This window comes from Homo sapiens, chromosome Y (genome assembly GCF_000001405.40).
Source record: "Homo sapiens chromosome Y, GRCh38.p14 Primary Assembly".
Taxonomy (NCBI): Eukaryota; Metazoa; Chordata; class Mammalia; order Primates; family Hominidae; genus Homo; species Homo sapiens.
This window is the reverse complement of record NC_000024.10, coordinates 16,779,898-16,851,986: the sequence shown is the minus strand read 5'-3', so window position 1 is coordinate 16,851,986 and position 72,089 is coordinate 16,779,898.

Here is a 72,089-nt window from a genome sequence, read left to right as displayed (position 1 = left end):
ACCCCTGCCCCTGCCTGCCAGAGAAAAACCCCCTTTAACTGTAATTTTCCACTACCCACCCAAATCTTATAAAACGGCCCCACCCCTATCTCCCTTGGACTCAGCCCACCTGCACCTAGGTGATTAAAAAGCTTTACTGCTCACACAGAGTCTATTTGGTGGTCTCTTCACACAGATGTGAATGAAAGTTGTTACAACAAAATTAAAATATATCTTCTCTTATTTTATTTTATTTTATTTTATTTTATGAAATGGAGTGTCACTCTGTTGCCCAGGCTGGATGGAGTACAGTGGCAAGATCTCAGATCACTGCAACTTCCACCTCCCTGGTTCAAGTGATTCTCATGCCTCAGCCTCCAGAGTAGCTGTAATTACAGGTGCATACCACCATATTTGACCATTTTTTTCTTATTTATAGTAGAGACAGGATTTTGCCATATTGGCCATGCTGGTATCAAACTCCTGATCTCCAGTGATCTGCCTGCCTCCGCCTCCCAAAGTTCTGGGATTACAGGCATGAGCTACCATGCCTGGGGTAAAATATATCTTTAGAAATAAAGGTATTGACACACTTATTGGGATAAGCATAATTTCAAAAAACAGAAAATAACAAGTGTTGGACAGGATGTGGGGAAACTGAAAGACTTGTGCACTGTTGGTGGGATTGTAAAATGGTAAGGCTGCTGTGAAAAACAGTATGGTCCTTCCTAAAAAACTTTATAACAGAACTACCATATGATTCTGCAATTGCATTTCTGTGTAAATATCCAAAAGAATAGAAAGCAATGTCTCTAAGAAATATTTGTTCCCATGTTCATAGTATCATTATTCAGAGTAGTGAAAGGGTGGAAGCAAACTAAGTGTCCATTGTGGATGCATGGATAAACAAAGTATAGCATATTCATACAAAGTGTTATTAGCCATAGAAGGGAGGAAATCCTAACACAGGCTACAACATGGAAGAACCTTGAAGACTTTATGCTCAGTGAAAAAAGCCAGGAACAAAATGATAAATACTGTATAATTCCAGTTTTGTGAGGTCACAAGTGTAGTCAAATTCATGGAGACAGAAAGTAGAATTGTTCCCGAACCAAACTGAGGGTGGGGCTGCTTCTTCCTGTGGACGAAAAACAAGATGCAGATTCACTGAGGAGGAAGAGAATTTTTATTTCTGTATCTGGTCACAGTGAGAAGTCCTGGAAATTATCACCAGGCCAGTTCAAAATTACAAAGTCTTCCAGAGCTTCTGTACCTTCTAAGCTATATCTCTACATGTAAGTGTGTGTGCACTTAAAGACATAAGCGATTAACTTCTAATCTACAAATAAGGTCTGAGTCCTGAAGACCTTCCTCTGCAGCATCAGTAAATTTCCTTAATCTAAATGGGCCCAGGTGCTAGGGTAATTACCTTTATCTAGTCTCCTGCTAAATTGTGGAAGTTTGGGGAATTCCTTTAGTTTCAAATAAAGCTTGTTTGTGGAGGTCTGGGGATTTTCTTCTGACCCCCAATAAAACTTGTTCCATCCTAAATGGGTCCTGTTAAGAATTCCTTAACAGGACCTGTTAAGAATTCCTTGTTATGCTTCAAGGCCCTGGAGAAGCCTGGGCAAAGCTCTTGGTGGGCTTTTGTTACATTCCAGCCTTTGCATAAGAGCATTTGTTGTTTCAGCTTTTAATATGTAACTTCACCATTCAATCAGTGCTGAAAATGTTGTTAGGGAGACCTGCTTTAGTGACACCCAACCTGTCACAGGATGTTGAACACCTCGGGATTGGGAAGGGAGAAATAGTGAAATAATGTTTAATGGGGACAGAATTTTAGTTTGGGTAGAAGAAAACACTCTGAATATGAATGGTCATTATGCTTCTACAACATTAAGAAAGTATTTAATATCACTGAACTGTACACTAAAAAATGAATAAGATGATATGTATATTTTCTTATATAAATTTGGAAAAAATTATAGTAGAGAAAAGGTCTTCACAATAACATGTCATGGAAAGTTGGTCCTAAAATACATTACTTTTTGAAGTAAATTTTCAAATTAAAATTAAACTTTAATTTCAAGTTTTTAATTAAAAAATGAAAGGGCTAAATAAATGATAATGAAAACGTGTTTTCATCAAAGTCTAACTTTATTCAGCATAAGAATGAAAAGTATAAAAATAAGTATCATAGTAAGTATAAAAGTATACTTATTGTAGTATACTTTGCAATAAGTATATCATGCTTAAAACAAGAGGGTAATTAACTTATCATAAAAACAAAGCAAATCCAGAAGCAACAGCAACAACAAGAGTAGTGTGCAAAATAGAAGAGGCAGAACAAAAATTATAAAGGAATTTGTCTTTGTTGAGAAGCAGCTTTGGAATAAAAAAAGCCAATTTTATGGTGGGGTAAATTGGGTTGAAGAATATAAGTGACCACTCTATTTGTGAATGTTTTAGGGACATACATAGGCTCTCAGTTTTTATGAGTGTGTTTATTTACAATTGCTGCCCACTTCATTTCATCATATCTTTGTTAATGTTTGCATTTAAATCTCAGCCTCTTATAACTCTGTTATGTCTTGATACCTAACACAGAAGAGGCAATGAGATCAGTGCTGTTATGATTCTGTGCCAAGCAGTGGCATCTGAACAGTCTTCCCATGTAGGAATATGATACAAGCCAGGCTAATTCCACTCCTTTTTCATTGAGAAGGGTTACATTCAGTTAGTTGTTGTTTCTCTACTGCTCCTAGTTTTTGCTTTTGTTTTCTCTCGGTGACAATCCTTCAAACTCAACCTACTGAGAAGCAAGACTTTAAAATTCTGAAAAACGATGTCAATGTAGTGTAGCTAGGAGGAGTACAGGTACTTGTCTCCAAATTCTGACTCCTCTCTAACAATCCAATACTTACGTGAACTCTATATGGCTTGGGCTACATACAGTTAATAGCACACACTTCCAAGACTAATCATGGCAGTTAAAGGGAAACATGCATGCAAAGTGTGTCACAAAGCACCTAGCATGAAGGAAAAACACATCTACACAGTAGCTGCTTCATTTTTCTGAACAGGTCATGTGATATTTCATGTAGATGTGCAAACACTTGAATTTTTTTTGCACTTTCAAAGTATTTTCAATTGACAATGAGCTGATTCTAGCATAAATATATGTGTGTATGTCTATATCAGCACTGTAAACACATGAACAACTATTAATGATAAATGCTGCAGGTAAATCTTTTTCAGTCTTACAAAATAAAAATAAACAGAATATCAATTATAAATTTCTTGTCTTTTCTACTTTCCAAGCCTTCTCCATCTCATTACAATCTAACACCCTCACAAAGAGCAACCAACAACATAGCTTTGTTGTGGATTCTGCCCATTCAGGTATTACAGTTTTATATTAAAATTGTATATCCCCAAGGGATGCAGACGTTATAAACTTTATATAAATTATATACTAGGGATATGGGTTTGTTTTTCCTACTTTTTATGCAAAGTGTTTTACATCTATCAGTGTTATTATAATAGCTAATGTCCATTATTTCAACCGCTTGATTTTATTGCATTGTATTGCACATTCCGCTCTGGGTAAAAATCTTGACTGATTTACTCTTCATAATATATCAACACAGTTGTCATGAATGAACCTTATCTTATTTATCCACTTGGCACACCATAAGAAAAATTGTCTTTAGGTTACATGCCTAGAACCAAAATTACAGACTGTTATGGTATGTGTTAACCATTTTCAATTTCAGTAGAGGTATGCAAGTTTTAAATAATTTTCACTTCCATTGGCAGGTTGTAAGTGATCCCCTTGATATTACAAATTTTTGGTGCTATTACCACAGGAGTCATACTTTGTCCTTCTCAGGGTATCTCACTGCTAAAATTTTAAACTTGATGACTTGATTAAGTTGCTTATTGGGTTTCTTCTCTTTGTAAAGTACATGTAATTAGACAATGTTAATCTCATCTTTCCACTAAGAATTATAACACTCTTTAAATTGAGATATATAGAATCAATATATATAATTATATAGATAAAAGATATATAGAATCATATATAGAATATAAAGAGAGCAAATGTCTCTTTCCATTATTTCAGTTTATAGCAATCATGATTCTTCAAAGTAAAAATTGTTGTGATGTATCGCTATGCAGAAATGAGAGAAATTTATTGAGTCTCAAGGTGGTTCAAAGACAGAAATGGTTAGTTCCTACATATAATGTTTTCACAGTTTAGCAAAGTTGCTACAAGATGAGAAAATGAAAAATATGAAGAAATTCCACTGAACACTCTGTGATGTTGGTAAACTCATGTTCCTTTTAATTTTGTGCTTTAATTCACTATCCAAACATTTCTATTTGTGATGTTTCTTTCCAATATAGCTGTTTAGAACAAACCAAATTCAAAGGTTTTTTATTTTAATTATATGCTCATTTTTCTGTGCCTTTAGTATATATTATTCCTTTGTCTGATATTTAAGGTAATACAATTATTATTTTAGTTTTTTTAAAGAGAAAATAAAATAATTACATACCCAGTTTTTTTTTTTTTTTTTTTTTTTAATCCATCCTACTGTCCTACTTACAGGGCCTAGTCAAAGATTCCTGCTTGAGCAATATTTTTTTTTTTTTTTTTTTTTTTTTTTGAGACGGAGTCTCGCTCTGTCGCCCAGGCTGGAGTGCAGTGGCGGGATCTCGGCTCACTGCAAGCTCCGCCTCCCGGGTTCACGCCATTCTCCTGCCTCAGCCTCCCAAGTAGCTAGGATTACAGGCGCCCGCCACTACGCCCGGCTATTTTTTGTAGTTTTAGTAGAGACGGGGTTTCACCGTTTTAGCCGGGATGGTCTCGATCTCCTGACCTCGTGATCCGCCCGCCTCGGCCTCCCTAGCAATATTTTTTTTAAATATAGTAATGTTATCTTTATCAAAAACACATGGAAACATGTCCACTAAAGCTTCTGTTCTTGGTGGATATTGGAGATGTGTTAACAGTCCGGTGTTTATGAACTTAACTCTGACCAGGATGAAAAGAATGTAAGAGGGTGAAAACAAATGAGAGTTAGACAGAAGATTTAAAAAAACAACCTAAAAAAAGGAAGTATTGTTACTAGAATGTATACAATGTTAAAATATCTACAAGCATAATTTAAGGGTATCCCTTCATTATTATGTGACATATTGTGAACTGGGAATTTGAAGGCTCTGAATTACAGTAAGGTCACAAGGAAGCCACTTGTCATTTACAAATGCAAATATGAGCATATGATCCCATAACTAAAGAATGAACGGGGCTGCTAGAGTGAAAAGTGAAGACAGATGAGAGAATTCAACTTCTTACATGCCCAATTTTTGCCTGCTGGTTTGGCATGCCTATAAAATAGCTCATCTATTAAGATTTACCTTTTTTTGTTTTCTGCTCCAATTTAATAGAAGAGGTTGGGGAATCTTCTAACTGTCTATCATGTGGGATTAACTCAGATGTCTGACATCTTTAGACCATTAACATATAATTATATCAGTGCATTTTTACACTGCTGATGGAAATGTAAACTAATGCAATCACTATGGAAAACGGTATGCAAATTCCTTGAGGAACTATAAGGAGAACTACCATTTGATTCAGCAATCCCACTACTGAGTATCTACCCAGAGGAAAAGAAATAATTATATGAAAAAGACACTTGCGCATGCATGTTTAAAGCAGCACAGTTCGCAATTGCAAAAATATAAAACCAGCCCAAATACCCATCATAGGAAGAAAATTTGCCTATCTATCTAATCTATCTATCTATCTATCTATCTATCTATCTATCTATCTATCTCACATTTTCATTACCATGGTGTGTGGCCAAATACCATATGTTTTCACAAGTGGGTGCTAAGCTATGAAGATGCAAAGGTGTAAAAATGACACAGTGAACTCTGGTGATTCAGGGGGAAGGGAGGGAGAGGGGTGATGGATAAGAAACTACTACACATTGGGTTCAGGGTACATTGTTTGGTTTATGGGTGCACCAACATCTCAGAAATCATTACTCAAGAACTTATCCATGTAACCAAACACCATCTGTTTTCCCCAAACTATTGAAATAATGAAAAAAAAATCAGTGTCATTGCACAGGAACAATGACACAAGGGTGTGAATCATACAATGACCATGTTTCAGAAGTCCATGTGTCTCTATTACTTATGCCATGACTAAATTGGGAGAGAAGAGTGAGAATCGTAGACTCCAGAAATAATTGCTTCATTGTCTTTTTAAGCAACTGTACATGGCTGATGCTCAAACAGCTTATTCAATATCTCAAACATCTACCTATGTCTGCAACATATCAAACATGACTAGCCAGAGTCTGCTCAGAAAACAAATCCCTGCATTCTCTATCTAAAACAAACTGTAAATGATGGCCCTTAATTCCTGTACTTCCATGAAGCCCATCTCAGTATTAAGTAAACTTAATTGCTCCTTTTACTCTCTTTATCTGCCCTACATTGAGGTTTCTATTGCAGAAGTTAGAGACTTTTAGTTGCATGGATCTATGATCACAGGCTGTGAAAATCTTCAAAGCAAGAAGCTTGGTTTACTTATTTGTCTTAATTCAGTTTAAGTCAAGGATTTTTTCCAGTCCTATGAATTCCAGTGTTTGAATTAGCATTATTAGCAATTATTTTCAACTAGCATATCACATTTAGAAAAGCTTTTAACTGTAAGAAGAAAATGAACCAGTTAGCAGTAATATTAGAAAAGCAATATTTCAACATAATTTGCCTTCTGAGAGTTGGTAACTCTAATTCTTCGGAGATAATCCCTCCATAGAAATCTTCTGTGCTTTTATTTTTGTGGTCAACATGACAACAACATTCATATTATCCCATGCTATATTTAGCACCACAAAAATTTAATTCAGAGTTCCCTTTATATCATATTTTTATAGGCAACTTAGGGGAAAAAGACATGCACACATGCCTGTCGACCTATATAAATGTATGCTCATGTATAGATCCATGTGCATGTATATATGCATGTATATATCTATATATATAAATCACAGAATCACCTTTTAAAAAATATAAAAATAAATTGATTCTCTGGAGAAACTTCTGCTTCCAAATCTTTCTTTTCTATTCTGCCAGTGTAAATAACCAAATACAATCCAAACTCTTCTATTCTTTTATTTTCATTTCAACATGTTTTTGGGGAACAAGTTGGTGTTTGGTTACGTAAATAAGTTTGTTAACGGTGATTTCTGAGATTTTGGTGTACCCAAATGAACACTGTATACTGTGCCAGATGTGTATGCTTTTATCCCTCACTATCTCCCACACTTTCCCCACAATCCCCAGAGTCCATTATTTCATTCTTATACCCTTGTGTCTTCATAGCTTTGCTGCCAATTATGAGTGAGAACACACAATGTTTGATTTTCCATTTCTGAGTTACTTCACTTAGAGTAATATTATCCAGTGCCATCCAGGTTGTTGCCAATGCCATTATTTCATTCCTTTTTACAGCTGTGTAGTATTCCATCATATATACCTATCATGTTTTTTTAATCCATTTGTTGATTGATGAGCATTTGGGCTGGTTCCACATTTTTGCAATTATAAATTTTGCTACCATAAACATGCATGTGCAAGTATCTTTTTTACGTAACGACTTCTTTTCCTCTGGGTAGATACTCTGGAGTGGGACTGCTGGATTAAGTAGATCCACTTTTAGGGATTTAAGGAAACTCCATGCTGTTTTCCATAGTAGGTTGTACTAGTTTACATTCCTACCAACAGTGGAAAAGTGTTCCCTTTTCACCACATCCATGCCAACATCCATTATTTTTGGATTTTTTGATTATGGTCATTCTTGCTGGCATTAGGTTGTATCACATTGTGGTTTTAATTTGCATTTCCCTGATAATTAATTATGTTGCAAGCTCCCCTTTGTGCAGGGCACATATTCAAACGTCATCTTTCATTTTTTTAAAAAAACACATTTTTATTTTTTTTTTAGCAAGTTGCATCAAATATAGCTCTCTACTTTTTTTTTCTTCTTTTTGATACAAGTCTTGCTGTGTTGTCAGCTTGGAGTGCAGTGGCACAATGTTGGCTTATTGCAACCTGAGCCTCCCAGGTTGAAGGGATTCCCCTGCCTCAGCCTCCCGAGCTGCTGGGATTACAGGTGCACCCCACCGTGCCCAGCTAATTTTTGTATTTTTAGTAGAGATGGAGCTTCACAATGTTGGCCTGGATGGTCTCAATCTCCTGAACTCATGATTCACCTGCCATGGCTTCCCAAACTGCTGGGGCTACAGGTGTGAGCTACCATGTCTGGTCAGCCCTCTACTTTTAAGGGAAAAAAATGACTAGCCACTGTGAAAAATCTTCATCTACACAAAAAATAAATTTTAAGCAGATATTTTAAAGATTTTTCTTAAAAAAGTCTTAAGACATATGAATAAGACAAACAACATTAATTCATCTAATCAAATTCCTCCCTAATCCCAAAAAGCATTCTTACTTCCTTATATTCTCTATATTATACCACTTTTTTGCAGGAGTGAGGTGCAGGAATTCAAAGAGAATCAAAAGCAAAGATAGTGATAAAGAGACATTATAAATAAGATGCAGTAATAGCAAACGTAGATTTCTGAAACTGGAAACAACAATCATTTTATTTCTTCTTTTTCTAATGTATAGTTTATTTACAAACAGAAGCATTTTATTTTGATGGTAAACAGTGTTGTCAGGACTGAGAGGGTGAATTGGAAAATGAAAAGAAACAATTGCAGGTGACTCAGAACCTTCATAGTTTTGTAAAAGTCACTGTGTATAAACTAAATTTAATTTCACCACATCAATAAAGGATTCATTTTGCATTTTCAGGGACACAGTCACAAGAAACAGATCTGTCTTTTCAGCTAGAGGTTCTAACTAACGTTTACTATCTCCATTACTACTATCAATCAAGAAAAATGATGAGACAAATCTCAATCATTTTAGGGGTTTATTTTCCAAAATTAAGAATGTATGCCCAGGAGATAGGTCTATATTCTTTTCTCTGAAGATGATTTTGAGGGCTCCAAATTTAAAGAGGAAATGGCATGATATTGAGAAGTATACAATTTACATATAAGGGGGGATAGGGAAAAATAGTTATTTATGTCTTTGGCTCAGTGAATCTGCATTTTTTAAAAGATAAGATAATGTAGACAAATGGCACAGAGCAAAAAGTGCAGGGAATCTGCACTCTGCATAACATAGACAAAATGGGGCATGGAAGCAATCAGATATGCATTTTTTGTCTGGTGGGCAGCAGGGTGACTGGGCCTGTAAAGATCAACTATCAATTTATATCACCATGGTGAAATTTTAACAGAAACATCTTAGGGTAAAGATCTTGGAGCTCACTACAAATTTCCTTGTGGGAAAAATATGGGAGAGGTATATAGCTTTTCATGTTGTAGCCATCTTAGGAACCAAAAGGGGAGGCAGGTTTGCATGACCTCATTCCTTGCTTGACTTTTCCCTTTAGCTTAGTGAAGTTAGGACCACAAGATTTATTTCTTTCTCACAACCTTTCTCAGAAGCCAGATTTCAAATAAAAACATATTTAATCATCCCTAATTAAAAATCAGAGTAGGAAAAGCATCTATCAAATTTCAATTTTAGTGGGACAACATGCTTATCCAAACTAGCAATCATTCTGTACAGGTATCTGTATCTATATCTAATCTATATCTATATCCTCTATCTATATCTATATCATCTATCTATATCTATATCTATGCCTCGGCCACAGTATTATGAAAACATATGAAATGCAAAACACTGTAGCAGAAGACAGAATTATAACACTAAACTAAGCTGAGTCACCCCCCATCTTGCCTTTTTCTTAATTATTCCTGGACTGTTGGGCCAAGCTAACTTGGAAAGATATTTAAGGTGTAGCTTAAATGATAACAGTCTTGCCCTGAAACTCAACTGCTTTTGTAAAGCTAATGGCAGGCCATCAGGCTGGGGTTAGGAGAGAAGCCCTGGAGTTTTACTAAGGTACAGACATAAATGATTGTCAGACATAAATGATTGTCAGACAATATTCCAGAGTTTATAAGATATGCAACATTATGCCTGTGAATAACATCACTATTGTACAACTTAAGAATGGCCTTTTGAAATATCTTTCCAGGATTTTTGCATGTCTGACACACATGACTGCACCTCCACTGCCAACCCTGCTCCTATGGCCCCACCCAGAAGTGACTCAGAGGACAGCTTAAATTTCCTATGATGTTATCTCCTCCCCAACCAGGACAGGCCTGTCTCCAGCTCCTGACTTCATAATCCACATGCCTCTGCCTCTCAAAGTGTTGGGATTACAGGTATAAGCCACTATGCCCTGCCCATACAGTATTTTATTAATCCTAGAGCTTTATCAGAAATCTACATTTTCCAAATATTTATTGAACTTTTTTCCAAATCTGTGAAGATTCTATATCTATATACAGAATATTATGTATAGAATACCTATATATATTTGATATCTATGTATAGAATATTTTCCTTGCCAAATTGACTGGAATTTACTGGCAATCAATTGAATAATAGAGAGTTTAATAAGGTAATGAAAAGGTATAATATATTCTATATGTCTGTTGTTTATATAAAAATATGTTAACCTGCTTAACATATTGTATTAAAATAATGCTATGTTCATATATAAATACAAAGCCTATCACTATCACTATATATATAAAATTAGCAAATCATTTGCATAATTCTAGTCCAATAAGAAAATTTCTCCCCCCCCTTCCCTCCCTCCCTCCCCCCCTTCCTTCCTTCCTTTCTCTCTTTCTTTCTTTCTTTTTCTTTCTTCCCTTCCCTCACTTTCCCCTCCCTCACTCCCTCTCTTCCTTCCTTCCTTCCTCCCTTCCTTCCTTCTTTCCTTCCTTCCTTTCTCTCCTTCTTTACTCTACCTCCGTCCCTCATTCCTTCCTTCCTTCCTTGCTTCCTTCCCTTCTTCCTTCTATTTTTCCTTTCTTTCCTCCTTTCTTTCTTTTTAGAGTTACAGTAATGCAGCCTTGGGTGCAGTGGGACAAACAGAGTTCTCTGCAGCCTGGAAATGCTGAGCTCAACCAATCTTCACACCTCAGCCTCTGGAGCAGCAAGGACTACAGACATGCACCACCACATCAGCTAATTTGCTAATATTTTGGTAGATATGGGGGCGTCTCTTATTTGCTCAGGCTGGTCTGGAAATCCCAGGCTCAAGTGATCCTCCTATATCAGTCTCCCAAAATACTAGGATTACAGTCATCAGCCACTGTGCCCAGCCCTGATTTTTCTCTTAGAATAGAATAGAGGTAATTATTTTTATTGTTGAGCTATTGTAATCCTTTCAAACATACTGTAGCAGGATGAGCTGCAGACAAAACTTCTCAGACACCTAGTTGTAGAAGGAAGGGCTTTATTCAGCTGGGAGCATCAGCAAGCTACTGCCTTAAAATCCAAGCTCCCTGAGTGCACAATTTCTGTCCTTTTTAAGGACTCACAACACTAAAGATTTCACATGAAAGGGTCGTGATTGATTTGAGCAAGCAAGGGGTACATGACAGGGGCTGCTTGCACTGGTGGTCAGGGAGGATCAGAACAGGGCAGGGAGTCTCACAATGTTCTTTTACACAATGTAAGGAATTTATGAATAACATCAGCTTCTAAATCATAAGTTGATTTTTAACTACTGGGTTTAGGCCAGGTGGGCCCAGGCCTGGTTTCGGGCGGTCACTGGGCTGCGGGTCTTTGGTTTTACTTCCTTGTTGTTTTTACTGAATATGAAACAATATAAAACAATGCAAGAGGGTCTTTCTCTCTTCTCATTTCCCCTCTTTGAGACTTTCACTAATTTTTATTAGTGCGAGCTTTCACTTTTATTATTTATGTTTTCCTGTGTAATCAACTGATAGTGATTTATATAGTATGCTTGTGCTGAAGCCTTTTGGTGAACTAAGGTAGTGATGAAGTTTTTTATTATTTGGAGAAATACGGGTATCAGACAAGGGAGCAGTAAGCAGGTTCTTATTATTATTATTACTCCTATTAAAGGAGTTTTAAATCTTTGTTTTCTGGGAACTAATTTCTTTTATTTTTATTTATTTATTTATTATTTTTTATTTATTTATTTTTTTGAGACAGAGTCCTGCTCTATCGCCCAGGCTGGAGTGCAGTGGTGCAATCTCGGCTCACTGCAAGCTCCGCCTCCCAGGTTCACAACATTCTCCTGCCTCAGCCTCCTGAGTAACTGGGACTGCAGGTGCCCACCACCACTCCTGGCTAATTTTTTGTATTTTTAGTAGAGATGGGGTTTCACCGTGTTAGCCAGGATGCTCTTGATCTCCTGATCTTGTGATCTGCCCACCTTGGCCTCCCAAAATGCTGGGATTACAGGCTTGAGCCACTGTTGTGGCCAGGAACTAATTTCTAAACATGGCTCCTGGATTGAGTCTGTGCCACACTTGCATGGGTACATGGGCCAGTTTTGTTGTATCTTTAATCATATCTTTAACTACTTGTCCTTGATCATCTATGTGTAGACAACAATTAGTAAGGTTGAATTTTCTACAAACTCTTCCTTTAGCTGCTAGCAAATAGTCAAGAGCTAGTCTATTTTGATAGATAGCATTTATCATTTGAGTTTCTTGCTGGGCAAGAACAGTCAAGGCTTGACCAGTTTTATTAGTAATAATTTCTAAAACAGCTCGTAACCATATGATTCGGTTGAGCATGTAGATGTAGGTTTGATATCCTCATGAGCCATCTTGTGCCTAAGTGGTGGGTCCATAGTATTGTATGATTCTTTCAGGGGGACATTCATCATCTTTCTAATCACCTATAGCTATGCTTTGTTTTTCCTGGGAAGCATAGACTAGGAAGCCTAGAATTTCACCTGTTTTTATGGGCAGTAAGAAGAAAGATGGCTTAATGGTGCCAATTACACAGCTACCTGCCTACTGGTCAGGCAGCTTAGCATAAGCTTTGTATCTACATATTCAGTATAACCTGGTGGGGACTGTCCAGTCTTGGTGGAATTCTGGATGGGCCTAAACAGTCTGCAACTTTGGAAATGTATTGAATGGACTTCTTTCTATGTAATTGGAACTCTACTATGTAACTGTTTTTGTGGTACTAGTATACAGTTTTTGCCTAAGACAACTAAGCCGCCTTACAGGATGAATAAATTTTTTTCCTTCTCTAGCTATGCAACACTGTCTAATAATTGAGACTTTTAGAACTTAAAATTGTCAGGGTGGTTCTTTTGGGCTAGGAATTCAGGAACTGGGTCTGTAGGAACCAATTCTAGAGCTTCCTATGGCCATTGATCTCCTGTTATGGTCCTTCTAGAAACATAACATGAAGTGACTTGTAGAGACTGGGCTACATGTTCAGCTAATTGCAAAAACAAATTGTTAGTTTTTTCTGGAATCTCAGGTACTGGCAAATTTAGTTCATCATAGAAAGTCTGAAATATTGGTTCTGGAGAACATTTTTGAACCTCTCCTTTCATTAGGATACTTCCAATAGGATCTAATCTTTTTCTATCAATGCCTAATGTTACATATTCTCTTTTATTTCACTTCAGGTCTGAGGGGTTTATGATTATCAATTCCAAAGGGTTGCAGCTCCTACTCATGCTGGAGGGGCTGAACTTTTCTTTTTTGGAGCTAAACAGGATCTTTTTAATCTTTTTTCTAAGTAGCCTAAATGACACAAGACCAGTATTGACATATCTTACATAAATATTATTCTTGACAGATAAACTTATTTTCTTCTGTGTAATTTTTTCCTAATCTAGAGAACTGCATCTTATCCTATGCTGTTTACTATTAATAGTGGCACAGGTGCCAAATTTTAAGGTTACATTTTTGGGGACTTTTCTTTCTTCTATTCTAGCTATTACTTTACTTGTGTCAATTAGAGAATGACCAGTTCTTAGTCTTACTTCAAAGACTGTGATTATGGAGGGTTCAGAGGGGTCATAGCACACATCAGGCTGGTAACTTCCTGGATTACATACTTTGTACTGGGTGTTATTATACAAACAGGTTCCTTTTGGAGTTCCTAGGCATTCATAATGGCTGTAAAATAAAAAGATTGTCTTAACTTGTCTTACCTCAGTGACCTGTTGTATGCACTGAAGGTAGTTCTCTGTGTGGGAAGAAGCAGTGGAAGCTTTTTCCACACAGGTCCATGTTATAAGGAAAATAAGTCCCATGATGATTTTCCTCATGCTTCGGCCATGCATAGACCAGTCAGCTTCCAGGTGTGACTGAAGCAGGGCTTCTTGTTGTCTTCAAGGTCACTTTGCAGATATTGTCCAGGCTTGGTCTGGCCTCCTAGGTCTTAGCGGTTGCAGGCTTCACGCAGCTGTGTGAATCTAGTTTGGGATTCCTTCTACCTTTATAGCTGTGGGAGTGGTCAGGATAATGATCTGGGGTCCCTTCTACCAAGGCCACAGTGGAGCCACGTTCTAGTCCTTGATCTACACATGGTCACGTGGAGAAAAAAGGTGAATGGGGGAGAATAAGCTGACTAGGCACCTCTCATTTATTTAAGTTGAGATAGTCTGAGAAATTTTCCTTAAGTCCTGTAGCTGCTACTGTCATTCAATCTCACCTAACTCTTGGGGGGTACCTGGAAGTCCTCACGGTATGGGAGGAGGCCTATGATACCGAATTTCACAGGGGGAGTATCCTGTTCTCTTAGAGGAGGTACACCTAATTTTAAACAATACTATAGGAAGGACTTGTATCTATTTGAATCCCATCTCCTGACATACTTTCCTTAAACTAAGTTTGATAGTTCAATTCTTTCACTCTACCTTTCCGGATCTCTGTGGTTGGTAAGCGGCATGTAACTTCTTTGAGATTCTTAATACCTTTGCTGTTTTCTGTACCAAGTCAGCTACAAATGTTGACCTATTATGTGAGCCAATTCATAGAGGCAGTCTAAACCTAGGGATGAGATCTTGAAGAAGCACATGGGTTACTTCGTGAGCTTTTTCAGTTTGTGTAGGATAAGCCTCCACTTACCTAGAATAAGTACACATTAGAACCAGTACATACTTGTTACCTCCACATTTAGGCATCTCTGTGAAGTCTACTTGAAGATTTTCAAAAGAAGCCACTCTATAGGCTTGTATGCCAGGAGGAACAGAGGGGCCTTGCTTTGCATGGCGTTGTTGACAGGTAACACATTGCTGTGCTACTGTTTTAGCAAGAGCTGGCAAGTGTGAGATGTAGAAATACTGGCCTAACAGTTTTTCAAGTGATTCTTGGCCTAAATGGATAGTTTTATGTACAGCAAGCACAACTGCAGCTCCTAGCAGCTGTGGCACAGCTATTCTTCCATCTGATAACTTTATCCATCTTTCTCTTATTGTTTGTTCTCCCTCTGTCTGAAAAAAAATTTTGTTCCTGTTTAGAATAAGTTGGCACCAGATCAAGCATTTGAAGGAGGAGCAGGGCTGTGACTGATGCCCGGTAAGTAGTAGATGCTGCTTTTCATGCCTCTGTGTCTGCTTGGGAGTTTTCTTGGCTCACCGAGGTGTAAAGTCTCTGATGTCCCTTACAATGCATCACTGCCACACTTTGGGGTTTCTACACTGCTTCTAATAATTGTAGAATTTCTTGTTGATATTTTATGTCTTTTCTTCCAGAATTTAACAGGCCTTTTTCTCTATACAATGCTCCACGTACTTGAAGGGTTAGAAAGGCATATCGAGAATCAGTATAGATGTTTACAGTCTTACCTTCACTGAGTTCTGGAGCCTGAGTTAGAGCAAAGAGTTCTGTCTTTTAGGCCAAAGTGCCCTGAGGCAATGGCTTAGCTTCAACAACATCACCTAAGGTTACTACCACATATCCTGTGCACCTTTCTCCTTGTGGGTTGATGAAGCTGCTCCTGTCCACATATAACTCCTAATATACCAATGCCTATGGCTGGTCTCAAAGATCTGGTCTGCTAGAATAGACAGAATCTAACACCTCTACACAGTTATGTTTAACAGAGCTGTCAAATACTGGGAGCAAAGTGGCAGGATTTAAAGTGTTACAGACTTCTATGGTTATGCGGGGTTCTCACATAACAAGCTTTGCTATTTAGTTAATCTAGCATTTGTTAGCCAATGGTGTCGTTTGGTGTTCATTAGAGTTACCACCACATGGGGGGCTTTTATATTTAGGTTCTGTCTAAGGGTTAGCTTATCCGCTTCTTGTGCTAACAGGACCATTGCCACCAAGGCTCTCAGACATGGATGCCAGCCTTTAGAAACCCCATCTAGCTGTTTTGAGAGGCAGGCCACTGGTCTTGGCCAGGAACCTACAGTTTGAGTTAAAACTCCTACTGCCATGTTTTCTCTTTCTGACACACAGAGTGTGAAGAGCTTTGTCAAATCTGGTAATCTTAAAGCTGGGGCTGACATAAGGTTTTCCTTTAACTTATTAAAGACTTGCTGTTGTAGAGGCCTCCATTCAAAAGGCTCTCTGTCACCTTCCTTTGTAACCCTATACAATGGTTTGGCTAGCACCGCCAAGTTTGGAATCTACCATCTGTAAAACCTCACAGCTCTTAGAAATTCTCTTACTTGCCCCCTGGATTTAGGTTCCGGTAGGCTGCAGATGACCAGCCTTCTTTCTGACCTTAGGCTGCACTTCCCTTTTCAAATAGTGAATCTCAGGTAGTGTACCTGCTGTCTGCAGATCTGAGCTTTCTTCTTGGACACCTTATACCCACAGTCCTCCAGGTGTCGAAGCAAGGCATCCATCCTTCTTGCACACCCGACTGCTGTGGAGTATCCTAGCAGAAGGTTGTCTATGTACTGGAGTAAGATGCAGCCTAGGTCTTTAGCAGGAAACTTTTGGAGGTTTCGAGGCAATGCCTCCCTGAAGATGGTGGGGGAATTTTTGAACCGTTGGGGAAGCCGAGTCCAAGTGTATTGAGTGGTGACACCTGACTCCACATCTTCCTACTGAAAGATAAACAGCTTTTGGCTCTCAGGAGCTAGCCTGATGCTAAAGAAAGCATCTTTCAAGTCCAGGCAAGTAAACCACCATCCTCAGCTGGCAGCAATCCTAGCAATGTGTAAGGGTTAGGAATTGTTGGGTGCAGAGTCACTGTGACTTAGTTTACTAAGCGTAAGTCCTGTACGGATCGATAGTCTTTCATCCCTGGTTTAGAGACAGGTAGCACAGGGGTGTTCCATGGAGAATGACAAGGAACTATAATTCCAAAGGCTTTTAAGCATTTAAGATTAGTTTGTATTCCTTTAAGAGCTTCCCAGGGAACAGGATACTGCTTTTGTCTGATTGGCTGGGTCTTAGGCTAAACTTCTATGAGTACAGGGGCTTGATTGATAGCCAGTCCTGGATTGTCCTCTGCCTATACTCGAGGCCATCTCTTAGCTACAGCCAGTTTTATTTCCTGACCTGACTCAGTTAGAAAAAGTCTCTACTTTTCTTCCTGGGGGATTGTAAGGGCCATAATGTCTCCTGTTTCTGGCAACTCCAGCTGTAAAGAGCCTTGTTTAGTAAAGGAAATGGTGGCTTTCAGCTTGCTAAGCAAGTCTTTTCCGAACAAAGGCAAGGGGCAGTCAGGCATTTACAGAAATTGATGAATCACATTGTGTCCTCCCACCGAGCAGGTCTGCAGTAGGCAGAAAGCCTGCTTGGCAAAGACTCCTGTTGCTCCAATTATATCAATGGTCTTTTTAGATAAGGGGGCCAACTGGAGTGGTTACTACTGAGTGTTCAGCTCTGGTATCAACCAAAAACTTAATGTCCTTGCGCCCTATTGTTGTCCTGACTATGCGCTTCTTGCGGGTATTTGAGCCCAGTCCCCTTCATTCTAGCAGCCCCTCAGCTAGATTGAACAAAGTTCTTTCATCTTGGTTTGAGGTTTTTTGTTCTGCATCACTCTGTGTTTTAGTTGGGGACATTTATCTTTCCAATGTCCTATTTCTTTACAGTAGGCATATTGGTCATGCTGCAGACGTGAGTGATTGGACTGGGCATTCCTCCTGGAACCCCTCTTTCTCTGCCTTTTCGGGGGAATTCCTCTAAATGCCACCGGCAGCAAACCAGCGTTTTGCCTGGCCTGGCGTTCGCCTTCCTTAAGGCTTTCTCGGTGGCTTGTTGTATCTCTGTTTACAAATACTTGATTAGCTATTTCCAGTAACTGCGAGGTATTCATTCTTGAAAACTTAACTGTTTTTGCAATTTTCTCTGGATATATTCCATGCTGTGACTAACTAAGGCCATATTCATCATACTCTGATTCTCAGGACTCTCCAGATCGAAAGGAGTGTACATAAGATAGGCCTCATACTGTCTTTCATAGGACTGGGCTGGGCTTTCCTCCTTTCCTTGGATGACTTCAGAAACTTTATTTACATAGGCAACCTTTTCAGCCCCTTTTTTCAACCTTTCAATTAATGTCTCTCAGTACCATCGTAGCCTCTCCATATCTAGTCCTTCATTTGGATCCTATTGAGGGTCCGTTCCTGGCAGCTGAATTCTTATATATTCCTGGGGATTTTGGTAATTGGCTGGGATGTGCTCCTCTAGCCATTACCTTTCGCCTTTCATCTGTGTTAAAGAGGTACATGAGTAGCTGGTGGCAATCAGCCCAAATAGGATTATGAGTCTGGATAATTATTTGAAGCAAGTTAATTAGGGCTTGAGGCTTTTCAGTGTAAGATAGAGTATTATTTTTCCAATTGAGAAGATCAGCAGAGGTAAAAGGGTGATACACAAAGGCATGCCTTTCCACCATGTGTCCATTCTCCTCTATCCTAGTATATCACTGCTCTTTCAGAGGCATTTGAATTCCAGTCTTGGGCCATAAGCGGGCCACCAGGGGAGGAGTTTTTCCTGCAGCTTCACTTTCTTTCTTGTCTACTCTTGGTGATCTAGGGGCTGTGAGCCTAGGAGAAGGGGGGCTCCTGGCTTGATAAGTGGGGTGGGACACTGTTGGTGCCATCTCCTGCCCTGAGTCCTCGGACTCTGGGTCAAACAGAATTTTATGTGCTGGTTTCTTTTGGCCAGTGGAGTAAGAACCTTCCTTAACTAACTGTCCTTTTGCTGCTAGTACTGCTGCTGCCTGTCTGTCCCCTTAACCACTGTGGAAGATCTAATACTAGCTGTAACCAGGAATCTATATATGGAAATTGATCTGGGTGTCCCGGCTTGCCAGTTACTTTGTGCCATACCTTAGAAACTAAAGACCTATCTGGGCTTCCTTCTGATAGCCAACCTACATCTAATGCTGGCCAGTCTATTTCACACAAAGTTTTAAGTTTTCTTGGAGTCATAGAGACTCCATAGTCTTTATTAAATCCTCCTTGAAATTTTTTTAACGTAGTTCCCAGTGGGGTGGGCTTACTTTGCGCCTGACCTATGTTTTTTTTTTGTTTTGTTTTGTTTTGTTTTGTTTTGTTTTGTTTTTGTTTTGAGACAAAACATCACACTCACACCACACACACACACCATAAAACAAGAACAGGTAAAAGGGGCACACACACACTTTTGCAGTTTACATCAAACCAAAATCAAAACTAAAATCAGAGTATCTAGAAATCTAAGCCAGGTCAAAAACTGAAACCAAAGTATCCAGCAATTCAAGTCAAGTCAAAACCAGAACAAAGGTGCCAGTACAGGCACACCATGGGTGATCAGGCCATGCTTCCACTCAGGTGGAGTGGGGCAAGTTCAAAAGACTAGTCTCACCAAGTCAAGCCAAGTCAAAACCGAAACAAAGGTGCCAATACAGGCATTCTGTTGGTGGTCAGGCCACGCTTCCACTCAGGTGGAGTGGGGCAAGTTCAAAAAACTAGTCTTACCAAGTTTTAGATATCCAGACTCCAACTGCCACTTCCTTCCTGGTGTTCAGCCACTGTGTTAATCCTCTGTGGGTGCCTGCTATGTGCTGCTCTGGTGAGGCATTCCACTGGGGCAATTTCCTACCTGGGAGAGCTTTTTGGATCGAGTCACTCAGGCTGGCCGGAGTCCCCCGCAGGGAGGCTCCACAGGGCAGGCCTAAGCTGCCTAAGGGGCTGCCTTGGCTGTCCATCAATTACCTTATTTCCCTCTTGGTCAGGAAAGCCAGAAATGTAGCCGGACCAGCCGCAGACAAAACCTCTCAGACACTGAGCTGTAGAAGGGAGGACTTTATTCAGCTGTGAGCATCAGCAAGCTACTGCCTTAAAATCCAAGCTCCCTGAGTGCACAATTTCTGTCCATTTTAAGGGCTCACAACACTAAAGATTTCACATGAAAGGGTCGTGATTGATTTGAGCAAGCAAGGGGTACGTGACAGGGGCTGCATGCACTGGTGGTCAGGGAGGAAGAGAACAGGGCAGGGAGTCTCACAATGTTCTTTTACACAGTGTAAGGAATTTATGAATAACACCAGCTTCTAAATCATAAGTTGATTTTTAACTACTGGGTTTAGGCCAGGTGGGCCCAGGCCTGGTTTCGGGCCTGGCACTGGGCTGCCTGTCTTTGGTTTTACTTCCCTGTTGTTTTTACTGAATATGAAACAATATAAAACAATGCGAGAGGGTCTTTCTCTCCTCTCAAAACCATTTGTATTTAAAGACTTTAATCTAGTTTTCAAAGTTACGCTGACAGAAGTAACAGAAATTCCCCCCAGGATTTAACTAATATTTCTATTATAATAGTTAATTATAATAAAGTTAATTATTAGTTATAGTAATTATAATTAGTTAATTATAATAAAGTTAAATTAGAAAACAAAATTCTTGGTAGAAATTATTCTACATAGATATCAATAAATGTGAATTAGTTAAATCACTGAGCATTCACATTTTTCAATGAATAAATGTACATCTCATATACCTCATTAATTGAAGAAACAATGTACACTCATCTCAGATGTAAAAGAGAAAGCATTTGACAAAAATCTTCCTATCTTCATGATAAAAGCTCTCAGCACATTAGAAAAATAAGTAACCCTCCTATATATGATAAAGAGACTGTATAATAAAAAAGAACTCAAAATCATACCTTCTGGTGGATTACCTTTATGCATGCATATACACAAGTAGAAAATCAAAATGAAAAATGGAATTGTTTACAGGACTATACAATCCATAAAATTCTTGGGACTAAATCTAAAGAAAACATGCAAGTCTCTATATCAAAAAAATATATATCCTTGATGGAAGGATATCAAAAAACCTGAATAAACAGATAAGTCACATGTTTGTAGTCTGGAAGACTCAGTAGTGTAATAATTTCCAATTTTGTAAAATTGATCTGTACCTTCAGCTTAATCCAAATGAAAGTCAGGATTTTTTTTAAAGCAGGACTTTTCTTGGGGTCGGAGCATCTAGAACAGCTAAGACAAGTTTTGAAAGAGTGAAGTTAGAGGACTTTACCTAATTTTATTACTTACTTTAATATTAGAGTAAATGAGCTGCACTTGGTGGCATGTACCTGTAGTCCCAGGTTCTCTGGAGGCTGAGGCAGGAGGATCACTTGACTCCAGGAACTGGAGTCTAACCTGGGCAACATAGCAAGACCTCATCTCTAAAACAACCATAATAAACTAGTGTAAGCAATAAAAATATGACATTTGCATAGAAAGTATAGATATCGACCCACCTAAGTATAGTCTATTTATTTTCTGCAAAGGCACCAAGCAACGGCTATGAGAAAACAAATGATTTTAAAAAAGCAATAATAAAAAGAAAGCTATAATTATGGGGAAATAGCAATAGTTTGATGACAGAAAATAGATAAAGGCAGTAGTTAAAGGTATTTGATAGATAAGTCTAACAATTGCTATTTGGTGTGGGGAAATTAGAGAACTTCACAGCTAGTGCACAACTTTGTAATGATTAGGACAAGAAATTACATACAAGTACCTCATGATATGTGAAGAAATTGTCCTTATTAAACAATTAGCAGTGTTGAGTATATATCTACAGAGAAAAATGTTTCTTAAGAAATCCTCATCAGCATAAATCAATGCATTTTATTTTCCCCATTGAATTACTTAGGTGTATTTTAAAATTACACATTTTCTGAGTTTATGTGTGTGCATAAAATTTGGAATGTAATGCTTATATCAAAAATTGTAGGGAATTTTCTAGCCTAAACACAGTTTAAACACTTATCAAATTTCAATCTCATTTTGGGCAGGTGGACTTCATTCTTGGAGAGCCTAGCACTATAATAACACTTATTAAATGTATCATGTAGGTTGTTTTTACTGCACAAACAAATATATACATACTTTGTTAACATTTTCCTTGTTTATTAGACATGTCCTAAGAGATGATTTTGTGACCTTCCAGGTTCTGTATCTTAAAAATGAAGATTCAGAAACTTGAGCTTATGAATGCATGGTGAGTTGATTTGTTGCTCAGAGGCAGGAGATGCAAAACAACCCAAATTCAAGACTGACAATACTAGCACATCACATTATTAATTTACAACGTACATATCTCACTGAAGCTAGGTTATTAAGAGATATATAAAACTAGTGTATTCTCTATCCATGTGTGTAGACCTACATGGCAAGCAAAATGATAATTTAGGTTTTCTGTTTGTTTTTGTGAGCAAAGAGTGGAGAAGGTGAACTAAATTATGTTACCAAACCAAAATAATTTAATCTCTCCTCCTCCAAAAGAACAATGGTTTACTGAGTGGGATTATGATATCAACTGTCTATATCCTGGTTGTTGCAGAAATAGTGGCTGGTACTGGCTATTTGTTTTCTATTCTAATTTACCAATCAGCACAGTTTTCCTTCCTTCCTCTGTCCCTCAATCCCTCCCTCCGTTCTTCCCTCCCTCCCTCAGTCTCTCCTCTCTCTTTTCTTTTCTTGTTTTGTCTTCTCTTTTTTCTTTTTCTTTTATTTTTCTTCCTTCCTTCCTCCCTTTCCTTCTCTGTCTCCCCTCCCTCCTTCTCTCTCTTTCTCTCTTTCTTTTTCTCTTTCTCTCTCTCCCTTCCTCCCTTCCTCCCTTCCTCTCTTCCTCTCTTTCTCTCTTTCTCTCTTCCCTTTCTTTCCTTTCTTTCTTTTCTTTCTTTCTTCCTTTTGAGACACAGTTTCTCTCTGTTGCCCAGGCTGGAGTGCCGTGGCACAATCTCAGCTCTGTTTCACCTCCCAGATTCAAGAGATTTTCCTGTCTTAGCCTCCTGACTATGTGGGATTACAGGCATATGCCACCATGTCTGTATACCTTTTTTTGTATTTTTGGTACAGAAGGGGTTTTGCCATGTTGGCCAGTCTGGTCTTGACCTCCTGGCCGCAAGTGATCTGCCCACCTTGGACTCCTGAAATGCTGGAATAACAGGCATGAGCCATTGTGCCCAGCCTGGTTTTCCTTCTGATAGACATATAATGTCTTTAAATAGGTGGAGAAACTAAATATAGTTACAGATTGAAATGGGGACCATCCAATACATTTAAGATGACTTTATTTTTTTTCATGTTCTCAGTTTATTTTCAAGCCTCAGTTCTGAAGGAATAAATGTGTGTATGTGTGAGTGTGTGCAGGCACGTGTGTGTTTATGTTATTAAATTCTGTTTCCTTAGCACGTGGGGGAAACTTCACTCTCCCTCCTAGATGCATGGATTACTCACAGACTGTATAATTACCTCATGCCTATCTCAGTCATTTTTGCTTTAACTTTTTTTTTTTCCAATTCCGGCCCTAAACTGTTGATTAATTTTGCCGTACTCCATGAGACAGCTGACATATTTTAATTGTATACAAAATGATTCTCATATTGATTTGTAGTTGTGGAGTTGTTAAGCAATTTATGATCCTTTTGGATGTAAGATATAACAAAACTAGTGGTCATTATCATTATAAGAATCATTCTCCCTTTTCTGAGTGGTTCATCATATTCTGAATTTGTAAGCAATGCCTATAACATTTTCAGTGATCACAAAGTCAATTGTCCATGCTCATGTCTCAGTTCTTCTCACTGTGTGGAACAAATGCCTCTGATATTTACCTTGATAAATGGAATGAAGATCTAGAAAGCATTATTGTGTTTGCACTATTACATACATTTAATCAGGTGCAAATATGAAATAGGTACATGTTGAAGTAAGGTTAATTTTTTTTTGTCAGCTGCTTCCCTGTCTATAGGAGAGAAGACAAAATCATTTAACATGGAAAGTTGTCCTTATTTATAGTTGAATGACTCCACTTAGTTATACTAATGAAAAGGGGATGAATATCTATTGCATAGGAGAGAGAAAAACGAGACTATCTGGGCTTCTTATGATGTAGTCTAGGTTGCCTTAACCTGAGAGGACCATAAGGTTGGAAGAAATACCTTTGCAAGAAAGCTTATGTAGTTTTAGAAGACCAAGGACAAAAATACTTGAAGGTTGTTGTCTTCAATCAAGTCCTGCAGTTAGCGGAGGGGAACAGTGAATCCCAAACACAATAACTTATGGAAAGAAAATAAGCTTAGTTTGGTGAGCCAGGTGCAACATGAGAGTTCATAGAACTGGGGGGAGTTAATTTGAGAAGAGTCTTCCGTTGATGCAGAATTTATATTCAGATCTTAGTATTTAGACATACTAAATTGGTGTTTGTGCTTCCTGGAATAGTAACTAACTCACACCCTATTAATCAGTCCAGATCAAGTGTTCAGAGGACTTCATGTGGCACTGAGACCATTGCTCTGGGCATGGATCAAAATATACTTTTCTCTCCTTTTGCAATTTGGAAGAAGACAGATGCCCGTATTTTTAGAAGCTGTGAATGGGGCATATAGAGAAGACTTAAGAGAAAAATATATAAAGTGTCTTGCTAACTGGTCTTGTGAAATTGAGCTATCATTAAAGTGTGTGTGTGAGAGAGAGAAGATGGCAGAAATGGGAGGAAGAGGAAGGGGGAAATGGACAGAAGAGAGGGGGAGAAAGAGGAAGAGAGAGAGAAAAAGGTAGTAGAGACCTCGATGTGTTCTAAAATGACAAAGAAAGTTATTCAGTAATTACAAATATGTAATTACAGAATCCCCTATTTTTAGGTAGTTGCTCCATCAGTTTTAAGAACTTTAACATAATTTGATTAAAATTACTTAGTGTCTTTCTTTAATGTCATTATTTGTGTTTAAAATGGCAGCAACATGTTGAGCTAAACCTTTCAAAATTATGCAATCGTCTATTTTTTTCCACTCTCACATTTTATCTAACATCAATTTAGTCAACTGCTATACAGTATTTCTTACCTAATATATAACATGTAATTTCTAACAGTTATGAGTGGAAGATGCCTAATTTTTGTGGTTGTCAACTCACACTTACACTCCTGCTTTTACTTATATAATTAGTGATGGCCACTAAGATTAAAATCATGGGGGTGTTAAAATAGCTACCATCCATGGTCACCCGAAAAAACAACAAAATGTCATCAGTTTAGGAATTTTACTACCCAGAGCTGTAAGGTTTAAAACTTAATCCAGTTGTGATCCAGGCATGACTAAACTCCCAAATGCTAACTCTAACCAATCTCTTCTCTTAAATGTCTGAAATAATTCCAACCAGAGGACAAACTTAGAGATATAGATGAAAATGTCAGAGATTTACTGGAAGTTGTGACATATATACCATCTCCTCTTGCTGTATTAGACTCTCAATAACTTGGTAAGTATGGAATCAAAGGAGGAAAAAAAATATGCCAGTAAAGCGACAGTTGAATACATCCATACCCAGTAAACACAGATTTATCAAGCTGACTTAAAGCTCTAGTTCATAAAGTTCTAAAAGGGAAATTTTCACAGAACTATCTGATAAAATGCTAAAATTGGGTCCTTCATCTTTAATTTTTTAAAAATGTGCAATTTATAAGTACTCCCTTTATTTACTGGTATATGGTACCATCAGCTGTAACTAAGTGTTCCGCTTGCTTTGAAATCTATAGATTTCTACTATGTTTAAATGACTTTATCATTTTCTAATTTATTTCCATTTGTGTGGATCACATAACATATCTCTGTCTTAAATTTTTTTTAAATACAAATAAATATCTCTTAAAAACTATTGGAAATTATCGACTCTTCATTTGAAAACCTTCCATTGAGGAATATATGATCTAACAGAACTTATCACCCAAAGTATTGTATTGTATTGTATTGTATTGTATTGTATTGTATTGTATTGTATTGTATTGTATTGTATTGCATTGAATTGTATTTTAGACAGATACTTGCTCTGTCACCCAGGCTGGGGGACCTTGGTGTGATCTTGGCTCACTGCACCCTCTGCCTCCCAGGTTCAAGCAATTCTCCTGCCTCAGACTCCTGAATGGCTGGGATTACAGGTATGCGCCATCACACCTGGCTAATTTGTTTGTTTGTTTGTTTGTTTGTTTTTGTTTTTTTGAGACGGAGTCTGGCTCTGTCTCCCAGGCTGGAGGGCAGTGGCACAATCTCTGCCCACTGCAAGCTCCGCCTCCCAGGTTGGCGTCATTCTCCTGCCTCAGCCTCCTGAGTAGCTGAGACTACAGGCGCTCGCCACCACGCCTGACTAATTCTTTTGTATTTTCTGGTAGATACCGGATTTCACCGTTTTAGACAGAATGGTCTCGATCTCCTGACTTCGTGATCCTCCTGCCTTGGTTCCCAAAGTGCGGGGATTACAGGCGTGAGCCACTGCACCCAGCCTAATTTTTGTATTTTTAATAGAGAAAAGGTTTCACCATATTGGCCAGACTGTTCTCGAGCTCCTGACTTGACAATCTACATGCCTCTGCCTCCCAAAATCTTAGGATTACGGGCTTGAGCAACTGCGTCCGGCCCATACAGTATTTTATTAATCCTAGAAGCTTATCTGTAATCTACAGTTTTCCAAATATTTATTGAACTTTTTCCAAATCTGTGAAGATTGTATATCTATATACAGAATATTATGTATAGAATACCTATATATATTTTGTACCTATGTATAGAATATTTTCCTTGCCAAATTGACTGGAATTTACTAGCAATCAATTCAATAATAGAGAATTTAATAAGATAATGAAAAGGTATAATATATTCTATATATATATTGTTTATATATAAATGTTAACATGCTTAACATATTGTATCAAAATAATGTTATATTCATACATAAATACAAAGCCTATCACAGTTTCTCAGTAAGATTATGCGAAAGTAAAATAGGTGTTTTTTTAGTATCTGTTATTCCACATATTAGTACATTTGAGGATTTTCTTTGCCATAGTAAGCTACTGAATCTCAAATAAATGTTTAAATGCTCAAAGATTGAAGCTCTGCACAAAGTCACTCTTTATGTTTCACTATTTATTAATTTTCTATTTTAATCTGGCAACATTTGTTTAGGTTTTTTAGCTTCGAAACCACTACAGTAAATAAACGTAATTTCCCATAATTAACTATTGAACATGGTGATACCTTCAACACCAAGAATTATCTGCTACTCCAAATAGTTTATTAATGAAATTCTGATCATATCCTTTGCATGGTCATTACAAACAACTTGTATTTTAAAATCCAATTCTGTATCACCTGAGAAATAAACTTTGGAGAGGCTAACCTTTACAATGAATTTAAAAAAATAACTTTTAAACAAACACTCTAGCAACAGGGAAAAAAAAGCATAGAAAAGCATGGATTCAGTGTACAGCCTCCTTAAGCAGGTATTTTCTAGGATATCCCTCCTATAGATCCCATAAGCCTAAATTCAGACTATTTCTGTTCATTTAAAGAAGAAAATGGCAAGACATGCTTACTTAAAATATTTAAAGATGTCTTTAAAAAGCCCTTCACTAGCTGGGCAAAGGGGCTCACTTCTGTAATCTCAGCACTTTGGGAGGCCCAGATGGTGGATTACTTGAGATCAGGAGTTCGAGACCAGCCTGGCCAACATGGGGAAACCCAACTGAAAATACAAAAATTGGCCAGGTGTGGTTGTGCATGCCTGTAATCACAGCTACTTGGGAGGCTGAGGCATGGCACTTGAACCCTGGAGGTGGCGTTACAGTGAGCTGAGATTGCACCATTGCACTTCAGCCAGGGAGACAGAGGAAGGTTCCTTATCAAAAAAATAAAGTAAATTAAATAAACTTCAAAGAACTCTTCATTATTTAAGGTGCACAGAAAGTTTCCCCTTTACATGAGACCAAAGTGATTAACGGTGAAGAATGACTGTTTTATCCTTTTATTTAGGGATTAAAGATATAAAGTTAATTGTAGGACACAAGCTGGAAAAATATAACAGTTGGATTTTTCTATGAAGAAGTTGTCTTGCATAATAAATCACAAGCATAAATGGGTAAATATTTTCACATATTAATAAGCTGTTAGCTTGTAGAGTGAAAATTTTGTCCATTGACTGATTGACAATTTTAGTCAAATATTGTTAAAGTAAAAGACTCTTCATTCAGCTCCCTGGTATGGAGTCTTTATAATGTATTTGTTAATAATATGTAAGCATTTTTGGGATCCCTTAAGTTTTCTTATTGATTTTTACTTTTTTCATCCTAGGATTTAGATACATAGGATAATTTATTGGTATGCATTCAATATAATATGAGAGGTTTTTTTTAACTTCTCTCTGTTTAAGAATTCTTCTAGAGCAAAAAGTTTTGTAATCCTTATGTTTTGAAATCGATGTATATTCTCCTTTGTGGATTATGTTTTTAATGATTTAATACATCTCTTTCTAACCTAAAAACATACATAGCTTGTACTGGATGTTGTCTTACAAACTTGACAATTTTACTTTAGAAAAAAAGCATGATGAAGAGTACTTTGCATGCCAGAGATGAATTATTGTGTTGGAATATAAGGAAATGGGTAATTGAAGGGATATTTGAGCACGGAAAGTGATGAAAGAAGACAAATACATCTCTGGAGGGCATGGTCAAAGCAGAGAAAACATCAAGTTCCAAAATCCTAACCACAAAAAAACAAGTATATGAAGTGATGTATACATTAATCAGCTTGATTTAATCATTGGAAAATGAATCCTATATCAAAACATCTCAGTGCACACTGGAAACATATACCACATTCTGTGTCAGTAAAAAAAAAACAAGTATTTTAAAAGTACATCATAGACTAAGGACAACAAGAATAAAGTTTGGAGGCAGGATTATATAGAAGTTCAATGTGACTTGAGGGGAGTAGGCAGGAGTAATTTTGATATAAGGTGCTGGAGAAAAAAATAGGGGTGAGACCTCGTGGGTGTTAGCGATGGTAAGTGCTTGACTTCTACTCTGAGGAAGGAAAGCCATTTAGGGTTTGAGAGTTAGATTGTGACCTTATCTCTCTAGGCACATCCATCTTTTAAAATTTCTTTCAGCAATAGGTGTAAATAACATTTAGTCACTGATTTTATTTCTCTTCTGATTGTAGGTCTATTGAAGATTTCTATTTCTTCTTGAGTAATTTCAGTACTCTCCGAGTATCCATTTCATCTATTTTTATATTTATCAGTATAAAATCAGTTATTACAATATAATTTTTTAAAAGTTCACAGTATGTCTTGTTTTTCTCCTCTGGTGTGTACATTTTTGCTTCATCAGTCCATTTTTCTTCCTTTATATCTAATTCTTCTGAACAAACGGCATTTTTGATGCATACCTCTTACCACAGAATCAATGTGTGGTATGGCTGACATTTTCCATGTATTTCTATTTCACTTTAATTAAATCAGGCTCTTAGGTTTGTTACTAATTTTTCTTTCTTTTGTTTCTTCTCTTTAACTTTCCTTAACTTCTTTTTTTTTAAGAGATACACTTCTTAAGTTGTATGTTTGCATAATTTATTTTTTAGAACTTATTGCCTGTTTTATAAGTACAATACTTATTTTCTCCAGGTACATGAAACAAGTTTTAATTGTTAAACTTTCATTTTTATTTCTTATGCAACCCATTTTATTTTGAACATATAGTTTAAAATTCCAGACAGATATTTATTTAGTTATTATCTTTCATTCATTAAAATTTATATTTATATCTAATGCAATGACATTTTATGTTTCAGAATATAATCTGTAATATACCTGTATCCAGGTGTTTGTTGAGATTTGATTTGTGTCCTAATTTACTTGAATTTTAAAAATTCTGTCTCTCTGCTTGTAAAGGATTCTGATGGTAGTTTTACCTTTATCAATTAGATCAAGCTTGTTAATTTTGCTGTTCACTTTAAAAAGTATTTTCAAATTTTTCTTTCCATAAATGAGACACCATAATAATTTTCATTTTGTCTCTGTATTTTACAGCTATATGCATGTAAATTGGAGACAGGGAGATGTCTAGGTTTCAATTGAAGGCTTAGGTTAAGAATAAATTAAAATTGCATGTAAATTTGGGATCCCACAAACAACACCATTTTATATCATTACACAGGAAGCTTTTTCTCCAAAAGTTATTCATCTCATATTAATGTAGTTATATTACTTTTTATTTGGTTACTTATTGCTCACCTATCTGTTTTATATAAACCTTTTATATCCTTAAATTTTAGATACTTTTCTTGTTTCTGCAAAGTACATGGTAGGGTATATTTGTTTGTTTGTACTTTATTCAAACTTTTCTCTTTGTTGCACTTTAACTCTGCTTCTCTTTTTTTATATATATATTTTTTAAATACATGCATGACATTTTTCACAATTTTGATGGGAATCCTTAAATCCTATTTTCTTCAAACTAAATAATATAACTTTTGATATTTCTAGTCAAAATACTATTAGATATTGCTTTTAATGTAGTTATATTTTTCCTGAATTTTAATCAGGATTATGTACATAATTTCTTAATTATGCATTTATATGTTCAGACCTCTACCTCTTATTGCAGAGTTTTGTATTTTTCCAAGTCAACTCCTCAGACTTTCAAAGTTCTAGTACCTTATTTTTTTTTTTAATTTTTGTTTTTATTATACTTTAAGTGCCTACAAACCACTGCTCAAGGAAATAAGAGAGGGCACAAGCAAATGGAAAAATATTCCATGCTCATGGATAGGAAGAATCAATATCATGAATATGGCCATGCTGCCCAAATTAATTTATAGATTTAATACTATCCCCATCAAGTTACCATTGACTTTCTTCACAGAAGTAGAAAAAATGACTTTAAATTTCATATGGAACCAAAAAAGAGCCTGCATAGCAAAGACCTAAGCTAAAAGAACAAAGGTAGAGGCATCATGCTACCTGACTTCGAACTATACTACAAAGCTACAGTAAACAAAACAGCATGGTACTGGTACCAAAACAGATATATAGACCAATGGAACAGAACAGGGACCTCAGAAATAACACCACACATATACAACCATCTGATCTTTGACAAACCTGACAAAAACAAGCAATGGGGAAGGGATTTCCTATTTAATAAATGGTGTTGGGAAAACTGTCTAGCCTTAGGCAGAAAACTAAAAGTGGACACCTTCCTTAAACCTTATATAAAAATTAACTCAAGACGGATTAAAGACTTAAAGGTAAGAGCTAGAACCATAAAAATCCTAGAAGAAAACCTAGGAGACATCATTCAGGACATAGGCATGGGCAAAGACTTCATGTCTAAAACACCAAAAGCAATGGCAACAAAATCCACCATTGACAAATGGGATTTAATTAAACTAAAGAACTTCTGCACATCAATAGAAACTGTTATGAGAGTGAACAGGCAACCTACATGATGGGATAAAACTTTTGCAATCTATCCATCTGATAAAGGGCTAATATCCAGAATCTACAACGTACTTAAACAAATTTACAAGAAAAAAAACATCAAAAAGTGGGTGAAGGATATGAACAGACACTTCTCAAAAGAAGACATTTATTCAGCCAACAAACATGTGAAAAAAAGCTCATCATCACTGGTCATTAGAGAAATGCAAATCATAACCACAATGAGATACCATCTCATGCCAGGTATAATGGAGATCATTAAAAAGTCAGGAAATAACACATGCTGGAGAAGATGTCGAGAAATAGTAACACTTTTACACAGTTGGTGGGAGTGTAAATTAGTTCAACCATTGTGGAAGACAGTGTGGTGATTCCTCAGGGATCTAGAACCAGAAATACCATTTGACCCAGCAATCCCATTACTGGGTGTATATCAAAAGTAGCATAAATCATTCTTCTATAAAGACACATACACACATATGTTTATTGTGGCACTGTTAACAATAGCAAAGACTTGTAACCAACCCAAATGGCCATCAATGACAGACTGGATAAAGAAAATGGGGTAAATATACAGCACAAAATACTATGAAGCCATAAAAAAGGATGAGTTCAGTGGATGTAGCTACTTGTATACTTTCCACATCAGAGCTTTGTTTCTATAGTTCACAAGGCACTGTACCACCAGTCAGTGTAGACTGCAAGAGAGCTTTGATACTTGTCTTTTAAGTCAAGCATGCAATGGAGACTTATTCTATTTTGTAAGTTTTTCTCCATCACCTGAAGTTGGAGGCCAATGTCAATAGAGAAAATAAATATCTTGGTCTACGTAGGTGTAACAGTGTTAATATCATCAGGAATATCTTTTTCTGACACAGTGACCTACCCATCTTTTTGCTTTTTAGCACCTTAGGAATAAGAGGAACCCAAGATTACTTTTATCTGCTTTTTTGTCCTTTTTTTTCTTGTTTTTGAAAAAAAAAAAACTTTGTGAGAATTGCCCTAGTTTTCCTCATATTTAAACTTTTTTTTTTCTGTACCTAGTATAATTTTTGTAAAATAGGCAACTAACTCCACTTTCCAGTTTCCAGTGCCTGGGGATATATAGTCTTGTGTGTTCTTCTTTGAAGCCTTTTAGTGAGAATCTGAAGTTAAAGCTTTTAATCATTTCCCACTCCTGTCTCATAAGAGGATGTCTTCGTGCATTTTTCATTGCTATGAAGGAAAACTTGAGGAAAATGTTCATTTTTATTTAATTTTTTAGAGTTAGGCTGGAGTGCAGTGGCACAATTGCAGCTCACTACAAGCTCCTCCTTGCCTACTGAGTTCAAGTGATTCTTCTGCCTCAACCTCTTGCATAGCTGGGATTACAGGTGTGCACCAACTGTAATAATTTTTGTATTTTTAGTAGAGGTGCAGTGTCACCATGCTGGCCAGGCTGCTCTTGACCCCTTGGCCTCATGTGATCCTTCAATCTTGGCCTCCCAAAGTGCTGGGATTATAGGTGTAAGGTACTGCACCCAGCCAGAAGCTGGGTAACTTATAAAGAAAAGAGACTTACTTGGATTATGATTGTGCAGGCTGCACAAGAAGCATGGTGCCAATGATACAAGTAGGGGGAGCAGGGAAGTGTTGGACAGAGAAGAGGCAGGGTCCCTGGAGAGGGCTTCACCCTCTGGCCTGTGCCCACAGACCTAGGTAAGGACAGGCACTCCTGTTTTTATGCCCAAATGTTGCATTTCCCAAGACCACTCTGGCCCACCATGTCTCCAGTCCTGTGCCTATGAAAACCCTGAAACCCTAGTGGGCACAGACACAAGTGGCTGGACATTGAGAGGAACACACCTGCAGAAGAACACATCAACAGATGCTGGCAGACCATTGACGGTGGAACAACAGACAGTGAGGGAAATTTGGCCAAGGGTGGTTGGAGGAGAGGCTGGCTCCTGAACAGCCCAACTCCAGGGAAAGACCACCTTCCCATTCCATCCGCCTTCTAAGTCCCCATACATCTGCTGAGAGCTACTTCCACCACTCAATAAAACCTTGCACTTATTCTCCAAGCCCATGTGTAATCTGATTTTTTCCAGTACACTAGGGTAAGAATCCCAGGATACAGAAAGCCCTCTATCCTTATGATAATGCAGAGGGTCTAATTGGGCTGATTTACGTAAACTGCCTGCATATGGCAAAGCTGAAAGAGCACACTGTAACATGTGCTCACTGGGGCTTCAGGAGCTGTAAACTCTCAACCCTACATGCTGCCATGGGATTAGATCCCAGACTCCCCACAACCTGCCTGTCTGCATGCTGCCTCTATGGGGTTTGAGCTGCAGGGCACCAAAGAACCTAGCCACACCCTCATCAGATGCCCTGTTAGGGGAATAATGGAACTTTTGCCATTTCATCAGCATCTGCTTTGAGGATGCCTTAGGTAGCTTCCACTCATGGTGGAAAGGGAATGGGAGCTGGCATGTGATCACAGGAAGAGAAGAAATGAGTGAAAGAGGGGAAAATGTCAGGCTCTTTATAACAACCAACTTTAGTGGCAATGAATAGAGAAGAACTCACTCCTCTCCCATCCAGGAAAGACATTAATCTGTTCATGAGGGACACACCCCCATGACCCAAATACCTCCCATTGTGCTCCACTTTCAACATTGCAATCAAATTTTAATATGATGATGGCAGAGATTAACACATCCAAACTACAGCAGAAAGTAATACAAATGCTAGGAATCTTTTCTATTTTTTGAAGCAAGCATTTTTTAAGCAAAACAATGTATGACCATATTAAAATGAATCTACTACATTTATTGTTTAAGTCAGTTTTCTTTTTGCTGAAATTGTTAAATTCCTTTTTAAGCATTATTTGCTAAGGGGATTCATACTCAAGGCACTTGAAAATATTTGGTGGTTGTTATTTAATTTTTTTGCAGGGGTTGTTTCCTCTAGAATTGCAAGTAGAGCTAGTTTTTAAAACAAACACAAAACACACAGAAAGTCCCCCAAAATGCCATGATTTCACCATAGTCTTCTATAATCCTACTGTGTTATTCTAATTTTCTTATCTTATTCTCCTTTTTAATTTTTTAAATTTTTATGTATGTATGTATGTATCTATTCATTTCTTTGAGATGGAGTCTTGTTCTGTTGCCCAGGCTGGAGTGCAGTAACAGAATCTCAGCTCAATGTAAACTCTGCCTACTGGAATCAAACAATTTTCCCGTCTCAGTCCCCCAAGTAGTTGTGATTACGGGTACATGTGTGCCATCATGCCCAGCTAAATTTTTATTTTTATTTTGTTAGAGATGGGTTTTGCCATTTTGGCTAGGCCGGTCTCAAACTCCTAACCTCAGGTGATCTTCCTGCCTGTGCCCATTACTTTTTCTTTTTCTTTTTCTTTTTTTTTCTGAGACAGAGTCTCGCTGTGTCACCCAGGCTGGAGGGCCATGGCGCGATCTCGGCCCACTGCTCACTGCAAGCCCCACCTCCCGGGTTCACATCATTCTCCTGCCTCAGTCTCCCGAGTAGCTGCGACTACAGCCGCCTGCCACCATGCCTGGCTTTTTTTTTTTTTTTTTTTTTTTTTTTTGTATTTTTAGCACAGGCGAGGTTTCACCCTGTTAGCCAGAATGATCTCGATCTCCTGACCTAGTGATCCGCCCGCCTCGGTCTCCCAAAGTTCTGGGATTACAGGTGTGAGCCACTGTGCCCAGCCTACTGCTTTTTCTTTTTCTTCTTGGCTGAGGAAAGCAGAAACTCCAGTGGACCATTGTTATAGCATGTAGAAACCTGCAGGAAGAACCTGTACACTGGATCACAGCAAAAAGAAACAAAGCTCTTAAACATGACTGGGGTCTGTGTAAAGGACTTCTTAGACAACAGGAAGGAGCCCATACTTCAAGCAAGATTATTTTCTTTTTTTTTATTATACTTTAAGTTTTAGGGTACATGTGCACAACGTGCAGGTTTGTTACGTATGTATACATGTGCTGTGTTGGTGTGCTGCACCCATTAACTCGTCATTTAACATTAGGTATATTTCCTAATGTTATCCTTCCCCCTTCCCCCACCCAAAACAGGCCCCCATGTGTGATATTCCCCTTCCTGTGTGCATGTGTTCTCATTGTTCAGTTCCCACCTGTGAGTGAGAACATGCGGTGTTTGATTTTTTGTCCTTCAAGCAAGATTATTGTCATCATGTCCATTAACATCCTACTGGAAATACAAGTTTCAAGGCCACTCTCAGCATTAGGGATGATGACCAAGAGCAATACAATTTGAAAGAAGAATAATGACTGCAGTGGATCAAAACAGATTTAAAGGATTAATAATGGTACACATATCCTACCCTCCTCAAGGAATAAAAGATCAAAAAAGTCTTTATACTTCCCTTTTGTTGGGTTCTACGAATTATTAGAGTTTAGAAATGTTATGTAGCAGATACTAACTTCTTCTCTGCACTTATGTTAGTGTAGCCATAAACTTGCTTTATCCAATGGGATTGACAAATATGTAATTCAAACACCTAAACTATTGGAATTTTATTTTATTTTATTTTAGTTTTGAGACAGAGTCTTGCTCGGTCGCCCAGGTTGGAGTGCAGTGACATGATCTTTGCTCACTACACCCTTGGCCTTGTGGGTTCAAGCAATTCTCCTGCCTCGGCCTCCTGAATAGCTGGGATTACAGGCACTTGCCACCACACCTGGATAATTTTTTGCATTTTTAGTAGAGACAGGGTTTTGCTATGGTGGCCAGGCTGATATGGAACTCCTGGCCTCATGTGATCCGCCTGCCTTTGTCTCCCAAAGTGCTGAGATTACAGGCATTGTGTCTAGCCTGAAATTTTATTTTGAGACTTAAAGGCATGTGAGCAGAGGAACTGAATCATGTGATAGGCAGTGTAACTTAGGCAAGTGTAGTGTTTTCTTCTTTGATTATAGATTAAGCTATCTCTTTAACTGTATAGTTTTGTAAGCTATTGTACATTTAAAGGGCTACAGGGAACCCTCCTTCCCTATTCACTGTAGATCTTTATTTTAGGTTAACTTTCCTCTTACCTTCCTCACACAAAGGCTTCACGGCTATCACATTGAGATGAAAATTTAAATATATTATTTTAATTTGGAAAGGAAATGAAAATAAGTTGTAGAGAAAAGAAAATAAGCTCTACAGAAAAAACAAAACTATTGCTAGTTAAATTGTTGTAACTCATAAACAAGCTTTGTCTCGAATGTTGTATAATTCTACTAAACTTTTTTTCTTTTTTCTTTTTTTTTTTTTTTTTGAGATGGAATCTTGCTCTTTTGCCCAGGCTGGAGTGCAGTGGCACTATCTTGGCTCACTGCAAGCTCCGCCTCCTGGGTTCACACTATTCTCCTGCCTCAGCCTCCTGAGTAGCTGGGACTAGAGGCATCCACCACCGCACCTGGCTAATTTTTTGTATTTTTAGTAGAGACTAGGTTTCACCATGTTAGCCAGGATGGTCTCGATCTCCTGACCTCGTGATCCACCCGCCTCAGCATCCCAACGTGCCGGGATTACAGGCGTGAGCCACCGCACCCAGCCTTCTTTTGTTTTTAAACCTATAGAAGCAAGAACTTAATTTTAACTTCAGAGCACTGGCCCTGTTTCTCTGGAGTCAGTGTTTCCTGGGTGGCAAATCCCAGATTTGTGCTCTAATAAACTATTCTTAATCATATTTTCTAAATCGTGTTATGTAACGTAGACAAGGTATAATTGGATGTGGCACAAATAAGCTTGCTCAAAGGGAGCTTGCATAATAAAATATGCCCTCCTATAATTCTGCCATTGCTATAATAAGAAGACATAGTCCACTGTTTCAAGTAGGTAAGAGATATGTGGGTTTACTATGGAAGTAATCTGTAGCTTGGAATCAACCCCAAGTCCAGGACAGCTAATTCCATAACAATTTCTAGCAGAAACACAAGACATGAGTGAGAATCAGTATCTTTTTTAGAAGTCGTTGGATGCTGAGGTGGCTTATTGTACAACAGCATTGCTATGGGCTCAATGTTTGGGTCTCTCCTAAAATGCATACAGTGAAGTCCTCTGATACAGTTTGGCTGTGTCCCCACCCATACCTTACCTTGAATTATAGCTCTCATAATCTCCATGTGTCATGGGAGAGACCTGGTGGGAGGTAATTAATATAAATAATCCAGCTAATAGAAAAAGAAAGACAAAAAAAACTGAAATTTCACCATTTTGAAACCAATTCACCATTTTGAAACCAATTACAAAATAGTGAAACAGCATAATGTGAAAATAAATAATATGATAATGGCATTTCTAGGTAGTGATCATTCATGGTTGTTGACCAAAAGAGAGGCAATTTTGGTGATGGTATATACCTATAAACTATTTTCTATAAAAAATAAAAAAATAAAACTTTAAATCTTCAAGCCTCTACTACTAACTTAGAATGAAAAAAAAAAGGCAAGGTTTCTCTGTATATGCAATAAACAAATTTCATACTGGATAAAAACTATAGGACAAATGGTCTTTTAAAAAACAAGTACAGGCCGGAAATGGTGGCTCATACCTGTAATCACAGCATTTTGGGAGGCCGAAGCAGGCACATCTCAAGGTCAAGAGTTCGAGACCAGCCTGACCAACATGGGGAAACCCCATCTCTACTAAAAATACAAAAATTATCTGGGTGTGGTGGAATATGCCTGTAATCCCAGCTACTCAGGAGGCTGAGGCAGGGGAATTGTTTGAACCTGGAAGGCAAAGGTTGCAGTGACCAAGATCACACCATTGCACTCCAGCCTGGGTGACAGAGTGAGACTTCATCTCAAACAATAAATCAATCAATCAATAAATAAATAAATAAATAAATAAATGAAAACTACATTGCAAAAAAGTAAATAAAGAGATTCTAAATATTTAAAGAGACCTTAAAACTATATCAAATAATGCAATACATGGAGTTTAATTGGTTTGCAACTGAAACAAATTAGTAGTATACATATATTTGATACTATCGTAGCATTTGAAATGCTTATTAGATTATGAAAATATTAAATAATAGTTTTTAATATTTAATATGTACATATTTTTTGTTAACATTTAAAATAGTATGATAGTGTTGTGGTTCTATATAAAAAGGGTTCTCATCTTTTTGAGATTAATATCAAAATATTTACAGATGATATTTTGCGGTAGGCAGAAATTGCATCAGTAAATAGGGTAGTGTCCAGTGCAGTGGCTCACGCCTGTAATCACAGTGATTTAGGAGGACAAAGAGGGAGGATCATTTAAGACCAGGAGTATTAGACCAGCCTGGGCAACAAAATGAGACCCCATCTCTACAAAAACTTAAATATTTGCCAGGTGTTGTGGTATGCACCTATGTTCCCAGGGTCTCAGGAGGCTGAGGCAGGAGGATGGTTTGAACCTGAGAGGTTGAGGCTGCAGTGAGCCATGATTGCACCACTGCACTCCAGCCTGGGCAAGAGTGAGAGACCCTGTGTCCCCAGCCCTGTTAAAATAAATGAATGAATGAATGAATGAATGAATGAATGAATGAATAAATAATATGCATGCGGGTTAGTGGATACACACGTAGAAAAACATGCATTGATAACTGAAGGGTAAAATTAGTTCATTATAAATTTTCCTCTATTTTTGTGTTAGTTTTGTATAACAAAAGATAAGTTAGTGAGTGTGTGTGTGTGTGTTTGTATTTGTCTGTCTCTCTGTGAAGTCATTCTCAAATGGGGGCAATTTCTGCCTGTCCCCCAGACATTTGACGATTATCTGGTGACTTTTGGGGTTGTCCTAACTTGTGGCGTGTAGTTGCTCTTCAGATCTAGTGGGTGGAGACCAGGGATGCTGCTCAACATCCTACATTGCACTGGAAAGTACCCCACAACAAATAATCATCTGGCCCCTAATGTCAGTAGTAATGAGATGAGAGAATTCACGGGCTCCCCTTGCAGTGTGTGCAACAGGGGTGTGGCTCTCTGTTCTACTGCTGTAAGCTCAAAGCTCTACATACACAGGCAGGTGCAGGAGCTTGGGTGAACACTTTGGGCTCTAGCCCCGCAGTATCTTTTAACACAAATCTTTTAACCAGTATCTTTTAACACAGCCTCCCAAAATAAAATGTTACAGGTCAATAGATAATTTTTTTTTTTTTTTTTTTTTTCTTTGAGACAGAGCCTTGCTCTGTCACCCAGGCTGGAGTGCAGTGGCGCCATCTCGGCTCACCTCAAGCTCCGCCTCCCGGGTTCACGCCATTCTCCTGCCTCAGCCTCCGGAGTAGCTGGGACTACAGGCGCCCGCCACCATGCCCAGCTAATTTTTCGTATTTTTAGTAGAGACGGGGTTTCACCGTGTTAGCCAGGATGGTCTCAAACTCCTGAACTCGTGATCTGCCCACCTCCGCCTCCCAAAGTGCTAGGATTACAGGCTTGAGCCACCGTGCCTGCCAATAGATAAAATTAATATATAAAATGAAACAAAGCAAATCCTATGCTTTCAGTATAGTGTATTAAAAAAAACTGTAAACTTCAAATAATTTGTAAGAAGAAAAATTTTTTTAAAACAATTCTAGAGGAGCCATCTCCTAAGCTTGCACACAGTATCTGCAAACATCTTTGTCAGAAACTAGGGGGTTCTATGCAATATTCAAAAAGGGTAAAAGCTAGATGTGGTGGTTCAAACCTATAATCCCAGTGCTTTGGGAAGCCAACGTGGGAGGATTTAAGCCCGGGATGTTGAGACCAGCCTGGGCAACATAGTGAAACCACATCTCTCCACCAACCAACCAAAAAAAAAAAAAAAAAACAGCCTAATGTGCTGGTGCATGCCTGTACTTCCAGCCACTCAGAAGGCTGAGGCAGGAGGATTGCTTGAACCCAGGAATTAGAGCTGCAGTGAGCTATGATTCCACTACTGCACTCCAGCCTGGCCAGCATGCAGAGACCCTGTCTCAAAAACAAAAGAAAAAGTAAGGCAAAAATTGGGAAAACAGTTTAAGGATCCACCCAGTACACTCCTAAAAATAGAAAATCTACATGAACTTCAAAAAGAGTCATAAAGGTGTCTTGAATATCAGATCACTGACTATTAAGATGAAACTGGAAGGTTTCAAGGTGCTTGTCACTTTGTCAGAGGTGTTGGAACAAGAGCAAATCCATCTTGAATGGCGGCTGGGTAAAATAAAGCTGAAACCTACTGGGCTGCATTACTAGGAGGTTCAGCATTCTAACTCACAAGATGAGAAAACAAGTTGATACAAGAAACATTTCATAAAGACCTTGCTGATAAAACAGGTTGCAGTAAAGAAGCCAAAACCCACCAAAACCAAGATGGTGACCAGAGTGACCTCTGGTCATCCTTACTGCTACACTCCCACTATGGAAGTTAACAAGTTCCATGACAGACTCAAGAAGTTACCCTATATGGTCTAAAAAAGGGGAGGCATGAATACTCCACCCCTTGTTTAGCATAGAATCAACAAATAATCATAAAAATGAGAAAACAGGAGCCCTCAGAACTGCTTTGCCTATGAAGTAACCATCCTTTTATTCCTTCACTTTCTTAATAAACTTGCTTTCACTTTATTTATGGACTCACACCCAGTTTTTTTGTGTGTGAGATCCAAGAACCCCCTTGTGGAGTCTGAATCAGCAGTGCTTTCTGGTAACAACTTGACAAGTTTTGGGGAGTCAGTTTGAAAAAAATGAAATTCTATCTTTGGAGATAATGTGGTGAAAACAAATGGAAAGTAAGAGACACTCAGAACATTTCACAGAAGAAAAAAATCAAGAATACATAATGTTACCCCCAAATACATTTCCTCCCCACATACACAAACATATGACACCACTAACTGAAGAAATTTCACCTTTCTACAGTGGCAGAAAATGGTTTGGTTAAATTCTTTGTCATCCACCCTGTGTACATAGTGCCTAGACCAAAATAGTCATCATGTGGAAAGAACATGAAAAATCGGAATCAGAACATTTAAGCAAATACAAATCCCAACCCCACTCACATCTAACCCTTAATCTTGAAGTTGAATGAAATTTCAACCTAACACTCCCAATTAAATATCCAAAATTATCTTTCTGCATGTCAATGAAGAGCCAAACTTTGCAGAATATTTGAAGACATTTATTCTGAGCCTAGTATGAGTGACCACGGCTCTTGACACAGTCCTCAGGATGCTCTAAGAACATGTGCCCAAGGTGGTCTTGGTGCAGCTTGGTTTTATACATTTTAGGAAGGTATGAGACATCAGTCAAATTCATTTAAGAAATATATTGGTTTGCTCCAGAAAGGAGAGACATCTCAAAGCTCTCTCTGGTAGGGGAGAGGGGATGCTTCCAGGCTATAGGTAAATTTAAACATCTTCTGCTTGAGGATTGGTTCAGTTTGTCTAAAGACCTCGGATTAATAGAAAGGAAATGTTCAGGTTAAGAAAAAATATTGTGAAGATCAATGTTCTTTTGAAGTCTTATAGTGGCTGCCCTTAAAGACAATAGATTACAAATGTTTCCTATTCAGATCTTTAAAAAGGTACTAGACTCTTATTTAATCATTACAGGTGTTTGGAAGAAAAAGATCTGGCTATGTTAACAGAGATTCTTTCCAGATGCAAAATTTCTCACACAAAGGACAGCTTTGCATAGCCATTTCAAGATATGTCAAAGAAACATGTCTGGGGTAAAATATTCTAATTTTTCCTTGTCTCATAATGCTATGCCAGAGTCAGATTGGAAAGTAAGTGATGATATGATGATATATCGACTTAGGACGTGACTCCTGAAACTCCTCAGACAGGAATTTGGCAACATAAAAAAGTCAGAGTTTACTTCTTATGGATATGAAAGGTTTACCAGAACAAGAGCACCTTAAAAAATTAGAAAAATTAAAAGTATACTAAATAACAGTTTTCCCCAACATGTAAGACATTAGGCACAGGAAGGCAGTCTCTGAGAGATTAGAAAGAAACAGCTGAGCCCTAGGAGAGAAAGATTTAGGTCAGGGTTCTTCAGGAAATGAGGATACAACCAGAGCACAGAGGTCTCCTTGAGTTCAAGAGACAAAACATGGAGCTTGAGGAGGTCAGGGCAGCTAGCTTTTGCAAGGCAGAACAGCAAAGAAAAGAAATAGCAAAATGCAATTTTGGCTAAGAGATTTCCTTAAGTCTTTGGCTGAATACTGTTCTAGGTTCACATGCTTTCAGACTGGTTTTTTGCTGTGGATATTGGATTAAATGTGGGCAAAGTTGGGTATGGTAACTTGGGCTTGGCTTGCAACAGAAGACTATGAAATGACTCCTGAAGAATAAATAATTAACAAACATGAGAATTTGCTGCTCTAAGTTATCAGTTGTCTTCAGAAGTGGGCTGGTTTTCCAAATAAATCATCTGATGCTACAATACACAGATTTTGCAGAAAGTGCCTGAATTTAGCTATGAAGTTACCCATTGGTTAACAAGCTTTAATTGTTTGTAAACATTGCCTGGAGCAAATAGTAATGTCTGGTAGATAGAATCCTGACAATTAAGTTCCAAGCACCGATATTCAGGTTTCTCCTTACAAAGAAGTGTCACACACATGCTATAATAATAGCTGTGGATGTCTAAAACCAAAGCTGTCAAACTATGGGCATAAGCCTTCCAATTGTTTGTGATATAAACTTTTATTTGTACATGGCCACAATCATTTTTAATGTCCTTTCTTTGGCGGCATTCTCACTGCAACAGCAGTTGACTGGTTGAGATGAAAACCACGTGGCTGACCCGGCTTGGTGTCTCATGCCTGTAATCCCAGCCTTTTGGGAGGCTGAGGTGGGAGGATTGCTTAAGCCTAAGATTATGGAATCAGCAAATTTCTGTAATCCTCCCTCGCAAGGTGGACATCCAGGATAGCCAGTAGTCTCATTCAGTCTGAGTCCAAAAGCCCGAGGTACCTAGAGAGACACTGCTGTAATCCCTGGAGTCTGCAATGCCTGAGAAGCAGGGGCTCTGATATCTGAGGGTAGAAGAAGGCAGAAGTCACAAATCAAGCGTAGCTTCCTCTGCCTCTAACTGCCCAATGGCCTACTGCCTAGACACTGCCTTGCCCACTGCCTAGACAGAGCCAATTTATAAAGACAGGGGAATTGCAATAGAGAAAGAGTAATTCATGCAGATCCAGTTGTGCAGGAGACTGGAGTTTTATTATTAATCATTTGGGAAGCAGAGTTTTTAAGGAAAACCTGCTGGATGGGGGAAGGCCAGTGTGTCAAGAGTGTTAATTTGTTAGGTCAGAGATTAAATCATGGAAAGTTGAAGCTGTCCTGTTGTGCTGAGTCAGTCCCTGGGTGGGGGGCACAAGATAGGATGAGTCAGTTTATTGATGTAGGTGGTGGCAGCTGATCCATCAAGTGCAGGCTGTGCAAAATATCTCAGGCACTCTTCATAGGAGCAGTTTAGCAAGTGTCAGAATCTTCTAGCTTCCAGCTGCATAATATCTAAACCTTAATTTTGAATCTTGTGGCTAATTCATTAGTCTTACAAAAGCAGTCTAATTCCCAGGTAAGAAGGGGGTTTGTTTTGGAAAAGGGATGTTATCGTCTTTGTTTTAAACTAGAAACTATAAACGAAGTCCCTCCCAAAGTTAGTTCAATCTATGCCAAAAAGAAACAAGGAGTGCTTAAAGTTTAGAAGAAAGATGGAGTCAGTTAGGATAGGTGTCTTTCACTGTCTCAGCCATTATTTTGCAAAGATGCTGTCATGCTTCTTATTCTATGGTGGCCCTCAGGAGTTTGGATGATAGCAATCCACATGGGTGAGGGAAGATCTGCTTTACTCAGTCTACCAACTCAAGTGTTCCTCTCTCCTGGAATCACTCTCACAGACACACTCAGAAGTGATGTTTTACTAGCAATCAGGATATCCCTTAGCCCAGTCAAGTAGATGCCTACAATGAATCATCATAATACTTTTCTAGAAAATTATAATATGAGCCAATAATTTCACAAATACTTGGGTTTGTCCCAATTACAGCATTTTAATATTTTTTTTTCCTACTTATTGTCTATCTTTGATATTTTTCAGGTCAAGATCTGATCCCATCTGTTTGTGGTCAGGCGTTGAGTTGCCCACAGGCAAGTTGGTGAAATACGGCCTCTACTACAACAAGTGAACTCTCCTTCCTGTGGTCTCTCATCCTGCGGTAGGTTAGCGCTGGTAGTAGGAGCATCCCGGAGAAGATGTGGAAACAGAAAAGTGCTTTTTAATAGGTCTGCTTACATCATCTGCCTACTGATATCCTATTGCTTAAAGCAGAAGTCCTCAACCTTTTTGGCACAAGGGACCAGTGTCATGGAAGACTATTATTCCATGGACCAGGGCAGAGGCAATGGTTTCAGGATGATCCAAGGGCATTACATTTATTGTGCACTTTATTTCTACTATTATTATATTGTAATATATAAAAAAATAATTATACAACTTACCATAATTAGAATCAGTGGGATCCCTGAGCTTGTTTTCCCGCAACTAGACAGTCCTATCTGGGGGTCGTGGGAGACAGTGATAGATCACCTGGCATTACATTTTCATAAGGAGCATACAATCTATATCCCTCTCTCATAAGTGCAGTTTGCAACAGGTTCACACCACTTACGGGAATCTAATGCTGCCACTGATGTGATAAGAGGCGGAGCTTAGGTAGTAATGGTAGCAATGGGGAGTGGCTGTAAATACAGATGAAGCTTCACTGGCTGTCCTGCTGCTCATCTTCTGTTGTGTGGCCAGTTCCTACGAGGCCACAGACTGGCGGGTTGGGGACCCCTGGCTTAAAGCATGTTACAAAGAATGTTCAAAGAATATAGATAAATAGATTCCACTTATTGATGGAGGTGGGAGAAGGTGGTGAAGAAAAGTCATATGCAAATGTCCTAGGCCACAAATTTGGGCTATTAGTGCAACTAATCTACCATATTCACTTTGCAAAATATGCAAAAATCCTGGAAAGAAATATTTCTTCCAGGAGAGTAGCAATTTTTGTGTCTGGTGGTTAGCATATGGGATTTTTTTCTTTTTATGTAATTATTAAACAACATGAATTTATTTTAGTAAGGAGAACCAAACTTTGAGAGTACCGAAAGGGAATTAATTTGTGTTTTTCTCTCTGAATTGCAGATAGCCTATATAAGATGTGATATAAAATATTTCCTCAAATGCTCAAATGTTGAATGAATGAACAAAAAAAAATGAAGAGAAAAGAGACACAAAGCAGCAGAGACTTTATAGGAAGGGCAATAGGTAAATGTAGAAAAGGTAAAATCAGGTTATTGCTGGCCATTTCAAAAGGTAGTTTGAAGAGCTAATGTCTGCTGTTGAGCAAAAAATAGGAATATGCTTTCTACAGGGACGGTTGAGGATAGTTTCAGTGAGATTATGCCTTTAATGACCCTTCTTTGGGGAAGAGGCTGCAATTGGCTTCATAGTAGGGACTATCAGTAACATCCAAAGAAATGTTACCATTTCTATCTGCCAGGAAACAAAAACTAGCAAAGAAATTAGATTAATATAACGTTGCCACTGACAAAAAAAACTAATTTTCCAGTAAAATTTTAATGTCTTTGTTCTGTTTTATCAAAAATGTAGCACTGCACCTACTTTGAGAATAGTTAGCACTGTACCTACTTAAGTTATATGTGTTTTAATTGAAACTCAAATTTCAGGTAAAACTAATAATAAAAGTCAGCATTATAATATTGCAATTTGTTCATCAGGCAGGAAGCTTAATTGCATAGTGCAAATTCTGTATTTAAAGTTTATGAGTTTTTTTTGAAAAAAAATACACTTTCTATGCATGGTAATGAACATTTGTGTCCTTTAAAAACATGAGCTTTATAGTGACATTTAAAATTATATAGGATTTTTAGGAGTTCACATAAGTATAGAAAAACAGTGACTCAAAATGTACAAAAATATGTATTATACAAGAGGACCATTTATTTAGGTGTTGTGCAATGCCACATCAGATTGGAGATGTGTTACTTCCTGAAAATCTCACACAATGCTTTCTTCTTAACAAGCTATGCTTGCAGTCCTTGTCCCTTCAGAAAATTGCACATGCCATATGTTTTATGTTATATTTACCTGCATAGGAATCTTAAAGAATATCATGAGCAGAATTGATGAACTAATATCAATTTAAGAAGCTATTTTTATTTTCAGTGTGACAAACGTGAGAAGCAGCTGTCATGGGGTCCTTCCTGTCGTCCATTTCCTGAATACCAAGGAATGTCCACATACATTAAAAAAAAAAAAAAGAAGAAGTGCTATAAAAGGAAAAGAGTGGTTACCACTTAAAGCCATGGAACACGGTTGCTTTTATATCAGAAGTTAGCAGAATTTGGAGACAAATTCCTAACTTTTAATAACAAAATGCCAGGGACATTGGAAAGGACATAGAAAGAACTGTGTTATCAGAGTGCTAAAAAATGAACTACTCTACAACCAATTTCTATCCCAGGAGTTAGAAGGAATGACAGAGAAGGGGAGAGGGAAGGAAGGACACTGAAAACATAAACATTAAGGTTAGGAACATCTCATCTCTCTTCCGGCTTTTCTACCTCCTTTTTTTTTTTTCTGTAAAAAGCCAAACAGTAAATCTTTTTAACTTTGTGGGCTACACATCTCTATCACGATAATCAACTTTCCCATTGCAATGTGGGTTAAAAGAAAAATTTTAGACAACGTGAATTTAACAGTTTCACTGAGCAGAGAATGATTCATGAACGGACCCCCAGACCAGAATAGATTCAGAGTGACTCTGTGGCTGCCTTATGGTCACATAATATGTATGGACAGGAAATTGAAAGCAATTCACAGATGACAGAGGTGAGTTACAAAGAGCTGGATTGGCACAAAAGTAGGTGGCTGGGCATGGTGGCCCACAACTATAATCTCAGCGCTTTGGGAGGCAAAAGTGGGAGGATTGCTTGAGCCCAGGAGTTCAAGACCAGCCTGGGCAACATAGTTGGAACCTATGTCTACAGGTATTTCAAAAAAGCATTAAGTGGGCATGCTGGCATGTACCTATGGTGAGCCATGATTGCACCACTGCACTCCAGCCTGGGAGATGGAGTGAGACCTTGTCTCCTCCATACTAAAAGAAAAAAAAAAAAAACAAGTAGGTTAGAGTCTGCACAATGAGTTCTGTTACAGTTCACTTACAAAAAAATCTTTAGGCTGAACTTAAAACATGTAAGGAAGCAGCTTTATGCTAAATTTAAGATAACATGTGGAAGCAGTCATGGACAATATGTCAGCAAATGGGAGAGGCTGTGTTCCAATAAAATTTTATTTAAAAAAACAAGCGATGGGTCAGCTGAACTCGTATAGTGTAATAACTACAAATATATAGTGTAATCACTATTACCTATATTGTATAACAACTATAATATATAGACTGTAATGACATATGTATAATGACTATTATATATACATAGCGTAATGGCTATTATATATAGTATAATGATTATAATATATGCATAATAGCAGAATTACTATTATATAATGTATTGACTGCTTTATAGTGTAATGACTATTATGTATATGTAGTTTAATGGCTATTATATATAGTGTAATGACTATCATACAGTTATTGACTATTATATATGACTATTACACTACCTATAGTGTAAGATTATTAAAATATGGTGTAATCACTATTATATATAGTGTAATAACTATAAAATATTTATATATAGTGTAAAGACTGTCACATGGTGTAATGACTACAATACATAAAATAGTGTAATGACAATAATATATAGTGTAATAAGTATAATATAGTGTAATGACTATAATATATAATAGTGTAAAGACTATTTTATATAGAGAGAATAGTGTAATGATTACTTCATATACATGAAATAGTGTAATGCTTTTTATATATTGATAATATAGTGTATTATCATTACACTATTACATATAATAATGTATTGACTTAAATTGAAAAGGCAGGTAATTTAATAGCATATAATAGTGGGTGTCTATGTATACTATATATAAAAGTGTAACAACTATAATAAGTATATAGTGTAATGAGTATAATATACATATTGTAAAGGACTATAAAATATATATAATGTAATGACTGTTACATATGTAATAGTGTAACGATTATTGTATATATTGTAAAGACTATTATATATAGTGTAATGACTACTATATATACAGTATAATCACTATTCTATGTATGTAGTGTAAGGAATATAATATATATAATGTTGTAATGACTATAATGAACATATATATATTTGTAATGGCTATTACAATCAAATTATTATGCCAATCCATCACTACAATACTATACTTCAGATGCCCAGAAATTGTACATTTTACAACTGAAAGTTTGTATACCTTGACCCTAATTCACTGTAAAGAAGTTGGTTGCTGCATAGAGAACATAATCACTGGTATCAATTACTATTTGATTGTCTTAAAGAGGGTGACATGGACGATAAATAAACTATTATTCCAAGTGTAGTTACAGTTAGTTATAGCAGAAGAGCAGAAAGGCTTTAGAATCTCCCAAATATCTCTGAAACACACTCTGAAACACATGTGATTCTCCACAGACAAAATTAAATGCAGATGAAAAGACATTGTAGGTACATAAAGAGAAGCAATACCAATTAGAAAAGAAATGGATGAATGGCTGACGTTTTTAAGGAGTTTCTCTTACCTATTTATATGCTACGTCTGCACTTTTATAAATACCACAAAATGTATGAGCAGCTTTTATAGCAAGTTTGCACCTAACTTTGCAAAAATTGTGTGGAACATAAAAAAACACAATAAAAACCAAAATTAAACTCTTGTCTACGGGTACATCAATGTGTTATTTTATCTTACCTTGAACTTTAAAATAATAATTATCATCTATGTGTCTATCTTCGTGTCTTTGTGTGTGTGTGTGTGTGTGTGTGTGTATATATATATATATACACATATATATATCATTTATTTAATTTATCCCATCTATGTACAGATGTATGCATGTAGGTATCTGTCTGTCTACCCACCTATCCATCTATCTACCTACCTATCCTTTCAACCATCCATCGACCTACTATCTACCTATTCATTCATCCATCCATCTAGCCTATGTATCTATGTATCTACCTATCCATTTATCTATCTACTTATCTATCTATCCATCCATCCATCCATTCATCCATCCATCCATCTACTCTCTGCTTATCCATTCATCCATCCACATTTCCTATCTATCTATCTATCTATCTATCGATCTATCTGTCTCCATTCATCCACTCACCTATCTTAACTATCTATCCATCTATCGATCACTACTTATTCATTCATCAATTCACCTATCCATCTATCTATCTTCCATCTATCTAGATAGCTAGCTAACTAAATTATATAGACATTAGGTAACTAGGTGGCTATTATTTATCTAATTTATCTTCCTTGTAAATTCACATTTGACACATCCCACAAAACAGAACAAAGTATTAAACCCAAGGTAATGTTTTAACATAAATTGATTGTTTTAGTGATCTTCTATCTACAACAATGAAACTACAATGATTATTTAATTTTGGCATACTTTTTTATCATTTTGGTATAATTTACTACTAAACAGCATCAGTAAATTTGAATTTCTAATAGGTACTTATTTGTTTTTATTTTATTTTTAAAAGCTAGAATACACTTAACATGAGTCATCTTTTAATGAGTAGTTTGATCCACAATACCTATTTTGTTGTAGACTCAAATATTTTAATGAAATTCTAATTTGACCAATATTTTGACAGTTTAAAATTCTGAATCACATGAAAGATAGTATTTTTATATATCAACATGAAAAACTACTGGGCTATACATATACATTGTTTTTGAATCTGTGTAAAGTTTTTTCTGCATTATTCAAACTATAAGTGCACTTACTATAAACTAGGTAAGTGATAGCATTTGTATTTTCTCAATATATTTTCATGGTGATATTCTCTCTCCAGAATCATGCTGACTCTATTTGATTAAAAAAAAAAAAAATCAGATTGCAAAGCTGAAGATTAATCTGAAGTGATAGCAAAGGATAAAAAGATATCAGGAAAAGAACTCGGAGCACATAGAGATGGAGGACCAAGTGGAGAAGATGAGCAAACACATGCCAGCATGCTTTGGATATTTGGTTGGTATCTCCCACAATTATTTAAAGACAAATTGTTAAGATGAATGTCCTGAGGTATGGAAAGTGGAACTTCAAAGCAATAAACATGGGAAAAGTCCAGTGATATGATTCAGAGAGAGAAAGAAGAGGGAGAGAGAGCAAGACAAAGAAAGGGTGGAGGAAGGGAGAGAGAAAAAGAGAGAGAGAGAGAAACCTTGTCTTTGGAACCATTTGTAACACAATGAACCAGTCCACAGCAAGACTCAACAGACTTAAGAAAAGGCCAAGGATATGAGTCAGAGAAAGAAAAGAAACAGAGAGAGAGAGAGAAAGAGAAAGAGAGGAGAGAAAAAGAAGAGAGAAAGAGAGAGAGAGAGATCTTGTCTTTGGAGCCATTTGTAACACAATAAACCAACTCACAGCAAGACTTAATAGAAGAAAAGGCTAAATGATTTAAAGGCCATTTGTAACACAACACAACAATTCACAGCAAGGCTATATTTTAATCCCAGGGTACAAAAACATCACCAAAAACCATAACAACTGAGACATCAGTGTCTCCCATTTATCAAACAATTGATACAAATTAATTAGCACCCCCATTATGAGCATTTACGGATACATCCAAATTCAAAAAAGAAAAAATAAATGCAAACTATCTCCAAAATTATGACAAAATAATGTGGGTTTGATTTTTTTTCATCGTGTTTCTTTCATCTTAGAGTTTGTCTCCTTGTGGTACCTGTTACGCCAACTTGCCAGCAAATGCAGATGTGGAATTTTGGGAGTCTCTGTGGTTCACTTTTCAGCCAACTCCCTACTTCCAAATTGGGAACTCAAACTGAGCATAAGCTCTCCATCAGTAAAACCCTGGATACACTCACTAATGAAAGACCTCATTGTGAGAGAAGAATTTAAGGGAATAAGTAGGTAGACATGCATAAACTCCCCCTCATAGTGCAACACTCCCTAAACACTTTTTAACAGACACGGTAGGAAGAAACTCTGATGAGACCTAAATTTTGTTTTGGATGAATAAAAACCGTGCTTCTGCTCCTTGTAAGTTTTGGTGTGATGAAGAAGACAGCAAATTAATAAGTATGATGGATACTACAGTATCAGGAAATGCTGAGAAGTCTATCAGTTGTCACCTGTGAACCCCAAAAATCTGAGATATGTCTCAATTAATTTAAAAGTTTATTTTGCCAAGATTGAGGACACGTGCCCATGATATAGCCACAGGAGGTCCCTTGATGACATGTTCCCAAGTTCGCCAGAGCATAGTTTGATTTTATACATTTTAAGGAGATATGAGACATCAATCAACATATGTAAGAAGAACATTGGTTCTATCTGGAAAGGCAGGACAATTCAAAGTGGGGAGGGGGCTTCCAGTTCATAGGTAGATAAGAGACAAACAGTTGTGTTCTTTTGAGTTTCTGATTAGCCTCTCCAGAGGAGGTGATATGGTTTGGCTGTGTCCCCACCCAAATCTCAACTAGAATTTCATGTCCTAGAATTCCCACCTGTTGTGGGAGGGACCCAGTAGGAGATAATTTGAATTATTGGGGCAGTTGCCTCCATACTGTTCTCCTGGTTGTGAAGAAATCTCACAAGATCTGATGGTTTTATCAGGGCTTTCTGCTTTTGCTTCCTACTCATTTTCTCTTGTTGCTACCATGTAAGAAGTGTATTTTGCCTCCTGCTATGTGTCTGAGGCTTCCTTAGCCACGTGGTACTGTAAGTCCAATTAAACTTCTTTCTTCTGTCTTGGGTATGTCTTTATCAGCAGGGTGAAGATGGACTAATACAGGAAGCAATCAGATACGCATTTATCTCAGTGAGCAGAGGGGTGACTTTGAATAGAATGGGAGACAGATTTGCCCTAAGGAGTTCCCAGCTTGACTTTTCCCTTTAGTTTAGTGATTTTGGGTGCCCAATATATTTTCCGTTCACACACTGTGCCTCTGAAACAGCTCTGCTTGATGTGCCTCATGAAATCCACATTTGTAATCCACAGACCTCATTCAGTAGTTATCAATTCTCCACATAACTTATTTCCATTATCATTTTCTTCAGCCTTTGATGATTCTAACAGTTTTATAAGGGAGAGCTTCCCTGAGCAAGCTCTCTTTTTGCCTGCCACCATCCACGTAAGACGTGACTTGCTTCTCCTTGCCTTCTGCCATGATTGTGAGGCTTCCCCAGCCACACGGAACTGACTCCAGTAAACCTCTTTTTTCCTCCCAGTGTCGGGAATGTCTTTATTAGCAGCATGTAGGTGGACTAATACAACAAATTGCATTGGATGTTCTCAAAATTAATCTTAAATTTAATATAAGTAAGACTAAAAAAACTAAGTCCCTTTCAACTTTCTCCTAATCTTACCAAAGTGCATTTGGGGAGATGATTCCTGCATATACTCAAATGAACACTTTGAAATGGTAGAATCATGTCTTCATGGTCTTCCTCACATTCCACAGCTATTCACTCTTCAAATGCTTCTGAATTTTCTTGATCATTCCATTTTAAATCTCTCCTCTTATCTCCCAGCCAACTGTCTCCACAAGCCTAAGCTCCTATCAGCTCTCATGTTTTGACACTGGACTAGTTCTATAGTATTTCTGTATCTTTCTGGGCTACCAGTCTCCTATTTGTTCTTTATAATGCAGCAATAATTGCTGTAATGATTATGGCATGTGTTCTCCTTTGTAAAATTTTTAGTATGCCAATGCCATCAAATGTAAAGTTAAATTTTCTCCACATACCCTGAAAAGATGCTCAGTCTTATCCTCCGTCATTCTGTCAAGATTTATCATCAACACAGAACTTTTACTTCCTGTGCTCCTGATATGTGCAAATTCTGTCTCTTTTCAATTATCCAAGAACTTCCTCTCATTTCCAAATCTTACATTTTCTGGAACTCTCTTCATCAATTGGACTTTCTTTACCTCTCCATTAATTTTTAGTTTATTTTTAACCCACCCTGCAGCATAAATTCATAAGACTTACATAAAAAATAATTGCAAAGCTCTGTATAAACTTCTTGGGCATGCCTGTGGGTAGAACAAATGACATTCCCCAAGAAACTAAACTCTTTTATTTTATGCTATTCTCAGATAGTTGAAGACTTTAAATTATTTTATGTGTATGTAAGGAATAAAATAAATGATCAAATTTACTTTAGCTAAGCACTGCTAACCAGGATGTCTGGCTCTTAGTTAGATAGGCATATCATCAAATAACAAGGAATTAGTATATTCTCTGTTCAATAGTGCATCTATATTTAACATTTATTGAAGAAATGGAAACAAACTTGTGGACTTGCATGTATAAGTTAGATATCCGCTTGTCAATAAATTTTGCCCGTTGGAAAAAAAAAAGTTTAAATTGTAAAGATATCTTAATTATCCCTGGAATTCAGATATATTTTAAAGAGGAATGGACAGTGAAACAGTCAGGAATTACAGGAGACTAATATTGCAGTTACCCTGAGTAAACACACTTATATTTACAGATCAGATTCTGTCCTATTATTACATGTGAAACTTCACATTAACTTTTACAAATGTGACTTTCAAATGTTATAACTTTGTCTTTCAAAAGAACATAGATTGGATATCACATTTCCAATATATTTCTTAACTTCACAAGGAACATGAATTGGTGGAAAGTAATAAGAACTTCCAGTTGGCTTATTATCTATTTTAATTATGAGGACTTCAAGTGTCTTTCTTGCAAGTCACGTTACTTGGTGATGATGAAAGTCTGTGTGGTTGACGTTGTGTTTACATGTTTGTTTTTTAGAAATAGTTTTGGTTATATCTCATGAAAAAGAAAGTAGAAAAATAAAAAGCTGAAATAACATGTTACTGTTTCTAAGTAAGGTACGAAAATTCTAAGATTTCCATCAGACATATTTTTCACAATAATAATTTTTCCTTATTTTTCCAAATTGTACTCGATTTGCTTTAGAAATTAAAATTGATACAAGTTTGATTTCTTCAAATCCATGGAATAAACTGCCTATGAACTCCACAAAGAATGCCTCCGAAACATTTCTCTGTAGTCATTTGCATTCAAATATTTAATTATTACACATTTTTCTGACAAATCTGTTTGTTCATCCACATCTTTTTGTGTCATCTATATAATAATTGCTTGATCTATAGTGATTTCCTTATGAATAACATAGTGGAAATGTGGATTTCCAGGAAGAAAATGAAAAGAAAGAGCTGATAAACATATATTTATAATCTTAAATCTGCAAGATAAGATAAAATAGGGTAATGTTTTACTCATCTTTTAAGATAAACATACCTAGCTAAGTTAACAAAGCTGATTTCTTATTTATTTTTGATTAAGAAGAAAATGGTACAAAAGTAGTTTAAATCATCCAAATATTTGAAACCAATTATCTTCTCATAAATATCCAAAAATTAAAACAATCATTATTAGTGTAGAGAGCATGATAAAACATAAATTCTAAATTAAATATTTCAAATATGGGTTATTTATTAAAATGATCATTGATGAATTCTGGTTTCAATAATATTTATTTGTGTACTAACTCTTCGTTAATCGACTTTGAATCTCTTTGAAGAACTGTCATAACATGTTTTAAATTAAAAATTTACTTCAAGTCATACCTTAAAAATTCCAAACCATGTATGACATGTGAGGAGTCTAATTCACAGATGTTAATAATAGTAATGAAATTATAAAATTCTCAGCCAGGTGTGGTGGTTCACACCTGCAATCCCGGTACTTTGGGTTACTGAGGTAGGAGGATCACTTCATTCCAGGAGTTTAAGACCAGACTGGACAATACTGGGAGACCCTTTCTCTAATATATATATATATACACACACACACACACACACACACACACATGCATGCACACACACATATACACACACATATATATGGATGTGTGTGTACATATATGTGTGTGTGTGCGTGCGTGTGTGTGTGTGTGTATAGTATTTTTGAGAAGCTGAAGTGGGAGGATATCTTGAGCCTGGGAGACTGAGGCTTCAGGTAGCCATGATAACATCACTGCACTTCAGCCTGGGGAACAGCACAGGACCCTGTCTCCAAACAACAACAAAAAAATGAAATTGTTGTGTTATACTATACAGTAGTTCCCCCTTATTTATGATTTCACTTTCTGCAGTTTCAGTTACTCATGGTAAAGTGCATAAGATATGCAGCAGTGAGTGCATATTCACATAACTTTTATTAGAGCATATTTATAATTGTTCTATTTTAATATTATTTGTTGTTAATTTATAAATTAGACTTTACCATAAGTACATATGTATAGGAAAAAACTGTATATATAAAAATATTTTATTACTATCTGAGATTTCAGACATCCACTGGTGGCGAGAGGTGAGCATTTGTTCTTTTTACATATCCCCTGTGGATAAGGGAGAACTGCTGTATTAGTATAACAAACACTACTAACCTCAAGTGAAAAATAAACATGGCTTCTAAAATTCTGATGTGTTGGTAAAAACGCAAATTAGATTCTTGCTGTCTCCCCTGAAAATAAAGCAATTGCTTCTCATTTATTTTATGATAAGTGGAAAGCTGAGCCATGGCCCTTAATTTCCTACACAATCTACTTCCTTGTTTACCTCCTAATTCATCAATTTCCATTGTCTCTGCAGCTCACAGCTATAGCCACACTCATTGTCCTTCTTGTGCTAGAACCTGCTTAGCTCCACCATTCAGCAGAGCACATGTGCTGGTTGCACACTTTTCAAACGTTCCTTCTTCTATCTTCAAAGGGTTATGTTATTTTCATCATTCAAGACTCAACATAAATCACTCCCCACCAGGCTACCCTATCATAATTAGACATCATTTCATCCCTCTGACATCTACTCCTCTATTTGCTTTGCAAATTTTTCACTTCCTGAAGTCACCTGTTTATGTATTTGCTTATTTTCTTGCATATTTTACACCCAATGCCCAAAAGAATGCAACTCATGAGAGCAAAAGTATTGCCTACCAGGACTCTTGCTACAAATCAAAGCCTTGAGAACAGATAATGAGTACTGGATGCTGGATATCTGCCTAGCACTTCAATGGAAGCTGCACTTGGGAAAGTTGAGCCTACCACAAGGCTTAGCAACTAGGAAAACATCCAGGCATGAAAATGAACAGAAAACTGCCCCATTGATTCTAAAACTTTAGGCATTACAAGAAATTACAGGTGATTAAAATAAAAATAGAGAAAGGGTAAAGAAAGATAAGAACATCACTGCCTGACTTTGTTGTTATTGACGTTGTTATTTTTTGGCAGAAAGTAAGTTATTTCTGATTATTTTCCTTTGCTGGTGATACAGCACAATGCAATGTTTATATATTTATTAACTACTCTCATCAATGTTTTGTTGTTTATTTGTTTGCTAGTTTTTAACATAGCTCAGTGGTCCCCAACCTTTTTGATCCCAGTGACTGGTTTCGTGGAAGACAATTTTTCCATGGATTAGAGTTAGAGGGATGGTTTTGAGATGATTCAAGAGCATTACATATAGTGTGTACTTGATTTCTATTATTATTATTATTATTACATTGGAATATACAATGAAACTGTTATACAACTCATCATAATGTAGAATCAGTGGGAACATGGAGTTTGTTTTCTTGCAACTAGATGGCCCCATCTGGGGGTGATAGGAGACAGGACTGATTATTAGTCATTACATTCTCATAAGGAGTGCACAATTGAGATCCACTGCATGTGCAGTTCACAAGAAGGTTTATGCTCCTATGAGAATGTAATGCCTCTGCTGATCTGACAGGAGGTGGAGCTCAGGTGGTAACGTGAGCATTGGAGAGCTGCTGTAAATACAGATGAAGCTTTGCCCACTCACCAACCATTCACTTCTTGTTGTGCTGCCCAGTTTCTAACAGGACATGGACAAGTACCCCGATGTAGATCTTACATGTGTAAACACATCTCCAAATAGATCATTTATTTTGGTACAAATGTAAGTAATATAGTGCTTTTTTCCTTCCTTGTTTGTTTATTGTTGGCTTGTTTCTTTTGCTTCCCTGTAATGAGATCCTGGCTATGCATTCTCAGGTGGCTTATGCAACCGGTGCTGTGGACTTCTACTCAAAGTAGCCATTGGCCACTTCTTGCTGCTGGTAATTTGGATCACTCCATTGGATCATTGCTGGAGGTCTCCTTTGAATAAATATTATTTTCCTCCTCAGAAACAAAAGTATCTCAGTAGGGAGGTACTTTACCGCCATGCCAATACCTCCTTTCACTGATCATTAGAGAATGCAAATCAAAACCACAATGAGATACCATCTCATGCCAGTCAGAATGACTATTATCAAAGAGTCAAATGACAACAGATACTGCTGAGGTTGTGGAGAAAAAGGAAAACTTTTACACGATTGATGAGAATGTAAATCAGTGCAACTGTGGTGGAAGACAGTGTAGTCATTTCTCAAAGACCTAAAGACAGAAATACCATTTGACCCAGCAATTCCATTATTGGATATATACCCAAAGGAATATAAATCATTCTATTTTAAAGATACATATATGTGTATGTTCACTGCAGCACTATTCGCAATAGCAAAGACATCAAATCAACCTAAATGCCTACTAGTGCTAGACTGGATAAAGAAAATGTGGTACATATACACCATGGAATACTATATAGCCATAAAAAGGGAAAAGGTCATGTCTTTGCAGGGACATGAATGGATTTGGAAGCCATTATCCTCATCAAAGTAATGCAGAAACAGAAAACTAAGTACCGCATGTTCTCACTTGTAAATGGGAGCTGAATGATAAGAACACATGGACATATGCAGGGGAACACACACTGGGGCAGACTGGAGTTAGGATGGGGACAGGGAGAGCATAAGGAAGAATAGCTAATGGATGTTGGGCTTAATACCTAGGTGATGGGATGATCTGTGTAGCAAACCACCATGGAACACATTTACTATGTAACAAGACTGAACATCCTGTACATGTACCCCTGAAATTTAAAGTTGAAGAAAAAAATTTCCCTCTATATTTAGTAAGACTTGATAGTCCAGATAAAAAATAATATAGTACATATATACCATGGAATACTACACAGTCCTAAAAAAGAAAGAGATCATGTCCTTTGCAGCAACAAGGATGGAACTGAAAGCTGTTATCCTAAGTGAACTAACACAACAACAGAAAACCAAACCTTGCATGTTCTTACTTACAAGTGGGAGCCAAATATTGGTTACACATGGACACAAAGAAGAGAATAATAAACACTAGCACCTACTCAAGCGTGGAGACTAGGTGGAGTGAGAGGATTGAAAAACTACCTATCAGGTACTATGCTAATTACATGGATGAGGAAATAACCTGTATACCAAACTTCTGTGACATAATTTACCCATGTAGCAAACCTGCACATATACCACTGAATCTAAAATAAAAGTTGAAAAAAAAAAGATTTGATAGCCGAACTATACCATGGTGGTTATATAATTATGTACATATTTTTTCCAGTTATATCAGCAGTCCACCAACATTTTTACAGGAGGCACCAGTTTCATGGAAGACAATTTTTCCACAAATGAGCTGGGGTTTGGCTGGCGGATGTCAGGATGACTCAAGCACATTACATTTATTTTGCACTTTATTTATATTATTGATACATTTCAATATATAATGAAATGATTATACAACTCACCATCATGCAGAATCAGTGGGAGCCCTCAGCTTGTTTTCCTGCAACTAGACAATCCCATCTGGGGGTGATGGAAGACAGTGGCAGATCATCAAACATTAGATTCTCATAAGAAGTGTGCAACATAGATGCCTCCCGTGCGCAGTTCACAATAAGGCTCAAGGTCCTATGGGAATCAAATACGGCTGCTTATTTGACAGGAGGCTGAGCTCAGGCAGTAATGCAAGTGATGGGAACTGGCTGTAAATACAGATGAAGCTTTGCTGGCTTGCTCACCCACTGCTCACCTCCTGACGTGCCAGTGTGAATTCCGGTGCCAGAGGAATCCCTGAACAACAGCATTTGTGCCATATTTAGCTGTTAGGACTGGGCATTTTATTATAAACAGTTATTTTTTCATACACACACAGACATACATACATATATACATTTTGTGTATATTAATGTATGCATATACACATTGTATATGAGTTTATATACATATGCATATATATTTGAATGTATATATAGATACATACAAATACATATCTATTTGTATTCAATTTGGAAAGATGCATTTCTGTTTTTTGAAAGGTTTATAATTTATTATTGTACTTATTTTATTTAGTACTTAAATTATCACAGAAAGGGGATGTTCTTCACCCTAGCTCCTATGTCCCTCTGACATGCCCTTATAATATTGTTGAGCACTTTCTCACATTTTGACATATTTGAAGATATTTCAGGCTTTTTTCATAACTACACAGCTACAAAACTGGAGTTGGTTGTATCTATAATGAAGTCAAGTAAGAGACAAATGATCTGGATGCTAGTGTGTGCTCACTGCTAATGGGTGTCTTTTCTTCTTGGATATTTCAGTGAAGTGATCTAGGAATTATATGTATTTATGCACTGATACGCAAATGTGTGGGCTTACATACATACACCTACAGATATACATATGCACATGTACTGGAAAATATACTTACAGATGTATATTTTAGAAATGATCAACTCACACTCATACTTACCTTTCCAAGCTATTCCTATAAGGACTTAATGTATAGGTTCTTTTATTTGGATATATTTTTTCATTGTAAGAATCATAGCTTCTAACATCAGCAAGTGTTAATTTTTTTCCTGGATTATCATAATTATTAAAAGTTCACTGTTTATCACTTCTATATATGTAGGTGTGGACACACACATACATAATAGTTTCATTCAAAAGTAATGCAACCATTACATTTTTACAGTAAATACATTCCTAAAGTAATGAGTTGAGCCTATGTGTGTCTTTGCACATGAGATGGGTCTCCTGAATACAGCACACTGATAGGTCTTGACTATTTAATTTGACAGTCTGTGTCTTTCATTTGGGTATTAAGCTCATTTACATTTAAGGTTAATATTGTTATGTGTGAATTTGATCCTGTCATTATGATGCGAGCTGGGTATTTTGCCCATTAGTTGATGCAGTTTCTTCAAAGTGTCAATGGTCTTTACAATTTGGTATATTTTTGCAGGGGCTGGTACAGTTTTTCATTTCCATATTTAGTACTTCCTTCAGGAGCTCTTATAAGGCAGGTGTGGTGGTGACAAAATCCCTCAGCATTTGCTTGTCTATAAAAGACTTTATTTTTGCTTCACTTATGCAGCTTAGTTTGGCTGGATATGAGATTCTGGGTTGAAAATTCTTCTTTAAGAATGTTGAATATTGGCCCCCACTCTCTTCTGGCTTGTAGGATTTCTGCAGAGAGATCTGCTCTTAGTCTGACGGACTTCCCTTTGTGGGTAACATGACCTTTCTCTCTGGCAGCCCTTAACATTATTTCCTTCATTTCAACCTTGGTGAATCTGATGATTATGTGTCTTGGGGTTTCACCTCTTAAGAAGTATCTTTGCGGTATTCTCTGTATTTTCTGAATTTGAATGTTGGCCTGTCTTGCTAGGCTGGGGATGTTCCCCAGGATAATATCATGAAGAGTGTTTTCCAACTTGGTTCCATTCTCCCTGTCACTTTCAGCACACCAAGCAAATGTATGTTTGGTCTTTTCACATAGCCCCATATTTCTCAGAGGCTTTATTCGTTCCTTTTCATCCATTTTTTTTCTCTAATCTTGTCTTCATGCTTTATTTCATTAAGTTGATCTTCAATCCCTAATATCCTTTCTTCTACTTGATTTCTTTGCTATTGATACTTGCAAATGCTTCACAAAGTTCTCATTTTTGTGTTTTTCAGCTCCATCAGGTCATTTACATTTTTCTCTAAATTTATTATTCTAGTTAGGAATTCCTCTAACCTTTTTTTCAAGGTTCTTATCTTCCTTGCATTGGGTTAGAGCATGCTCCTTTAGCTTGGACTTTGTTATTACCCACCTTCTGAAGACCACTTCTGTCAATTTGTCAAACTCATTCTCCATCCAGTTTTGTTCCCTTGCTAAGCGAGGAGCTGTGATCCTTTGGAGGAGAAGAGGCATTCTGGTTTTTGTAATTTTCATCCTTTTTGCACTGTTTTTTCCTCATCTGCCTGAATTTATCTACATTTGGCCTTTGATGTTAGTGACCTTCAGATGGGGTTTTTGTGTGGAGGTCCTTTTTATTGATGTCGATGCTATTCCTTTCTATTTGTTAGTTTTCCTGCTAACTCTCAGGCTCCTGTGCTGCAGGTCTGCTGGAGTTTGCTGTAGGTCCACTCCAGACCTTCCTTGCCCAGGTATCACCAGTGGAGGCTGCAGAACAACAAAGATTGCTGCTTGTTCCTTCATCTTGGAGCTTTGTCCCAGAGGCACACCCGTCCGATGCCAGCCAAAGCTTTCCTGTATGAGATGTCTGTTTACCCTTGCTGGGAAGTATCTCCCTTTAAGAGGTACAGGGTTCAGGGACCCACTTGAGGAGGCAGTCTGTCCCTTAGCGAAGCTCGAGCACTGTGCTGGGGGATCTGCTGCTCTCTTCAGAGCCAGTAGACATTAATATTTAAGACTGCTGAAGCTGTGCCAATAGCTGCCCTTTCCCTCAGCTGCACTGTTTCAGGGAAATGGAAGTTTTATCTATAAGCCCCTGACTGAGGCTGCTGCATTGCTTTCAGAGATGCCCTGCCCAGAGAGAAGAAATCTAGAGAGGCAGTCTTGTTAAAGCAACTTCTCTGAGCTGCAGTGGACTCCACCTAGTTCTAAATTCCAGGCAGCTTTGTTTACACTGTGAGCAGAAAACCACCTACCTACGCCTCAGTAATGGTGGACGCCCCTCCCCCCACCATGCTTGAGTGTCCCAGGTTGACTTCAGTCTGCTGTGCTGGCAGCGAGAATTTAAAGCCAGTGGATTTTAGCTTGTTGGGCTTCATGGGAGTGGGATACACTGAGCTAGACCACTTGGCTTCCTGGCTTCAGCCCACTTTTCAGGGGGTGAACAGTTCTATCTCATTAGTGTTCCAGGTACCACTGAGGCACGGAAAAAAAAGCTTCTGCAGCTAACTCAGTGTCTGCCCAAACGGCCACCCAGTTTTGTGCTTGAAACCCAGGTCCCTGTTGGTGTAGGCACCTGAAGGAACCTCTTGGTACATGGGGTGTGAAGACTGTGGAAATACCATAGTATCTGGGCCAGAATGCACTGTTCCTCATGGCACAGTCCCTCACGCCTTCCCTTGGCTAGAAAGGGAGTTCCCCGACACATTGTGCTTCCTGGGTGAGGCATTGCCTGACCCTGCTTTGCCTCACCCTTTGTGGGCTGTATCCACTATCTAACCAGTCCCAATGAAATGAGCTGTATACCTCAGTTGGAAATGCAGAAATCACCTGCCTTCTGCATTAATCGTGCTGGGAGTTGCCCATTGGAACTTTTCTTTCAGCCATCTTTGAAAAAATATTTATTTTAAGTACTTCGTTTTTTAAGACATTTTAAAGAACTTGTTTTCAAATAAACATTTTTCCAAAATATTCTAAAATATGTAAAAATGATTTTGGCAATAATTTTATATTAGAAATGAAAAGATCTATGTTTTTTAAATCACAATTGCATCTTCAGATAGTTATATTAATTTGGGTAAAAACCTCAGACTAGTTATCATTTAAGTCATGAAAACTTTATTTTTCCAACTAAATATTTATTTTGTGCAGTCAGCAAACCCCAGGCATTTATTTAAGTTATTTATTAGAACTCGCCAAATTGTCTTTGAAAGAAATTATAGTGTTTCTTTATTTTTTTTCTTTTTCCCCTTCATTTCTATTGAAGTGTAATGCACACATAAAAATTGTAGGTATATAATGTGGACAAGGTGATGTTTTGATATACCCATACATTGTGAAATGTGAAATGCTTACCACGATCAAGGAAAATGTAGCTACCACCTCACATAATTACCTGTGTGCGTGTGTGTGTGTCTGTGTATGTGAGAAAATGGTTGTGAGAACACTTAATATATTCTCAGTTAGGAAATTTCAAGTATATGTTATTATCTACAGTCACTATGCTATAGATTGGATCTTCAGCACTTCATTATTCTGCATTACTGAAACTTTGCCTATTTTCATGAATATCTCTCCATTTCCCCTTGTTTTTCTAGACAGGCTACTACAGCACTTACAGATTTTATTTTTCCAGGTTACTGGTAAGATATTCTACAGAATACACAATTTACAGGTACTTTTGTAGACGTTTATAGATGATTTGTGCTTCTCAAGGTCTTGGGAAAAAATTTTGTAAAGGAAATGACCTTGGATGTGGGTCAAACACTAAGCAAAAGCAATGTCTTTGTGGTTCAGACACTCCTTCGAAAAACCAGTAGAAATAGAAAACACTGTAATTAATTATCTGTAAATGCATCCCCAACACTATGTTCACAAGTTTATGAACTGTGAACAGTTTGTGTATTGGACACTAATTTTCTAAACTGTAATCTCTGCATATCTCACGAATTTCTTATTTTTTGTCTTCCTAACCTTTCAAATAATATTTTCTGGTGTAAGACTAACTGATCTATGATGTGATCAAGTTCCCAGAAACATGAGCTCTCTACTCCAACAAACCAGACATTTAATTACAAAACACTGCATTTAAAAGTGTTCTACTGTCTATTAGCACGTTTCCTTTCAGCTATACTTTTTGTTTTTCCCATCCATTAACTGCTGTTACAATTAAAGAGCAAGCGGGACTCTGTCAAAGTTCATGTCCCACATAAATAACTCTTTCTGCTACATGTTATTTATGTATTTGGCCTCTAGAGAATGCAATTCAACCTCCAATGCAACTGATAAATTAATAAAAACCTCACAACTCTATAATCATTTTAGCAACAACACAGAAGACAGAGATCTTTGATGTCTAGAATCAAAGAATCTAAAAGGCTTCTTTTTTCTTTTCTTTTTTTATGTAATTTATTAACTCAAGAGTGAACTATCTCTTTTAAGGTCCAATTAAAGAAAAACTCAACACAAATAAAAAGAGAAAACTAGATACCTGATATTTAAAATGTTAGTATTTTGCTTTTTTCTTTTTATTCTAGAGTCTAATTTTCAATGACTCCTTGGTTTTGGAGTCATTAAGAATTTCTTTATATGTTGAAAATGTCTATTACTTTCAGTTTCTCCTATTACTTTCAATGGCAAACCCTCAACTTATTTTGAACCAAACTAATACACTACTTTTATAGATCTCTCTCTCTCTCTCTCTCCAAAGAATGGTGTCTCATATCAATTTTGACTTTCTTAAAAATAAAAACTATATTCCCAATTAAGTATTAAATTTCCTTTTATTCTGTAATAAATCTGGGCAATAGAGATCTTCAGTTTACAGGTGAGAAAAATAAAATTCATAGATTGCTAGTCAATTGCCAACTTCAGGTATCTAATAAGTATTCATGCCAGTTTTTGAGCTGAGAGCTACACATTTTCAAAGGTTATAATTTCCATTAAAACATCAGGATGTGAATAAACCTACCATCCTGGAGTAAAAAAGGAAGTGTGCTGGGAAAGTAGCTTTTAGATGATGTTGGAATATTTCCTTATTAAATGATATTTTTAAAAAAATGTTGCATAATCATATGCTTTATCTCTAAATATATAGTTGTTCTTACATGCATTCTTATCATTTTAAGTACCTTAAAATATATATAAGTACCTTAAGTGAATACTTACTCTTCTATTTAAATAGTCTCTATTTTTTTCTTACTTTATTTGAGTAAAATACTGAGAAAATGTTAGAATAACTTCCTCCAACATTTCTGTATGTCATGAGTACACTGAAAAAATTAAAAGAATGAAGTATATATGGCTGTGGATTTGTATGTCTGTGTGTATATATAAATATATTATATATGCAATTAATTATATTATGTATGAAATATTTTATAAGATATATTTCTTTCCAAAGGATGAAGATTTTCTATTGCTAAACAATGAAGAATTATACTGTATATATCAGTTTTCATAGTTTTATATATTAAAACTATGAAAACAAAAATTATCATTTAAGGTATTTTTTCTTTTTACTGTCACCTAAATATTCATTATGATCTTTAAAAATTTACTACTGTTATGTACAATCATTCAAAAAACATATACTGATCAAATGATATTTTTTAAAAATGTTGCATAATCATACGCTTTATCTCTAAATATATGGTTGTTCTTACATGCATTCTTATCATTTTAAGTACCTTAAAATATCTGGCCTGGTGCAGTGGCTTAGGCCCACAATTTCAGCACTTTGGGAGGCTGAGACAGGTAGATCAAGCCCAGGAGTTTCAGAAAAGCTGGGGCACATAGTAAGACCCTATCACTATCATTTTAAAAATAAAAAAGAAATTATAGTGATTAAGGAACATATACATATCCACTAATAGAATGAAGTTGCATATGGTAGGGTTTAAAAATCTTGATTTATCCATCAAGTAATTATATAAACAAACACTGTTCCATGTATTTACTAGTTCAAGAAGAAAAAGACATGTCTTTGAATGCAAATATATTTAGCTTATTTCCTGGAAATGAAACCATAACATTGTGTTATAAATGCCCACTAATAGCACCATTTATTAGTTGTCATTTCTCACTGCAATGCTTGACTTAAAATTAAGGGATCCTATTTACAAAACAGCTATAGACCCTGTCTTATTTACAGACTATTGTAGCAGAAATTATTTTTACACAATTTATGCATCATTTCTCTTATAGCAATAATGTGACATTTTAAGTTGATTTTTCCTTTCTTTTCTTATGATTATAAAGTAACGTGTAGTTTTTGACAAAAGATGAAACTCAGGCAAGCATAAAGTAAAAAATAAAATATTTCTCTATTCTAAAGCTCTCATTTCATATAATAAGTTTGTTTTTCTTGTCACTGCATATATAGATTGGATCATTATGGATTTCATAGACACAGATATTAATATTTACAGAGTTAGTAAAAGACATCTAAATTAAGACTTCCACAGATATTTATAGATATAGATTTAACAGTGGCATTTTTACTCATGAACACATACACACAACTGAGACACACTCAAAGATAATTGATGAGGTCTCACTCTCTTTTGCCAGGCTGGAGTGCAGTGTCATGATCTTGGCTCACTGCAACCTCTGCCTCCCGAGTTCAAGCAATTTTCCTGCCTCAGCCTCCCAAGTAGCTATGAGTAAAAGGCACGTGCCACCGTGTCCAGCTAATTTTTGTATTTTTAGTAGAGACGGGATTTCATATTGGTGATTTTAAATAAGAGAGCAATGTTTTAAAGTTTCTATTTAAGAACATCTGAATGGCCATTGTCATCATGTTGAGAGTTCTAACAGATTAGAAAGCAGAAACACTGAAATTTGAGAGTTTGTCAAGACTATTAATGACTGAGAGGATAAATGACATATTAACAAATTTAGGTTTTAAGTAGATCCTGAATTGATGGATAAGCCGAGAAACATATAAGATTATAAAGTAATATTTTCCAAAAATCTCAACATAAATAGATCAAGAAAATACTAAAATATTTTTAAAATACACCATCATAAGCCAGGCTTCCTATTTTCCTTGAAGAACTCTTAACTGCCCTTGGATAATGAACTCTACCATTTGCTAAGTGGCAATTTTCTGCTTGGATATTGATATGCACACATTAGATATGATTTGAATAATTTTAGGAAGTATTTTAATGGCATATCATTTAATAATCTTGGGAGGTACTTTCTTGAAAAGAACATGTGGCTAATATCTGTGAGCACTTATATTTTTTTTCTGTGGCTTAAGAAGTTCTTGGGAACCAGTTATTTCAACAAACCAAAATTAAATATTCAGTAACATTCTAAGATTGTTTCTCAGTGACCAAGAAGTAGAAAATTCAGTATGCCTCATTATTATTGGGAAAATTGGTGAAAACAAAATTGATTCAAGGTGATAAGTTATTTCAGCAGGGGCTTGGCAGTGGGGGAGAGCAAAGCCTCACTGTTGTCAGACTAGAGTGCAGTGGTACAATCATCACTCACTGCAGCCTCCCATTCTTGCAGCCAAGTGATCCTCCAACCAAGGCTTCTCAAGTAGCTGAGAATACAGGCATGGGCCACCATACAGAGCTAATTTTGCTTTTTTTTTTTTCTGTAGAGATAAGGCCTCACTATGTTGCCCGGGCTGATCTCACTCTCCTCATCTCAAATGATCTTCCTGCTTTGGCCTCCCAAAGTGCTGGGATTACAGGTATGAGCCACTGTGCCTGGCCTGATTCAAAGAGATGTCATTGATCCATCTGATATACATCATAAAATTCATTAGAAGATGTTATTACACTTTTTAAATGTGAAAATGATAAATTTCCCCAGTTCAGCTATTTTGATTCTACATTTGACTCATAAGACAAAAATATAGATGTCTTTTTACGGTGTACAGTAAAGCTTGCAGATTTAAGACTGAAGCACATTTAGAAATTTGGATCCAAAATGTGGTTACATGTTAAGTTTATGTTCTTTTTTAATCCTCCAAACATTGTTCTCCATATTTTTTCACGAATAATTATCTATTTGTTGGGTATACAAGATATATAAAGTACACTAGATAAAAAATGGATGATATTCATAACAAAAAGAAAATATCTTTACATATTTCTACATGAAGATATATTTATGAAATGTATTTCTGAAGAAAAATTAATGGTTAATATTTATAGGGACATCAATTCTTCAGATTTCTCAGTTTGATTAACTGCATCAGTAGCAAGCAGGGAGATGATGATGTGTGAAATTAGGAGATAAGTCACTTGTATTTGCTATATCAAGATGATTTTTCTTTGATTAAAGTAATTTCAGGTATAGAAATTAAACTTCATCAGAGGAACTATGCATATTTAGTAGTCTTCAATAAAAATCTATTTTTTTCCTTATATAGCTAGTATAATATAAGTGGTCTGTAGTTCATCAATTCTAACCCAGATCAGTATAAATTGGATAATTCATGTTACATATATTTGACTTTCTTCTTAATAGCATACCGAAAATGTGGTACTTAGCATTGGTTCCTCTTTTGGCTAATTATGTAATACTGGACGTGCTCTACATTTACAAAAAAATTAATTCTGGAAGGCAAGATGGATTTCATGCCACCTTAATGCCCTTCATGTCACAGCATATGGTTAAACATCAATATCCATTCTCTTAGTTGTCTTTCCTGTCTACCCAGTTGAAAAATACAGGAAACATTGTTTCTTTTTTATTTTTTGCAGATATGGGATCTTGCTATGTTGGCCAGGTTAGTAGTGAACTCCTGGCCTCAAGTGATGCTCCCTTCTTAGTCTCCTGCTGGGATTACAGGTGTGAACCACCATGTGCCTGTCCAGGAAATATTGTTTCAATTCATTACACTAAAGAAAATAGGTGTGGGCACTGTTAAGGGGGAAATATTTGAAAATCGTAGCAGTGTACATACAGAGAAAGATCCCCCAAGCATGTGTGAAATACAATCCTGGAAAGAGGAAACGCACATGTTCGACAGCTACCTACAGAACATTATTGCTCCTCTTGTCGCTGTCTGTATCATTTTCACCTTCTTGGATCCTTATATGTCCAGTGCCCTTGTGGTTTTTTTTAAAAACAGTATTTTATTTTAAATATATTTAATTTTGTATATTTAAGGATAACATAATGAGGTTATGGGATACCAACAGATAATAAGTTGGTTACCATAGTGAAGCAAACTAACATACCTATCATCTTACACAGTTATAGTTTAGTGACGGGATCAGCTAAAATCTACTTGTTTGACAAAATCTCTAATAAAATGCAATTTTATTCGCAGTAGACTTCGTGATATACATTACCTTTCTATTAATTCGACATATCTGATTCTTTGTATCCTTTGAGCTACATCTCCACAATTTCCTCTAGAGCCTTGCCTCTGATATTCACAGTTTTATACCCTATTTCTGTATCTTTGACTATTTTTTGTTTGATTGGTTGTTTGTTTTAGCTTATACATAGGGGTGAGATCATGTAATATTTTCTTTCTGCATCTTGTTTATTTCCCTTAGTATATGGTCCTCCAGGTCCATTCATGCTATGGCAAATGGGAAGATTGCATTTTTTATAATGCTGAATAATATTCCAGTGTAGATTGATAGATACATAGATAGATATAAATAGATGGATGAGTACATAGTTTGATAGATGAAAGATAGATGATAGATAGTAAATGGATTAGTGGATAAAAAGATAGATTAGATAGATGATAGATTAATAGATGATAGATAGATAGATAGATACATAGATACATAGATACACAGCTAGATTAGACAGGTAGATAGATGATAGATAAGCAGCATAGGTAGCAGATAGATAAATGGGTAGGTAGGTACATAGACCAGATAGATACATAGATTAGAGAGTTAGATAGGTAGGCTGACAAATGTAAATAGATAAAATAGGTAGATAGATAGATAAGGTAGAGGGATATATACATAGATAGACAGGAGATAGATAGATACATACATACATACATACATACACAGATAGATTAGACAGGTAGATAGATGATAGATAAACAGCATAGGTAGCAGATAGATAAATGGGTAGATGGGTACATAGATTAGATGGATACATAGATTAGAGAGGTAGATAGGTAGGCTGAAAGATGTAAATAGATAAGATAGGTAGATACATAAGGTAGAGGGATACATAGATAGGTAGACAGGTGATAGATGGATAGATAGATACATACATACATACATAGTGTAGATAGATTATAGATAGATAATTAATAGACTAATAGGTACATAGATAGATGGTAGATAAAGGATGATTAGGTAGTCCATGTACACTAATCTGTGTACATATATATGTGAAAATATTATATAAACATATTATATAGAAAATAATTGATAGTAAAATTATAAGTTGCATTATTTCTTTACAGTCCTACTTTGAAATCTCCTTTCAATGCTCTTCTTAATCTTTTTTTTTTTTTCCGACAAAGGATGCAGTGTCTTAAAATATGGTAGGAAAACTGGAAATTCAAAAAGACATTTTAGTCATTCTTAGGCGCTATGGAATGAATTGTGTTCCCAGGAATAACGTGTATTTTGAAATCCTAACCCCTAAGACCTCCTTATGTTGGCTATATTTGTAAATAGGGTCTTTGAAAGGGGATTAAGGTAAAATAAAGTCACTAGGGTGGGCCTTGAACCAATAGAACTGCTGTCCTTATAAGAAAAGAAGATTGACGGCCGGGCGCAGTGGCTCATGCCTGTAATCCCAGCACTTTGGGAGGCCGAGGCAGGCAGATCACGAGGTCAGGAGATCGAGACCATCCTGGCTAACACGGTGAAACCCCGTCTCTACTAAAAATACAAAAAATTAGCCGGGCGTGGTGGCAGGCGCCTGTAGTCCCAGCTACTTGGGAGGCTGAGGCAGGAGAATGGCGAGAACCCAGGAGGCGGAGCTCGCAGTGAGCCAAGATCGTGCCACTGCACTCCAGCCTGGGCAGCAGAGGGAGACTTCATCTCAAAAAATAAAATAAAATAAAATAAAATAAAATAAAATAAATAAAATAAAATAAAATAAAATAAAATAAAATAAAATAAAATAAAATAAAATAAAATAAAATAAAATAAAAATAAAATAGATTGGTCAGGCCTGGTATCTCATGCCTGTAATTTCAACTTTTGGGGAGGCTGAGGAGGCTGGATTGCTTGAGTCCAGGAGTTTGAAACCAGCCTGGGCAACATGGTGAAAACTGACTCTACAAAAAACAAACAAACAAAAATTAGCTGGGCATGGTGGTGCAAACCTATAGTACCAGCTACTTGGGTGGCTAATGTCGGAGGATCACCTGAGCTCATGAGGCAAAGGCTACAGTCAGCCATGATCGTGTCACTGCATTACAGGTTGGGGGACAGAGTGAGATCTTGTATCAAAAAATACAAATTAAAAAAAAAGTCAAGATTAGGACACAGACACCGTACACAGATGGATGATCATACAAAGTCATAGGAAGAAGATGGTCTCTACATGCCAAAGAGAGAGGCCTGAGAAGGAACCAGCC